Source organism: Schistocerca serialis, chromosome 1 (assembly GCF_023864345.2).
Source record: "Schistocerca serialis cubense isolate TAMUIC-IGC-003099 chromosome 1, iqSchSeri2.2, whole genome shotgun sequence".
NCBI lineage: Eukaryota > Metazoa > Arthropoda > Insecta > Orthoptera > Acrididae > Schistocerca > Schistocerca serialis.
Genome location: NC_064638.1, coordinates 201,293,480 through 201,354,427, shown reverse-complemented (window position 1 = coordinate 201,354,427; position 60,948 = coordinate 201,293,480). Strand labels below are relative to the sequence as shown.

At 40.2% G+C, this 60,948-nt stretch overlaps 1 protein-coding gene across 2 annotated transcripts; it reads left to right on the top strand.

Annotated features, from left to right (window-relative positions):
- Nucleotides 1-355: 355 nt before the first annotated feature.
- LOC126465379 (MORN repeat-containing protein 4 homolog) lies at nt 356-40,834 on the top strand. 2 transcript variants are annotated; one of them, XM_050096302.1, is made up of 4 exons: nt 356-471; nt 11,462-11,654; nt 40,274-40,383; nt 40,463-40,834. In XM_050096302.1, the coding sequence occupies exons 1-4, from the start codon at nt 462-464 to the stop codon at nt 40,615-40,617; spliced, it is 468 nt and encodes a 155-aa protein (XP_049952259.1). In that variant the 5' UTR covers nt 356-461; the 3' UTR covers nt 40,618-40,834. The 2 variants fall into 2 exon arrangements, with proteins under 2 accessions (XP_049952259.1, XP_049952258.1); XM_050096301.1 differs by lacking the exon at nt 356-471 and adding an exon at nt 7,527-7,623.
- The last annotated feature ends 20,114 nt before the right edge of the window (nt 40,835-60,948 follow it).

The window sequence follows — 60,948 nt, the reverse complement described above, 5'->3', positions numbered from 1 at the left end:
TGTGAGAGTTGTTACTTTGAAGCAATATCGATTTTATAGTTTGCATTTATTCCAAAGTAGGAAGCATCTTAGATTAAAGAAAAATGTTTCACACTGAGTGAAACCCTATTCACATTAATTGTTGGATGAAGTGAGTATTTTCATTGAAACCATTGAACATATATGAAATGTTTTCAATACTATGACAAGAAGAAACAAAAATAATTGTTTATTGTACATAGATCAATGATTTCACTCATGCATAATAGATAGAAACTAGTATTTTCTTGTCTCTTGTCTATACATACGTAAATATTTTTTGTATGTAACAGAATAGAAGCTATCATTTAATTCACATATTGAGAAAATATTGATCTATTTCCTGTGCCTGCAGTGGGAAGACTCACAGGTGCAGCCTAATGAGATTCCACTTGAATGGTGTATTGGTTTAAGCTAAGCAGCATTGCCACTGCTTGCTGACAATGGCTGATGGTAAGATGGTTTTGTTAAAATGGTGTTACTTTTAAAATAAACATCTTATAGTCAAGCAGATATTATGCATTTCTCTAAGTTGTATTATTTTTCATTTGAATTACTTCAAAACTGCAAGGACTATATCATTATAGTGCAAGACTTTTATTTTCTTAGAAGCTTATTTCTGTATGAAGTATAATTTTAACTAATAACTTGACTTATAGGTAAGAAGTATAATTTGACTTTCTGTATGAAGTATAATTTGAACAGTATTTTGTTGTGGTTTGTATCCTGTGACTGTGTGTTGCACTGTATTTCCAAGTAATTTTAGTCTAACAGTATTCAGCCTCAGACTCGAGGCTTATCTATGACTTAAAAAGTTACTGGGAAAGAAAAAACACCCAGCACATTAGGAAGTAAGATTTCACATAGTCCTCCTCATGTAAGTTAGGTAATAAATACGTAATTTTCCATTTTAATATTATATCTGCCAACCTGTTTTGGCCCGATTTCGTTTTATTTATTCACCTAGATAAAATGGAATATTGTCAAATAAACACACTGTGTAATACAACAAAGTGTGTGCAATGCAACAAAAAGTTATTCTGACATATTTCAGTATATGCAACGCAAATTAAATATTGTCAGGAACAGTGTAAAAAATGATAAAATTGTATTTAATAACAATAGAATACATAACAGAGAGAATAAAAGAGCAAAAAGATGTATTGCATAATTATATAACATTGTTATATGATTTAAATTATGATAGTATTTTCTTGTGGAGAATGTTAGCTTAGAGAAGCCAGCCCATAATACTGATATTTTCATGGGCAGTTTATTGGTAATTTCGTTTTCTTGCAACACACAACACTAACAGGAAGATATGTTTTCCCTTGAAGTGCTAGTATCTGAAACTTCATAATAACATGAACCTTCCACGAAAGTTGCTGAATGCATTAAACATCAGTATTGGATTTTCACAGTGTCTTGTACCTCACATATGTCAGTGAATGTATGTGTTTTCCCTAATGTAGGCATGAAGGAGAATGCTTAAATATCTCATTTATTCATCTGTCGTATCCTGCTTCTGTATTCTAAAAACAATGGTTCCCTATATTTTCCAGTTATTCTATTACAAACAAATGCTGCTGCAGTTAAAGCCCTATGCAAAAGGAAGTAAATTTGTGTCTTATCTTACACCATCAAATGACATAACTTTAATATTAACACAACCACTTTTCCATTTATACTAGTTTGCTGTTGTTATCTACTAGTCTAAAGTGAACTGCATGTTTTTGTACACTTGAAAATGCTGGGGATAAACAAGGTAAGTAAAAACATATGCAAAAGAGGAGTATTCCATACTGGAGTTATTTTATATACCAGGAAGTATACGCCTTCTTACTCAAAATGCCTACCAACATTAAATACACTTAAGTTAAAGTTGAAACAGTTCTTGCTTGAACACTGCTGCTTCTATTGTGTCTCTGAATTTCTGGAACATCATAATAAGTAAACCTCATTTACTAAATGTTGTTAATTATGTGTTATGTCACTTCACATTATAACTTACTTTGTGTTTCTCATGTAATCTCACTTAATAGGCACTACAATCATATATAGAAGCAATATCAATTTTGTATTATTATGCACTTTGATTGTGTTGACTGTGTAGTCACAATGACTATTTTAATCATAAATTAATTATGTTTCCCTTCTCCTACACTGTGTGTACGAACAATGTACTAAAATGATTCTTGGACGAAATAAGTAACTGGGAAATATATGACAAAATGCAAACTGATATTTATCCTGTAACGAATACTTTTGAACTGAACTGCCTTCATTGGATTACTAAATTTTATCATTTAGCTATTGCTTCCATAGTAGATACTCACATTAACTTTTGTTTCCAGTTTATAGAAAATTAACTAATTTTTAAGCTGAGCATTCTTTGATGCACTCAAGTAGAGTATAGAAATTATATTTGTCATTGATTCTTGGAACTCAATTCAATTTCAGATTTGTGGCTTTTTGAGGCACTTTTTAAATTAAAGTAAATTAATTGTTAGAAGTATGAATATTGACAAATACTGTCTTATAACTTCTTACAATTTGTTGAAGAGCTAAGTGCCTGATGACAGCGCTTATTTTGAGATTTGGGACAGGATACAAAATTTAGATACTACAGATTTTGTTCCTTTTGTAGTGGTTACATGTATTAACATTATTCTAAGATAATATTTTTTATTGCTTGTGAACTTAACTGTTATTGATACATAACTTTTGTAATAACTACATTCTGTGTAGTATTCTACTACCAACTCTGACCACTTATCTCACAATATCCAAGCAAATGCTTTTGAGGAAGATAATTACTCATGTTAATGGAAAACATTATCCACTAGAAAAATTTCATATTAGATGATTGGTTTACATAAATTCATATTTTTTGGAAGTCAGCTTTTGGATCAAAAAGGTAATTACTAGATGAAAACAGCTGTATCCCATTAGTTTCCTTAGAAGACAAATGCCAATTTTCCTCATAAATAGGTGCATGTGTTTTCATACATAACTGTTTTATGTATGTTTATATAAAAGTTCTAAGTGAATGGAAGTGTGTAAAATACATCAACAGTTTTTCATATGTTATGAGATGATGAAAGATTGTCTCAGCAAAGAACAAACATAATGTAAAACTTCCTGGCAGATTAAAACTGTGTGCCAGACCGAGACTCGAACTCGGGACCTTTGCCTTTCGCGGGAAAGTGCTGTACCAACTGAGCTACCCAAGCACGACTCACACCCCGTCCTCACAGCTTTACTTCTGCCAGTACCTCGTCTCCTACCTTCCAAACTTAACAAAAGCTCTCCTGCAAACCTGCGAAGGTTCACAGGAAAGCTTCTGTTAAGTTTGGAAGGTAGGAGACGAGGTACTGGCAGAAGTAAAGCTGTGAGGACGGGGTGTGAGTCGTGCTTGGGTAGCTCAGTTGGTACAGCACTTTCCCGCGAAAGGCAAAGGTCCCGAGTTCGAGTCTCGGTCCATTTTCTGACTGTTAATCTCAAATTCTGGCACTTGGAAATCCACAGAACTATTAATAACTATTAATTGTAATTTAAAATATTCCATATGAGTGAAATTATTTGGTTTTCTGCATTTATTCCTAGATTTGGTCATCATTCCAGTCTTGATTGGAATGGGGAAAGACAACATACTTAGTAAAACTGCTTTTCTAATTAATGCTTTTGTACAGTGCTTCACTTAGTAATCCTTTCTCCAAGTAATCAAATTTCATTTATTTAAATAGCAATAATGCTGGTTTTGTTAGGCACCTAAGTAGAAACAAAGCCCATGATGGAAAGGCATTCCCTCAGACTTATTGAGATACTTTCGAGACTCAGCCATGACAAAACTATGCCACCTGATGAGCAAGATGTATGACGTGAGCAAAAGACCCTCAGACTTCAGGAGGAATGCAATAATTCCAGTTCCAAAAAAGGCAAGTGCTAACAAATGTATTACCGAATTATCCATTTAATAAATCATCCTTGCAGTATAGTGACATGAATTATTTACAGAAGAATGGAAAATCTGGTAGGAGCGGACCATGGAGAAGATCAGTTTGGGTTCTGGAGAAATCTAGGAACACACAAGGCAGTGCTGACCCTATGACTTACCTAAAAAATACTTTAAAAAAGGCAAACCTATGTTTATAGAGTTTGTAGATTCAGAGAAAGCATCTGAAAATTTGACTGAATATACACTCTTTGAAATTCTGAGCGCAGCAGAAATAAAATACAGAGACTGAAAGTTAACATGCAACTTGTACAGAGGCCAGATGACAGCTATACAAGTTGGATGATATGAAAGGGAAGCAGTGTTTGAGAAGGGAGGACACAGGGTTGTAGCCTATCCCTGATGTTACTCAATCTGTACATTGAACAAGTAGTGAAGAAAACCAAGGAGAAATTTGGAGAGTGAATTAAAGTTTGGGGAGAAGAAATTTAAAAAAATTGAGTTTCGCCGATTATATCATAATTGTGTTAGAGGCAGCGAAGTACTCGGAAGAGCAGTTTACTGGAATGGATAGTGTCTTGAAAAGATACTACAAGATGAACATCAATGACAGTAGAACAAAACTAATGGATTTGTGTTGAATTAAATCAAGTGATGCTGAAGGAACTGGATTAGGAAATGAGATACTAAAAGTAGTGAATGAGTTCTACTATTTGGGAAGCAAAATAATTGACGATAGCTAAAATAGAGAGGGCATAAAATCTAGAGTAGCTATAGTAAGAAAAGCATTTCTGAAGAAAGGAATCTGTTAACATCTAATATAAATTTAAATGTTATAAACTCTTTTCTGAAGGTATTTGTTGTAACAGTACCATTTGATCAAAATTTTTTTTGATACCCCATATAATCATGCTTTTGTTGATAATAATGTTGATATCACAATAAGTCGCATGCTTTTTGGAAGTCAAGAGTTACTAAAACCATGTGATTGCCTTGACCTTCAGCTTTCATGATATAATACAAGAAAAGTCCAATTTGCATTCAATATGATTGATGGTTTCAGAATCTTCAAGTGTCTGCCAATTGTTACTATTTGGTGTGGGTCTCACACACCTGAGCACTATCGTAAGACAGGACACACTAGCATTTTGGCATAAAGTTTTTTGTTTATTGAAAGAAAATATTATGGATTGCACACTGTAAAATTTTTTGTTAATTTGCTGCTATTGGCCATTTTTGATGAGCACATACATAGTATCTCTACCATGCCATGCAGTAGAATGTGTAGCATGTAAATTAATCTCTCAGTACACTTCTGGAACCACACATCAAAATTGGCATGATCCATATTGACTACAAACAGAAATATTGTGAAGCATGTCGAAGAAGGTTCATAATGGTAAGACAGAGATTTAGGAACCAGGTTTTAAATTGTAAGACGTTTCCAGGGGCAGTTGTGGACTCTGGCCACAATCTATTGGATATGAACTGTAGATTAAAACTGAAAAAACTGCAAAACAGTGGGAATTTAAAGAGATGGGACCTGAATAAACTGAAAGAACCAGATATTGGATAGAGATACAGAGAAAGCATTAGGAAACAATTGACAAGAGCGAGAGAAAGAAATACAGTAGAAGAAGAATGGGTAGCTTTGAGAGATGAAATAGTGAAGGCAGCAGAGGATCTAGCAGGTAAAAAGATGAGAGCTAATACAAATCCTTGGGTAACAGAAGAGAGATTGCATTTAATTGATGAAAGGAGAAAACATAAAAATGCAGTCAATTGAAGCAGGAAAAAAGGAATACAAATGTCTCAAAAACTAGATCGATCAGAAGTGCAAAATGGTAAGCAGGGAAGGCTAGAGGACCAATGTAAGTATGTAGAGGCATAAATAACTTGGGGTAAGATAGATACTGCCTATGGGAAAATTAAAGAGACCTTTGCAGAAAAGACAACCACTTGCATTAATATCGAGAGCTCAGACAAGAAACCAGTTCTAAGCAAAGAAGGGAAAGCAGAAAGGTGGAAGGAGTATATAGAGGGTCTATAAAAGGGCGATGTACTTGAGGACAATATTATGGAAATGACATAGATGAAAATGAAATGGGAGATCTGACACTGCCTGAAGAATTTGACAGAGCACTGAAAGACCAAAGTTGAAACAAGGCCCCAGGAGTAGACAACATTCCATTAGAACTACTAATAGCCTTGGGAGAGCCAGCCCTGACAAAACTATACCACCTGGTCAGCAAGATGTATGAGACAGGCAATATACTCTCAGATTTCAAGAAGGATATAATAATTGCAATCCCAAAGAAAAGCAATATTGTCAGGTGTGAAAATTACTGAACTATCAGTTTAATAAGTCACGGCTGCAAAATAATAACACATATACTTTACAGACGAATGGAAAACCTGGTAGAAGCTGACCTTGGGGAAGATCAGTTTGTATTCTGTATAAATGTTGTAACACATGAGGCAATACTGGACCCTATGACTTGTCTTAGAAGATAGATTAAGGAAAGGCAAACCAATGTTTCTATCATTTGTAGACTTAAAGAAAGCTTTTGACAGTGTCAAGTTGAATAGTCTCTTTCAAATTATGTTGGTGGCAGGGGTCAAATACAGGGAGCGAAAGGCTTTTTACAATTTTTACGGAAACCAGGTGGCAGTTATAAGAGTTGAGGGGCAGGAAAGGGAAGCAGTGGTTGGGAAGGGAGTGAGACTGGGTTGTAGCCTATCCTGATGTTATTCAGTCTGTATGTTGAGCAAGCAGTAAAGGAAACAAAAGAAAAATTCAGGGTAGGTATTAAAATCCATGGAGTAGAAATAAAAACTTAGAGGTTTGCCGATGACATTGTAATTCTCCCAGAGACAGCAAAGGGCCTGGAAGAGCAGTTGAATGGGATGAACAGTATCTTGAAAGGAGGATATAAGATGAACAAAAGCAAAACAAGGGTAATGCAACGTGGTCAAATTAAATCACGTGATGCTCAGGGAATTAGATCAGGAAAAGAGACACTTAAAGTAGTAGATGAATTTTGCAATTTTGGGAGCAAAATAACTGATGATGGTCAAAGTAGAGAGGATATAAAATGTAGACTGGTGATGGCAATGAAAGCGTTTCTGAAGAAGAGAAATTTGTTGATATCAAGTATAGATTTATGTGTCAGGAAGTCTTTTGTGAAAGTATTTGTGTGTAGTGTAGCCATGTATGGAAGTGAAACATGGATGATAAATAGTTTAGACAAGAAGAGAGTAGAAGCTTTTGAACTGTGGTATTACAGAAGAATGCTGAAGATTAGATGGGTAGATCACGTAACTAATGAGGACGTACTGAATCGAATTGGGGAGAAGAGGAAATTGTGTCACAACTTGACTGGAAGAAGGGATGGTTTGGTAGGACATGTTCTGAGGCATCATGGGATCACCAATTTAGTGTTGGAGTGCAGCATGGGGGTAAAAATTGTAGAGGCAGACCAAGAGGCGAATAGACTAAGCAGATGCAGAAGGATGTAGGTTGCAGTAGCTACTTGGAGATGAAGAAGCTTGCACATGATATTGTAGCATGGAGAGCTGCACCAAACCAGTCTCTGGACTGAAGACTACAACAACAACAACATGGAAGAACCATGTCCGATACAACTCAGGTATGAAGTGTACGTCAGGTCATTGAACATCTTATCATATAGGAACTTCCACTTATACACTTGTTACCTCTATAAACAGCGTCTGCCAGAGTTCATGTATGGTTCTGCAGGTGAACTGATACATTAATTTATGTAAATCTCCTATTGTATGTTCAGTGGAAATACTGTGTGTGTACTTGATAATGACTTAATTGTCCAAATTGGCCAACAACAGCAAGTGAATGAAAAATTTTACATCCTACAACAAATTATGTGTTCCAGAATGAAATTTTTGTCCTGTAGTGGAGTGTGCGCTGATACGAAACTTCCTTGCAGAAGGTGAAGCTGTGGGGATGGGTTGTGAATTGTGCTTGGGTAGCTCAGTAAGTAGACCACATGCCCGCAAAGGCAAAGGTCTCGAGTTTGTGTCTTGGTCCAGCACAGAGTTTTAATCTGCCAGAAAGTTTTGTATCAGTGTACATTCCACTACAGTGTGAAAATTTCATTCTGGAAACATCCTGTGGCTTGTGGCTGAGTCTATCCCCACAATATCTTTTCCTCAAGGAGTGCTAGTATTGAAAGTTTTTGTAGGCTTGCTTCTATGAAGTTTGGTAGGCAGGAGATGAGGTACTGGTGAAGTAAACCTAAACAGTGTGTTCTTTTGTAAAATGTGTCAAGGCTGCAGACCTGCATATGAAGAAGATTGTCCAAATTTTTTGTTGTGACATTCTTTCGTAAAATCTACCCTTAGTTTAGGCCATGTGAAAATGGAGTTAAAACTCGAGCTTTCAGAGATTATCAGCATCTGCTTTGTCAGGAGATGACTGTCTTCCAGGACCTTATCTGCTTCCTTTGTAGTGGCATTCAAGCTCATCATTGGTCAGATAGCATCACTCGGTAGTGTTATGTCGTGTGGAGGGCGGCATTCATATGCAAAAATGTAAGAAACTGGAACTGTGCTGGTATGCCCCCCCAGCAACACCTATCTTTAAGGGTTAAGATTTTTGGTTGCAGTGCCTTGAAGAATCTTAGTCTCAAGTGCTCATCTCTAGGCACCCCTTGGATGACAAGTATAACATCTGCCCCTGTTTAAAATGTTACTTCACATGTAAATTTCTCCTACTCTTATTACAAAATCCCAATAAGACAATGCGTGGGAGCAATATGACATGGTACAGATTTTCTGCATTACATAATTTTCCCCCCTTTCACTTGGCACATGGTAGACAAGTGCAGTGTGGTAACAGAGATGGAGGTTATAATTTGAGTAGTGCCTGGTAACAGGCACTTGAGATGGTGCAGCTTCAAAGAAATACAATCAAAAATTGATATCTTTAATACTATAGGTAATTCTTGGGGGAGGAGGGGGTCTCCATTATCATTTCACCCTCCATTGCAGCCCAGTGGGGGAGGGAGGGTGTACTGCCACACTGCCGATTTCCTCCACCCATGTAAATCCTGACACAGGCAATGGAAGTTACAAACCCAAACATCATCACCTGATCAGTGACATGTTTGAATGCCACTCTACAGGACAGGAAGCAGACTTTGCTCCTCACAGACAGTCATCCCCTAATGAAGAAGATAGTGATAATCTGTGAAAGCTTGTATTTTCCTTTTGAGAACCAAATGCATCTCTTAGCCTATAACCCTATGCTGTGTTTTGTGCCTGTATAGCAGCAGTCAGTGCCTGTTTAGAAGTTTCTATAAGGAGACTGTATACCGTGGAGGTTCTTTCCCATGTTGCACTGTTCTACTAGGCACATATCTAATCAGTGCTTGGTTAAATATCCTTCTAAACTTCTGCCACATTTTCTGTACATGCTCCTGCCCTGAGTTAATGATGTCAAGCACCTCATAGAGAGAATCTAATATAAATCTTAATACTTTTTCCAGTTGCCCTTTGTACTTTGGTAATCATTGTTGCTACAGCTGCCTCATGCTCACTGATACCAGTTTTGATGTGGACATCCTCAAAGATGTCAGGTCTGTTTCTTGCCATTGGATGCAACATATTTCCATCACAAATGAGCTTCCAGACTATCTATACTAGGTAGTTTTCAAAGAAGGCATTTAGTACTGTTTCTGATCATATGTTGCCAAGCCTTTAATTTACAAAACTGCAACTTTCCCAATCAACTGTTGGATGACTGAAGTCTCCTTTAGTGACAGCAGCACACTTGATAACATATGTACTAGTGAGATGATGTTTTCTGTCACATTATAAGTTACATCTTGGGATGAGTTTTGAGTTAAATGGAAAGATCCAGTATCTCCATATTCTACCTGTACGAGGATTACTACAGGCTATTAGCCCTGAGGATGGACTTTGAAACCGAAGTAATTTTCCTCATTTCTGTGTGCCTGTCTGCTACTCTGTGCTTCTTATGTTTGATGAGTAATGATCTATCCTCATCTACACACTGATGCTATTTTGCCATGTTATACAGTCCATATCAATGACCTATTTATTGGCAGAACATGAAATCCAGTTTTTCTTAGTTTTTAGTTGCTCATCTGGGCAACTTTTACATACAGTGTTTCATCTAGTGTATCACCTTTAGTGCCTGTACCTGACATCAGCATATAATTTTAATTTATTTGAAATTGTGGAATATAAGTACAAGGGTCATTCAATAATTAAAGAGACAAATTGGTCTGGGGAAAAAACTGTTAGTAGGGCATGTGTGGTACATTTATAGCTTTAAGTTGGCATCACTGGGTTGGGCCCTGATCAGCTAATGTATCAACATTGTTTTGTTTATTACCTCAAAAATACATTTCAAGATGGCGAGTCTGCATGAAACGTCCACATTAGTTGAACAACATTCTGTTATTCATTCTTTACTTGCTGAAGCTGAGAAACCAGTGTATATATACTCTAGAATGTCTAAAGTTTATGGTGAAAGTTGTATGAATTGTGCAAATTTTTACAAGTGGGTAGAGCAGTTCAAAAATGGTCACGACTCAGTGACTGACGAACATTGCTCTGGCTGACCTGTTGCAGTTTCAACTCCCTGAGTTGAAAGTTGAATTAGTGATATTATTCATGCTGACCACCATGTGACTGTGGAAATTATAGTTGATAAGATTCAAGTTAATACTGGTACAGTTCATAACTTTATCTGTAACAAGCTGAAGTACCGCCAAACATGTGCAAGACGGGTCCCAAAGGAGTTGACGCGACTACACAAGGAAACAAGGCTGAAAGTGTGCACATAGCTAAAGGCACATTATGAAAGTAAAGGTGAGCACTTCCTCAACAAAATTTTAACTAATGATGAAACTTGGGTTCACTACTATGAGCCAGAATCAAAAAGACAAAGCATGGAGTGGAAGCACACCATCTCACCTCTCAAGAAAAAATTCACGACCCAAGCATCAGCAGGAAAAGTCATGTTGACAGTGTTTTGGGATGCTGAAGGTCCAGTATTTTGTGATTATCTCAAAGAGCAGCATACAATGAACAGCCAATACTACTCATATTTGCTTTTAAACAAGGTGAAGCCAGTCATGAGAGAGAGACGTCGTGGATCTCAGAGGAGAGGTGTGATTCTCTAGCAAGACAACACACATCCTTATATTGCTCAACTAACCCTTGAAACTGTGACGCAATTTTATTGTTATGTACCATTGTCTGTTATTAAGATAACTTATAACAAAACAGAAGGGATGCTATTCATATCAAAACATTGTTATTTCCCAAGCAGAATTTTGTGTTCAACACAACGAGGAATCTGACAGAAAATTAAGGTTCAGTTACTCCTTGTTAATTACATGAAACAACTTCAAAGTATGCTATACTCTAAGGTCACAGAATTTGTTATTATTATTAATATATTTTTTTTTTAATTTGTAGTACTGCCAGGAGTTGTAAAAACTGGCGCCTATCGATATGAAGATGGGACACGCTATGTTGGAGACTGGAGTCAACGTGGACAAAAACATGGCATGGGCCATCTTGTGATGCCAGATGGGACTCGATATGATGGTGGATTTCAAAATGGCTTATGCTCAGGCCTTGGTGTTATGACATTTCCAGATGGCGCAAAGTGAGTAGTAAATACTCTTACTTTTACATTAGTATCATGATCAAATTTTGTTCTAGCATATTGTAATTTATTACATGTCTAAAATTCATTCTGTACTTTTACACTGAATTATAATTCTTAACAACAACTAAGTGGGGAAAAAATGTGATTGGTTGATGGTTAATTTAAAATGTTTTTAATTGTACAGTTTTCCATGGCATTATAATGTAAATAACTGAATCCAATTTAATTAGCTCAAATGTAAGGTGTGCTTTACGTGTGTGCCGGCATTCATTTGTCGATTCATTTATTTACTCACAAATCATTTCCTGTAGTTGCTATCATGAAAAAGAGCCTCCAGGAATGTAAAATGAATCAAGTTATACATTAACAGCAGAATCCAACATTGCACTGTAAAATATGTTGTTGCTGTGGTATTCAGTCCAAAGACTGGTATATTGCAGTATACCACACTAGTTTATGCTGTTAAGCCTCTTCATTTTTGCATAAATAGCACAAACGATGCCAATTTTAATCAGTACCAACTTCATTATTTATTCTATCTACCTATCTAATCTTCATCATTCTTGTGTAGCACCACATTTCAGAAGCTTCTATTCTCTTCTTGTCTAAACTGTTTCATTTGTGCACAAGACTATGATCTAGAAAAATGCTTTTAGAAAATGTTTCCTATTAGTTAAATTTATAATAGATGTTAGAATATTTCTATTTGTCAGACTTACTTTTCTTGCTGTTGCCATTAAGCATTTTGTATCCTCTCTATTTTGATCATAATGAGTTGTTTTGCTGTTAAAATAACAAAGGTTGTTTGCTACTTTTAGTGTCTCATTTCCTAGTATGATTCCCTCAGCTGCATTTGATTTAATTAAATTACATTCCGTTAACCTTGTTTCACATTCATTGGTGTTCATCTTATAACTTCTGTAAGTTTGCCAGCAACAAATTACGGTTAGATCCAATCAACTCCACTGACAATTATAAGAATTTCTTCTACAACACTTTGACCAGTATACAGGTATATTAGGAGAAAAACAGTTATTTTGCAGAAAAGCTGTTGTTCCTCTTCAGGTGCTGTTTCTTTATACTATGACATACGCCCTAGTGCCAAAGAAACTGGTACACCTGCCTAATATTATGTAGGGCCCCAATGATCGTGCAGAAGTGCCACAGCATGATGTGTCATGGACTCAGCTAATGTCTGAAGTAGTGCTGGAGGGAAGTGTCACCGTGAATCCTGCAGGGCTCTCCAAAAATCCATAAGGGTACGTGGGGATGGAGATTTCTTCTGAACAGCACGTTGCAATTCATCCCACAAATGCTCAATAATGTTCATGTCTGGGGAGTTTGGTGGCCAGTGAAAGTCTTTAAACTCAGAAGAGTGTTCCTGGAGCCACTTTATAGCAATTCTGGATGTGTGCGGTGTCACATTGTCCTGCTGAAACTGCCCTAGTCCTTTGGAATGCACAGTGGACATGAATGAATGCAGGTGATCAGACAGGATGCTTACATATGTGTCACCCATCAGAGGTGTATATAGACATATCTGGGGTTGCATATCACTCAAACTGCACTCTCCCCACACTATTACAGAGCCTTCGCCAGCTTGAACAGTCCCCTGCTGACATGCAGTGTCCATGAATTCATGAAGTTGTCTCCATACCCGTACACGTCCATCCACTGTATGCAATTTGAAACGAGACTTATCTGACTAGGCAACATGTTTTTAGTCATCAACAGTCCAATGTCAGTGTTGGCAGGCCGAGGCAAGGCATAAAGCTTTGTGTCCTGCAGCCATCAAGGGCCTTCGGCTCCGAAAGCCCATATCGTTAATGTTTCATTGAACGATTCACACACTGACCCAGCATTAAAATCTGCAGCAATTTGTGGAAGGGTTGCACTTCTGTCACATTGAACAATTTTCAGTCTTCATTGGTTGCGTTCTTGCAGGGTCTTTTTATGGCCTCAGTGATGTCAGAGATTTGATGTTTTACTAGATTCTTGGTATTCACGGTACACTCGAGAAATGGTCGCTTCATGGTTACCTCGGAGATGCTGTGTCCCATCACTTGTGTGCCAACTATAACACCACATACAGACTCACTTAAATCTTGATAAGCTGCCATTTTAGCAACAGTGTGCCAGACACTTATTGTCTTGTATAGGCGTCGCTCACTGCAGCACCATTTTCTGTCTGTTTACATATTTTATTTTGAATATGCATGCCTATACCAGTTTCTCTGGGGCTTCAGTGTAGTACACACTAATGTATGTCTGTTGATTTTGTAAACTCTTATTATTTTTCATGTATTGGAAAACTTAAAAACTTATCTAGTATACACGTTAGTGGTAACTGGATTTTACATCCCTGAGTCCAAATATTCTGCTGATAAGTTATACAGTGTGTCCATAATTAAAGTTCCAGTATCAAAACACTGTATAAACCGAACGACTGTTCAGAATGATATCAAATTTTAAAAGTGTGTTATTGGTGCAGTGGGAAATGTTATGGAACAAAAATTAATGAAAATTTTATCAGTAGATGGCTTGGTAAGCATCTTAACATGAATGGGATTGGCCTCAAATAACAGATGAATCACAATACAATGGCCATGACTTTAATTGCACATTGCACCATCTGTACTTTCAATGTGCATAACTGCACAAATTGTGCAGTCAACAGCTGTGGCACTTTTATTTAGGTAAGTCCATCCACCACAGTAAGGTCATACTGCATCATACAGGAGAAATTAGTTTTTAATCGTCCTGAGGCCAAAAACTGCATAAAAAACAAAAGACACTGATTTTTAATTGTCCTGGGACCAAAAACCTCATAAAAAGCAAAACAATGTAAGTTTTTAATTGTCATGGGCCAAAAGCTGCATAAAAAGCAAAATGACATTGGTTTCTAATTGTTGTGAGACTGGCTCAAGAAGGTTTCCACCACAAGTTGAAATTGAGAAACTGCGTGTTCCACAACAGATTAGAGTGTCCTGGGGTCATGTTTAGAATGCATTATGCAATGCAGGCCTTCAATATAGCTATATTCATAATTGGAGCCATTTGTAATTGGAGCACTGAACCCAGCATCTTTCCGGTAGCCGACAGCCAGAAGTCACGCGGATTAAGATCAGGAGGTCTGGATGGCCAGACTGTAGGGATATAATGGCTGATAATTCTAGAATTTCTTAAATGAATGTGCAGCAGCCACTTCACTGGCTGTGCAATGTGCAGAGGAGTGCCATCTTGTGTAAAAATTAGTCTATGCCACGTCCCTGTTACTGAAAGGTTGCAATAACATTGGTGTGCAAATGTCTCTCATAGCATTTATCAGTGACAGTACTCATAACAGGACCTGCAGAACTCATCTCCACAGAGAAATATGGCCCTATGATAAACTCTCAACTTATTCAGAATGAAGATGTATTGGTTGATGTGCATGCAGATTTTCTGTTCCCAATATTATACAGTTCTGCCTATTAACAGGCCGTTGGAGATGGAAATGGGCTCATCTGTCTACAGGATGTTCCATGGCCAGTCATTGTCCACTTCCATGTGAGCAAGAAATATCAAACTGAATGTTTGTCTTGCAGGCAAATCAGTGGGAAGGAACCCCTGAACATGGGTGATTTTGTATGGATAGCAATGCAGGATGTTTTGTAGGATTTTATGCACCAGCCTCACAAGCAGGTCCAACATTCGGGCAATTTGTCATGCACTGTGTGTTTGCACGTGACTGCCTGACTATTCCTGCAATGCTGTGGCCACATCATTGATAGATGTCAGACCAACTGCTTTCCTCCCTCTGCCACAATGCGCTTCAGAAGAACCTGTCTTTTTGAATTTTGTAATTATTTTCTCAACGCCTTAGCAGACACTCAACCAACACCTTTTCCATACCCCTCACTGCCCAGAATGTCTGCAAGGCTAATGGCGCACAGTCGCTGTTCTTGTAAAAGAGCTTTACCAGCAGCATGCGATTCTTCATGGAGACAGTCATGTTTGGGCATATTGGATGTAAACTGGGGAACAGCTGTTTCCCCCTGCATCAATAGTTTGCTGTTCAAATTTAGCAGTGGTTCTCTTTCTGCAGCATTTCGGAAGTGGAACTTTAATTATGGACATACCGTAGGAGGAGTGGCTAATAAGGTATTTTGTTACTTTTTTTTATATCTGGAGATTTAAAATTTCCTGTTGGATGTCTGTAAGTGACCTTGTGTGTACTTTCATACCAGAATAAAGAAAAGGACCATTATGGAGTATACATACTTGCACAGAAGGAAGAAGCTTGTACAGGATGTTCAGTTATCAGCATTGTATTAAATTACACAGCAGCTTTCTGTTGAATAAATACTTCATTGACCTTAGTTTTAAACTTCCGATAAGTTTTCAAACAGCACACATTCTGCTGGAGAGTGAAAGATTCATTTAATAAATAAACTGTACTCGTTTTCATGGAAAAGTGAAGTCGCATTCAGGAGAATGACAGTTCAAATCCATATCTGGCCATCCTTATTTAGGTTTTCCATGATTTCCCTAAATAACTTCAGGCAAAGGCCAGTATGGTTCATTTGAAAGGGCACAGGCAACTTCCTTCCCCATCATTCCCTAAACCAATGGGATCGATGACCTCAGTGTTTGGTACCCTCCCCTAAATCAATCAACCAACCAACCAAGGAAAAGTGAAGTGTTTGGATTTGGTGTAACTCTTTACTTACATAGCTACAAGCAGTAATCCTATTTTTTTTATTGTGGAAATTTTCTGTGAAAGTTTGAAGGAACCAATTGGAGATGGTATACTGACTGTAAGTAGTGTAAATTTTTCAGACTATTGGTTGGACCTTGGAATCCTTAGGTTTTCTGTAAGATTACTAGGGGGCTTAGTTCATTGATGTAGCAATCATGTCTGTTTTATTGCTATCATATGGGTCAATGCAACATAGGTGGTCTTTATAAAGACTGTGTTACCAGCAATTTATTCAGATAACTAATAAATGATCAATGCAGTTTCTGCTATGATGGTTTACAAAGACCAGCATTTTATCCAGGTAATCAATACATATTTTGTTACTTAATCAGTAGTCTAATACATGGCAAAATTTGGCTGATGTCCTTGTCATACACAGAAGCACAGTCAATCATCTTAGGGCATGAGATATGGCACCACTAGTTTAATGCAGAGCAGGTTGAGAAACTGTTTCTGTCAAAATGTAAAGATTGTACATCACATATTAACAGATCCTAAAGATTTGTAACATTAGTGCAAAAGAAACATACAACGTTACAGCATTTTTTGTGCCTTTCCATAAGGCAGTAACAAACATAACACAATATGGTGTACAATATGGTGTTCTAAGAAGACTCGCAGCAAGCTGCCTGATCGGAGCAGCTGAACCAATAGAAGTCAAAATACATTGACTTGAATTGAATGATTATCAACTGCCACCAATTTTAGCTAGCAGATGACACAGTAATTAATGAATCTAAAATGACAATAAAGAAAATAATTCAAGACTCAGTTATATGTAATACTCCAGTTATTGTCAACTCTGCATGTCACTTTGGTTCTAAAGAAGTAGATGTGCTAGATGGTGTTGTTAGCTAACAAACGTTGGTGGTGACCAGTTAGTAATCAATACTGGTAGCGTTGCTCACATCCATAGGTTTAACCTTAAAATACCCTACACGTGCCTCCTGGGTGGTGCTAATTGAGCAACAGTGATTACAGGCAGCCAGAGTATCCATAGGATCTCCTGGCAATGACATATCAACTAAATAGCAGAAACAGTTCTTTTCAGAGCTCATTAACATGAAACATTGGACCAACTATCAGACTTGTTCAACTAAATATCGAAAGCATTAGCAGGGCAAAGTGTGACTACCTGTCAAAATTTTTGCTGGACAACAATATCGATGTCGTTGCCATTGAAACTCGAGTTTCCAGCGAAGAAATATTCCGAAGCCGAGGTTGAATTCCTGGATATTCTCCACTTGGTGTAACTTACCACGAGGTGTATGGAATTGCTACGTACATCCGGAACAACATAAATGAAGCTTCACTGATTTCTGTAAGTGTGGAGGCAGATATACATACAGTTGTCATACAATTGCACGGCATTACTGTTACAAATGTTTACAAACCACCCAAAACAACATGGCCCAATGTTGTCCTACACACAGCAGAATATCCTGCAATTTACATAGGAGACTTAAATAGTCACCACAAACTTTGGAAGTACTCTCTAAATGATGAAAATGGGAGCATGCTTGCAGAATAGGTCGAAGAGAATAATCTTCATCTAGTGTTTGATGCCAAAGATTAAGGCACTTTCAGGTCAGCTGCTTGGGACAAGGATTCAAATCCTGACTTATGCTTTGTTAGCTGCAACAAAACTGGCTTTCACATCAACACCACAAGGAAAGTGATAGATGCCTTTCCTCACAGCCAACACAGACCTGTAATAATACAAATTGGCTGCACAGTTCCTGTCATACGATCAGCTTCGCATGTTCGATGGAATTTCCAGAAAGCTGACTGGATAAAGTTTTCAACGGAACTGGGTAAGACCATTCGATGGATACCTCCATCACATAACAACTATCAATGCTTCATTGGTGCAGTAATAGCAACAGCTAAAAAGTGCATGCCAAGAGGATACTGAAAAGAACATGTTCCAGGATGGAATGATGAAAGTAAAACACTGTACCAACACTTCCAGCAAAGTGATGACCCAGAGATAGCTACAGAACTATTGTCCAGCTTGGACATGTCTCAGAGGCAGAAATGGGCAGAAACAGTCGAAAATATGGACTTTACCCACTCAAGCAGGAAAGCATGGAGTCTTCTGAGAAAACTGGAGGAAGTGCACCAGCATGCAGAAAAAATTCCGAAGTAACACCAGATCAAATTGCTTCCCACATCATTACTACCTCAAGAGTACCTCCTGACAAGAAACATACAAGACATCTCAGACGACAGATTCGTGACCTGAAAAAGAAGACATCTCCCTCATCTAAGTATACCCATCCCTTCACAGTTTCAGACATTGACTCTGGAGTGAAGGACCTCAAACCTCTTAAGGCGCCTGGATTTGATGGCATCCATCCAGAATTCCTGATCCATTTGGGAGGAAAAGCTAAGAAATGGCTGGCAGAATTCTTCACTGACATCCTGCTGACTGGTCATCTTCCATTGGAGTTTAAAAAGGTGAAGATAATATCTGTTCTGAAACCTGGCAAACCCAGCAACAAGATAGAAAACTATCGCCCCATTGCCCTACTTAGCTGCTGCTACAAGCTTTTTGAAAGGCTAATATATAACAGAATAAGTAGCGCTATCCTAGAGAACATTTCAGTTGATCAGGCAGCCTTCAGACCAGGGCGTAGCTGTTGCGACCAAGTACTGTCTCTCACATCCTTCATAGAGTCAGGATACCAAATGAAGCAGAAAACATCTGTGGCTTTTGTTGATCTAACTGTCGCCTTTGACACTGTCTACAGGGAAGGCCTTATCTACAAATTTCTCCGCATCATACCCTGCAGAACAATGGCTCGACTGATTAACAGCATGCTAGGTGATTGGAAGTTCCAGGAAATCACTAGAAGCAACATAAGTAAAGAGAGGAAGTTGAACAACGGATTGCCTCAAGGATCAGTTCTCTCACCCTTACTGTTCAACCTATATCTATCTGATCTACCTGACACTTTGTCCAGAAAATACTGCAATGCCAATGACCTGGCTCTAGCCTTAAAACACCAGGAAATGAAGACAACAGAAGAGATTCTAGACAATGACCTGTCTGCATTAGATAATTACTTCAAAATCTGGAGACTCCAACCCAGTGTGAGTAAAACAGAAGTGTGTTGCTTCCATCTAAATAACCGGTTGGCAAACGTAAAACTGGAAGTAAGTTTCAGAGGCGGAATTCTTCATCATAATTGGAACCCAAAATATCTTGGTGTCATCCTGGATCATACACTATGCTTCAAACAACACCTTCTTAACTTAGCTCAAAAGTTGAGGACTCGAAACAACATCCTCCATAAGCTATGCGGAACTACCTGGGGATCTTCAGCAACCACCCTGCGATCTTCAGCTCTGTGCTTGGTGTACTCAAGTGCTGAGTATTGTGCACCTGTTTGGATGAAGTCGTCATACAAGGCTTGTTGATACCCAGCTGAATACGACAATGCGCAGAATATCTGGCGCAATCAGATCTACTCCAGTTTATTGGCTTTCACTGTTAACTGGTATAATGCCTCCTGACTACGCAAATGTACTGCCCTTATGAGAGAATTCCACAAGATCTCCAGGAATTCTAACCTACCCGTGCATAGCGACCTGCCACTTTTAAATCACAAGAGACTGAAATCACGCCATCCAACTCTGTGCGATGCTGCTGACATGGTTGCTAAGGATTTCAAATGTCTTGAAGAATGGAAAGGTCGGTGGGAAGCAGTGACAGATGTGCACCTGCATAACACCTTCTCAGGTGCTAAACTTTCAAGTGGGTTCGATCTACCATGCAAGACCTGGACTACTCTCAACAGAATCCGTACTGGCCATGGCCGATGCAGGGATGCTCTCTTTAAGTGGAAGAAGCTGCCTGATCCAGCCTGTGACTGCAGGGCTCCATACCAGACTGTTCACCACATTGTCAGTGAATGCAGGAATCGAGCCTATAACGGCGCCAAATAGGTCTTCCTGCTAGCAACTCCAGATGCAGTGCGCTGGATTGAAGGACTGGATATTCAGTTGTAAAGATAAACTTAAGTTTCTTGTGTGTCAATATGTACATATGTATATGTAATTTAATTTTGTGATATGTCTGTATTAGCCATACGCTAAATAAAATAACTGGAAATGAAATTCAGCTGATTCCATCAGCCACCTCATAGAGAGCCTTCTTAGACTGAACATATAGTAAGTCCAACTGCTACCAGTTTCTATTATGGTGGTTTTGAATTGTGAAGTTATAAATTCTAAAACCCGAAAAACAAATATCTTGCACTTGAAGTTTCAGCAAATGGTGTCAACATTGATTGCATGTTTGTCATAGAACATTTAGTAGAATGAATTTGGCATCCATTGTTACCACTATAATTTATATAATTCAACACAGATGTAGGTACTGTCTTGTCTTATTAGTGTGAGCTACAAGTATTTATAAGATAGTGCTACATGGTTAAACCATACTGAAAAGTTATTGTACCCTTTCACTGTCACAGTCTGGTGACATCCAAAGATAAACATACACCATTACAATCACTGGTGCAGGGATTTGGAGTTCAGTAATATTAACACTAATCCCTGTATTCATCTTTTGGATCTGCAGCTCTTGTTTATTCTGTCTGTGTTTGCAGTAAATTATAGGATATGGGTTCCGCCTTTTTGCAAACACACTGTTTCTTTTTGTTTTTACCTAAACGTGTTTCAGCACCTCTGTGCCATCATCAGTGGGTTTTTGTTTATTGAAAACTGTAAAAAGTGAACATATTTTAGGTTGTAACGATCTAACAGAGTGAGGCCTAAGGAAAGTTTATGTTCATTTTGCTTCTTATTGTGATTTTACATTATATGGTTTTGCAGGACCAACTGTATGATTTCAATAAACAAAAACCCACTGATGATGGCACAGAGGTGTTGAAACATGTTTGGGTAGAAAGAAAAAACAATGTATTTGCAAAAAGGTGGAACCCATATCCTATGAACTAATCCATGTAGTATGGCATTCCAGTTTTGTGAAAAGAATGCCAAAGATTTTGGTATACGATTTTTAATGAATCAAGTGTCAAATATACAAATTATGTAAAAATTATGTGCTGAGTATTAAAAACGTTCCAAAGCATGGAAAACAGGGAAAGGTGATAGTTACTGTAATATATCACTTTATAACACACAGATCATAAGATATGATGTCATAAACACTGAGATACATGAAAAACTGCCAAATCATGCATGACTTTTAAATTTATTATTTCTTTGCTACTAACTCTATTTGTAACATATTTTGCTGGCAGTATCCAGATATGTTGCTGAATGTACCTATACAAATACGTCATTTTATGACACATAGTTCAAGAGATATGACATCATAGACACTGAGAAACATGAAAAAGTGCCTCATAGGGGATGAAGGTTTGATACATTTATGTTTTAGTGCTAATACACTCCCACAGTCAAGTCAGCTTAAGGAAATCTCTGACACCTGGCAGCACTATTGACAGCTTGTAACTGTGAAGCACAAACAGCTGTAGGCAGAAATGATAGCCCTCTATAGAGCTATGAAGAGACCTTGTCATAAGGATGTTTACAAAATAGTGTTATAGAAATGCAAAACAGCTGCATTCAGTTTACAGGAACTGTGATACTGTACTTAAACATTTGTACATAACGCATATTTCTTTGTACAGTTGTTTCATGACTTCAAAGGTGTTTTCAAGAATACATGGAACTGAAATTTTTTGGATACTTCATTACAAACACAGTTCATTTTTTGTTTTAGTTTCTAATAAAAAAAATAAAAAAAACTGGCAAAGGGAATACGTAGGCAATGCTATGTTTGTCAGGTAGTTAATAAATAAGTGTTGTTTCACCAGAAAGAGCATACATGTGTCATGTTGTTGTTGCAGTCTTCAGTACAAAGACTTGTTTGATGCAGCTCTCCATGTTCCTGCATTCTTCTCAATCTGCTTACTGTTTTCATCTCTTGGTCACCCTCTATGATTTTTACCTCACACTTCCCTCCAATACTAAATTTGTGATCTCTTGGTATCTCAGAATCCCTTCTTGTGGTCAAGTTGTGCCACAGATTTCTTGTATCCCCAATTCTATTCGGTACCTCCTCATTAGTTATGTGATCAACTCATCTGATCTTCAACGGTGATCTTCAACATTCTTCTATAACACAATATTTTGAAAGGTTCTGTTTTCTTTTTGTCTAAATGGTTTATTGTCTATGTCTTACTTCCATACATGGCTACACTCCAGACAAATGCCTTCAGAGAAGATTTCCTAGCACATAAATCTGTATATGATGTTAACAAATGCTTTTCTTACCATTGCCAGTCTACATTTTATATCCTCTGTACTTCAGCCGTCATCAGTTATTTTGCTGCCCAAATAGCAAAACTCATTTACTACTTTGTGTCTCATTTCCTAATCTAATTCCCTTAACATAACCTGATTTAATGTAACTACATTCCATTATCTTCATTTTGCTTTTGTTGATTTCATCTTATATGGTCGTTTCAAGACAAGGTCCCTTCTGTTCAACTGCTCTTCCAAGTCCTTTGCTGTCGGTGACAGAATTGCAATGTCATTGAAAAACCTGAAGGTTCTTTATTTCTTCTCCCTGTACTTTAATTCCTACTCCAAATTTTTCTTTTGTTTTCGTCACTGCTTGTTCAATATACAGATTAAATAACATCGGGGATAGGCTACAACCCGGTCTCACTCCCTTCTCAACCACCACTTCCCTTTCATGCCCGTTGATTCTTATAACTGCCATCTGGTTTCTGGACAAGTTGTAAATAGCCTTCACTTCCTGTATTTTATCCCTGCTACCTTCAGAATTTCAAAGAGAGTATTCCAATCAACACTGTAAAAAGCTTTCTCTAAGTTGCTGGTTTACAAATCACTTGTCAATGTGGACGGCACTCTTGGTGCTTCGACATCTTCTGCGAAGGGTAAAAAGAACGAAATAAGAGGAGTTGGTAAAACTACTCAATTTGTTCTTATTCATGGACCTACTTTATTTTGTGGTGCGAGGTTAAATTTTTCTTTAATGAAAGTTTCTTCTTCTTCCAGTTTGGGTAACGGATGGCTAACTGCAGCTTTCGTTGCTTGTAACAATGCAGGAAGAGCCGGTTTGGAATCCTTTGAAACTCGGGAAATCTTAGCTTACCGTACTATACCTGTTTCTGAGATTATTATTGCTAGTGAGGGTTCCTACCTTTTTCAAAGAGAGTATTCCAATCAACACTGTAAAAAGCTTTCTCTAAGTTTACAAATGCTATAAACATAAGTTTGTCTTTCATTAACCTGTCTTCTAAGGTAAGTCATAGTGTCAGTATTTCCTTGTGTGTGCGCCTACATTAGGTCAGCTTCTGCCAGTTTTTCCATTCTTTTGTAAAGAATTTGTGTTAGTATTTTGCAATAAAGACTTGGAGTTACTACATTTTTCTTGAAGTCTGAGACCACCTTGCCTGTCTCAAACATCTTGCACATCAGATGGTAGAGCTTTGTTGTGGCTGTCTCTCCCAAGGCTATCAGCAACTCTGCTAGAATATCATCTACCCCTGGGGTCTAGTTTCAACTTAGATTCTTCTCACAGTACCTTATCTCCCATCTCATCTTCATTTATGTCCTCTTCCCTTTCCGTAATATTGCCTTCAAGAACGTCTCCCTTGTTCAGGCCCTATATGTATACATCTTCCACCTTTCAGCTTTCCCTTATTTGCTTAAGACTGGTTTTCCATCTGAGCTCTTGAGTTCATACAGCTGCTTCTCTTTCCCCCAAAGGCCTCTTTAATTTCCCTGTAGGCAGTATCTATCTTTCCCCTAGTGAAAAGTGCTTCTAAATCCTTATTTTTGTCCTCTAACCATTCCTGCTTAGCCATTTTGCATTTCCTATCAATCTTATTTCTTAAACATTTGTATTCTTTTTGAAACAATGGAACATCCAGGATTGATGTAACAATATTATGAAAAGGAAAGTTACTGCTCACCAAATAGTGGAGATGCTGAGTCGCAGATAGACACAACAAAAAGACTGTCACAAATAAAGCTTTCAGCCAGTAAGGCCTTCGTCAAAAATAGACGAGACACACACGCAAACACACACTCACTCTCTCTCTCTCTCTCTCTCTCTCTCTCTCTCTCTCTCACACACACACACACACACACACACACACACACACACACACACACACACACACATGACCACAGTCTCAGACAACTGACACCCTCCACTATTTCATCTCTTAAAGCTACCCATTCAGCTTCTAATGTAATTCTTTCCCATTTTTTAGTCATCTGTTGCCTAATTCTCCCTCTGAAATTCTCAACAACCTCTGGTTCTTATCCAGACCCCATCTCCTTAATGTCCTACCTTTTTCCAGTTTCTTACATTTTAATCTACAGTTCATAACCAATACATTGTGGTCAGAGTGCACATCTTACAATTTAAGATCTGGTTCCTAAATCTCTGCCTAACCAATATACAATCAATCTGAAACCTTTTGGTGTCTCCAGGTCTCTTTCACATGTACAACCGTCTTTTATGATTTTTAAATCAACTGTTAGTGATGATTAAATTATGATCTGTGCAAAATTCTACCATGCAGCTTCATCTTCCATTCCTTTCCTCCAGTCCAAGTTCATCTACTGTTTTTCCATATCTTCCTTTTCCTACTATCAAATTCCAGTCCCCCATCAAAATTAAATTTTTTTGTCTTCTTTAACTATGTGAATAATTATTTCTTTTATCTCCTCATACATTTCTTCAATCTCTTTGCCATTTGCAGAGCTAGTTGGTATATAAACTTTTACTACTGTGGTAAGTGTGGGCTTTGTGTCTATCTTGGCTATGATAATGTGTTCACTATGCTGTCCATAGTAGCTTACCTGCATTCATATTTTCTTATTCCTTATTAAACCCACTCTTGCATTACCCCTATTTGACTTTGCACTTATAACCCTGTATTCACCTGACCAGAAGTTCTGTTCCTCTCGCTATCAAACTTTACTAATTTGCACTCTATCTAACTTCAACCAGTCCATTTCCCTTTTTAAATTTTCTAACCTACTTGCTTGATTAAGGGATCTAATATTCCATGCTCCTGTCTGTAGAAGGCTAGTTTTATTTCTCCTGGTGATGACACCCTCATGAGTAGTCCCTGCCCAGAGACCTGAATCTGGGACAATTTTACCTCTGGAATATTTTACCCAAGAGGACACCATCATCATTTAACTATACAGTAGAGCTGCATTCCCTCGGGAGGAATTATGGCTGTAGTTTCCCTTTGTTTTTAGCTGTTTGCAGTACTAGCACAGCTGTTTTGATTGATGTTACAAGGCCAGATCAGCCAATCATCCAAACTGTTGCCCTTGCATTTACTGAAAAGGCTGCTGCCCCTCGTCAGGTACCACACATTTAACTGATCTCTCAACAGATACCTCTCTGCCATGGTTGCACCTAAGGTACTGTACAGCTACCTGTATCATTGAGGCATGCAAGCTGCCCAACCAACAGCAATATCCATGTTCATGGGGGAGGGGGTTGGGGGGGGGGGGGGGGAGGGGGAGGAGGAGTCATATTTCATATACAACTACAAACTGGTGAATGTGCTGAACAGATAAAAAAAGAAGAGTGGGTGGGGTGGGGGAGGGGAGGGAGAATGGGACGAAGAAGTCTATATGTGGGTGTGGAGCAGTTATAACAAGCATATTAGCAAATGGTGAGAGAAATAAAGAAATAATAACTGGCTGTTGTTACTTTAGAAAGAGTGAGTAATGGAACTGTGCTTGCAAAGTTATAAAATGTCACACATCTTTGTACACCTATGAACTCCTGCTGAAGTTTTGTGGACTATCTGCTTAGTATTAAGTTATCTGACATTAGCCTAGGAAGCCAAAAGCTGGTTCATGATGAACAATTAAATAAATATTGTTGTGGAACATTAATATTGTGTATTCGTATTTTTAATGTAATACCCCTTTTATTTCATAAACAGTTCAAGTTACTGAAAGGGGATTTCCAACAAACGGGAAATATACTTCTTTTAAGATGTACAAAAAGTCAAGTAAAGTGATGTAACACTGCTTGGTAATTTTCTCAAAATCACATGAAAAACGTAGTACATTTGAGAGCAAGGCAGCTAGAATCTGCTGTTGTGGTCTAAATGTCAAGCAGGGTTCTCATGCCAGTCTCCACTGTTATATTAAACTTTTGAGTTGTTTACTTTTCTGCACTGCAGAAATACCAAGTGTTGTGTATATGGTGTATTGGTGTATGTAAAAAAAGCATCAGTGGTTGCTAGTGTCCAACACAGCAGGCACCAGCATGCCTTATCAGGATGCCAGTGCAAATAGGCCGCTAGAGTGTGAGAGACCAAGGAAGAGAACTGCAACTGACAGAGCACATAAAGAAGTATTCTCGCTATGGCATTTAGCAGTCTGGATATCATGCAAAGTGTGTTGTGAAGAAATGTGGGTCAGTTAGATAAGTATCATTCACATTAACATAAATCCCACCCCTTTCTCCTGTGTTTATATCAGACATTCATAGGTCCTTATTTGATACTTCATATACAGTTTTATCAGTTTGCTCTGCAACTTATGAAATAATGTTTCTCAAATGTGTGTTCTTTTCTGGTGAAACAACATTTATTTGTATGTTATGGAAAGATTAATGTCACCAGGTTCTCTATTACATCCAACCAGACATTCTATATATTTTACAGTATGCTGATAATGATGTCCATGTTATATGAAACCTTACATTTGGAATACAACTCTTAGAAATAACTACAATATAAACAATGGAAACCAGTAGTCACTGGCAGGTCGATAGACACACAGACATACACACAAAATTCAAGCTTTCGCAACAAACGGTTGCTTCATCAGGAAAGAGGGAAGCAGAGGGAAAGACGAAAGGATGTGGGTTTTAAGGGAGAGGGTAAGGAGTCATTCCAATCCCGGGAGCAGAAAGACTTACCTTAGGGGGAAAAAAGGACAGGTATACTCTCGCACACACACACATATCCATCCGCACGTACACAGGCACAAGCAGACATTTGTAAGCAACAGTACCTCCATTATGACAGCTGCCACCCATTCCACATCAAACGGTCCCTTCCCTACAGCTTAGGTCTTCGTGCCAAACGAATCTGCTCCAGTCCAGAATCCATGAACCATTACACCAACAACCTGAAAACAGCTTTCACATCCCGCAACTACCCTCCCGACCTGGTACAGGAGCAAATAACCAGAGCCACTTCCTCATCTCCTCAAACCCAGAACCTCCCACAGAAGAACCTCAAAAGTGCCCCACTTGTGACAGGATATTTTCCGGGACTGGATCAGACTCTGAATGTGGCTCTCCAGCAGGGATACGACTTCCTCAAATCCTGCCCTGAAATGAGATCCATCCTTCATGAAATCCTCCCCACTCCACCAAGAGTGTCTTTCCGCCATCCCCCTAACCTTCGTAACCTCTTAGTTCATCCCTATGAAATCCCCAAACCACCTTCCCTACCCTCTGGCTCCTACCCTTGTAACCGCCCCCGATGTAAAACCTGTCCCATGCACCCCCCCACCACCACCTACTCCAGTCCTGTAACCCGGAAGGTGTACACGATCAAAGGCAGAGACACGTGTGAAAGCACCCACGTGATTTACCAACTGACCTGCCTACACTGTGAAGCTTTCTATGTGGGAATGACCAGCAACAAACTGTCCATTTGCATGAATGAACACAGGCAGACAGTGTTTGTTGGTAATGAGGATCACCCTGTGGCTAAACATGCCTTGGTGCACGGCCAGCACATCTTGGCACAGTGTCACACCGTCCGGGTTATCTGGATACTTCCCACTAACACCAACCTGTCAGAACTCCAGAGATGGGAACTTGCCCTTCAGTATATCCTCTCTTCTCGTTACCCGCCAGGCCTCAATCTCTGCTAATTTCAATTTGCCGCTGCTCATACCTCACCTGTCTTTCAACAACATCTTTGCCTCTGTACTTCCACCTCAACTGACATCTCCGCCCGGCCTTTACAAATGTCTGCTTGTGTCTGTTTATGTGCGGATGGATATGTGTGTGTGTGCGAGTGTATACCTGTCCTTTTTTTCCCCCTAAGGTAAGTCTTTCCGCTCCCGGGATTGGAATAACTCCTTACCCTCTCCCTTAAAAACCACATCCTTTCGTCTTTCCCTCTTTTCTGAAGAGGCAACAGTTTGTTCCGAAAGCTTGAATTTCGTGTGTATGTTTGTGTTTGTTTGTGTGTCTATCGACCTGCCAGCACTTTCGTTCGGTAAGTCACATCATCTGTGTTTTTAGATATATTTTTCCCACGTGGAATGTTTCCCTCTATTATATTCATATCATTAATTTGAACCCAACAATTACGTTTGTTATTGTTACTGTTGCATTTCCAAATCTTTCCTGTCATCTTATTTTCTCTTTCTGTTTTTGCTAGTAGTTTCACTTTGTATTCACCTTCTCCTCTTTACCGAATCTACCATACAATTTTATCCCGCCTATATATACTCAATAATACGTAACCCACCTCCAAACCATAACCAAAAAAGTTTTTTTTTTCCGCTTTCAACAATACTGCTGCTACAAAATCCACCGTTTCCAGTTCACAAACAGTTCCTTTCAGCTATTAAACAGCCATTTCGGCCAGTTCCAATAACTTTCGCTTTTTTTCCATTTCCTTTTTTCCCACATCACTGATCTTTTTTAGCCGCTTCCCACAGGTTTTAACGTCATTATTTCTTCGTCAGACAATTGTTAGCCTCATTTTCACAATCTGCCACCACAAAACCACTCCTTTTAATACATTTACACGCAGTTTTTTCGAAATTTTCCTGAATTGCTCCACCCTTTAACGTGTTTTGGCGGCAGCACAGCCACATAACCTTTGTGCACATCGTTGTCTACCAACCCAAGTTCACCACAGGATCAACATAGCCCAGCTATAACCAACATGTTTTCGCCTTTTTTCACACCAGATATCCAGTTGCTTTCTAGTTCACCTTATCTCTCGCCATATATTTTTATTTTCATTTTCATTTCAGCCTCCACCTTCTAATACCATGTCACCCTCACAACATCCCCACAACGACCCCATTAAGTTTTATTTACATTCCTTCAGCAACATGCCCTCTCTCTAGCCAGATTACACTCCCATATTTTATTTTCCCAGGCTTGTCTGACATTTGGCATTACCCCCAAAGGCCTCACACTTAAAAGTTCCCATCTCTGGCTGTAATACTTCTTTCCATCAGTTCCGATACCAGTTCCAAACTGAACAATCCATTGCCCTCACCCACCTAATCCTTCACCTACACATCAACTCAGCCAATGAACACACCCGTCAACTCCTATCCTTAATAAAAGTCCTCAATCTTTCCTCTCCCACATCCACACCGGCTGTTCAGAGCATCCTCCTACAGGCCAATCACAAATTAGAACAGCATGCCACCCTCCACCTCAAAAAACTATCCAATCTCCTGGTTTCCCACCTCCGGAAAGGCAACTCACACACCCTTCACAACCTTTCCAGCAAACCTCAACCTCCTCTCATTGCACACAGACCCAGTCTCTCCCATCTACTCAATCTCCCACTTCCAGCTCCACTCCCCCCAAAACCTCAAAATTCCAATCAACACAATCTGGAACCACAACACCCGAATTCAGTAGTTAACCTTTCCTCCAAACCTCTCTCCCAATCCGAAACCTCTGTCCTATCCAAAGGCCTCACCTTCAGCCCCACTCCCAGATTCAACCAAACAGCCCTTGTCAAAGATTTACTGTCCTACACCCATACCCTCTGCTGGAAATGTCACTTTGCCACGAAGAAAAATGATCCTAATCCTACTCCTAATGGTCCAACTCCCCAAGACACTATCCAAATTGAACCCTGCCTGGAACAGTTCCGTCCTCCGCCACAGCGGGACCCACCTCCTCTTCCTCAAAATCACCCTCTCCAAACTTTCCAGGAATTTCTGACTTCCAGCCTTGCCTCTCAATCCTTCTTAAAAAGCCTTAATCCTACTCCCAACATCACCACTGCTGAAGCCCAGGCTATCCGTGATCTGAAGGCTGACCGATCCATCGTCATTCTTCCGGCGGACAAGGGTTCCACAACCGTGGTACTTGATCGTCGGGAGTATGTGGCTGAGGGACTGCGTCAGCTTTCAGACAACACTACATACAAAGTTTGCCAAGGTAATTCCATTCCTGATGTCCAGGCAAAGCTTCAAGGAATCCTCAGAACCTTAGGCCCCCTACAAAACCTTTCACCTGACTCCATCAGCCTCCTGACCCCACCAACACCCAGCACCCCTACCTTCTACCTTCTTCCTAAAATTCACAAACCCAATCATCCTGGCTGTCCCATTGTAGCTGGCTACCAAGCCCCCACAGAACGTATCTCTGCCTACGTAGATCAACATCTTCAACCCATCACAAGCAGTCTCCCATCCTTCATCAAAGACACCAACCACTTTCTCAAATGCATGGAATCCCTACCCAGTCTGTTACCCCCGGAAACCATCCTTGTAACCATTGATGCCACTTCCTTATACACAAATATTCCGCACATCCAGGGCCTCGCTGCGATGGAGCACTTCCTTTCACGGCGATCACCCGCCACCCTACCAAAAACCTCTTTCCTCATTACCTTAGCCAGCTTCATCCTGACCCACAACTTCTTCACTTTCGAAGGCCAGACATACCAACAATTAAAGGGAACAGCCATGGGTACCAGGATGGCCCCCTCGTACGCCAACCTATTCATGGGTCACTTAGAGGAAGCCTTCTTGGTTACCCAGGCCTGCCAACCCAAAGTTTGGTACAGATTTATTGATGACATCTTCATGACGTGGACTCACAGTGAAGAAGAACTCCAGAATTTCCTCTCCAACCTCAACTCCTTTGGTTCCATCAGATTCACCTGGCCCTACTCCAAATCCCATGCCACTTTCCTTGACGTTGACCTCCACCTGTCCAATGGCCAGCTTCACACGTCCATCCACATCAAACCCACCAACAAGCAACAGTGCCTCCATTATGACAGATGCCACCCATTCCACATCAAACAGTCCCTTCCCTACAGCTTAGGTCTTCGTGGCAAACGAATCTGCTCCAGTCCGGAATCCCTGAACCATTACACCAACAACCTGAAAACAGCTTTCACATCCCGCAACTACCCTCCCGACCTGGTACAGGAGCAAATAACCAGAGCCACTTCCTCATCTCCTCAAACCCAGAACCTCCCACAGAAGAACCTCAAAAGTGCCCCACTTGTGACAGGATATTTTCCGGGACTGGATCAGACTCTGAATGTGGCTCTCCAGCAGGGATACGACTTCCTCAAATCCTGCCCTGAAATGAGATCCATCCTTCATGAAATCCTCCCCACTCCACCAAGAGTGTCTTTCCGCCATCCCCCTAACCTTCGTAACCTCTTAGTTCATCCCTATGAAATCCCCAAACCACCTTCCCTACCCTCTGGCTCCTACCCTTGTAACCGCCCCCGATGTAAAACCTGTCCCATGCACCCCCCCACCACCACCTACTCCAGTCCTGTAACCCGGAAGGTGTACACGATCAAAGGCAGAGACACGTGTGAAAGCACCCACGTGATTTACCAACTGACCTGCCTACACTGTGAAGCTTTCTATGTGGGAATGACCAGCAACAAACTGTCCATTCGCATGAATGGACACAGGCAGACAGTGTTTGTTGGTAATGAGGATCACCCTGTGGCTAAACATGCCTTGGTGCACGGCCAGCACATCTTGGCACAGTGTTACACCGCCGGGTTATCTGAATACTTCCCACTAACACCAACCTGTCAGAACTCCGGAGATGGGAACTTGCCCTTCAGTATATCCTCTCTTCTCGTTATCTGCCAGGCCTCGATCTCCGCTAATTTCAATTTGCTGCCACTCATACCTCACCTGTCTTTCAACAACATCTTTGCCTCTGTACTTCCGCCTTGACTGACATCTCCGCCCGGCCTTTACAAATGTCTGCTTGTGTCTGTGTATGTGCGGATGGATATGTGTGTGTGTGTGTGTGTGTGCGCGAGTGTATACCTGTCCTTTTTTCCCCCTAAGGTAAGTCTTCCCGCTCCTGGGATTGGAATGACTCCTTACCCTCTCCCTTAAAACCCCCATCCTTTCGTCTATCCTTCTCCTTCCCTCTTTCCCGATGAAGTAACCGTTGGTTGCGAAAGCTTGAATTTTGTGTTTGTATTTGTGTTTGTTTGTGTGTCTATCGACATACCAACGCTTTCATTTGGTAAGTTACATAATATAAGATCACGAAAAGTTCAACAACAAAGATTGATAACAGGTACATAGATTTAAACTGAGGGTGCAGGCAGCACTGGATACAAAACAAAGTGGGAGAGGAATAGGATACAACAAAAGACTAATGAGGAGAGAGGAGAAAGAAAATGATGCAGTTGACTGAGAAATGGGCAGAGAGACAAAAACACATCTGGGAAGAGGACTGAACAGTTGCTTCACTGTTTCACAAAAATAAATTGTCTTCTGATCAAAGAAAGTGCTTTAACTTTTTCATAAATGCAGCAGAGCAGAGAATTGAATTGAACACAGGGTACAGGATATCTACATCTACATCTACATGATTACTCTGCAATTCACATTTAAGTGCTTGGCAGAGGGTTCATCGAACCACAATCATACTATCTCTCTACCATTCCACTCCCGAACAGCACGCGGGAAAAACGAGCACCTAAACCTTTCTGTTCGAGCTCTGATTTCTCTTATTTTATTTTGATGATCATTCCTACCTATGTAGGTCGGGCTCAACAAAATATTTTCGCATTCGGAAGAGAAAGTTGGTGACTGAAATTTCGTAAATAGATCTCGCTGCGACGAAAAATGTCTTTGCTTTAATGACTTCCATCCCAACTCGCGTATCATATCTGCCACACTCTCCCCCCTATTACGTGATAATACAAAACGAACTGCCCTTTTTTGCACCCCTTCGATGTCCTCCATCAATCCCACCTGGTAAGGATCCCACACCGCGCAGCAATATTCTAACAGAGGACGAATGAGTGTAGTGTAAGCTGTCTCTTTAGTGGACTTGTTGCATCTTCTAAGTGTCCTGCCAATGAAACGCAACCTTTGGCTCGCCTTCCCCACAATATTATCTATGTGGTCTTTCCAACTGAAGTTGTTCGTAATTTTAACATCCAGGTACTTAGTTGAATTGACAGCCTTGAGAATTGTACTATTTATCAAGTAATCGAATTCCAATGGATTTCTTTTGGAACTCATGTGGATCACCTCACACTTTTCGTTATTTAGCATCCACTGCCACCTGCCACACCATACAGCAATCTTTTCTAAATCGCTTTGCAACTGATACTGGTCTTCGGATAACCTTACTAGACGGTAAATTACAGCATCATCTGTGAACAGCCTAAGAGAACTGCTCAGATTGTCACCCAGGTCATTTATATAGATCAGGAACAGCAGAGGTCCCAGGATGCTTCCCTGGGGAATACCTGATATCACTTCAGTTTTAATCGATGATTTTCCGTCTATTACTACGAACTGCAACCTTCCTGACAGGAAATCACGAATCCAGTCGCACAACTGAGATGATACCCCATAGGCCCGCAGCTTGATTAGAAGTCGCTTGTGAGGAATAGTGTCAAAAGCTTTCCGGAAATCTAGAAATACGGAATCAACTTGAGATCCCCTGTCGATAGTGGCCATTACTTCATGCGAATAAAGAACTAGCTGCGTTGCACAAGAACGATGTTTTCTGAAACCATGCTGATTATGTATCAATAGATTGTTCCCTTCAAGGTGATTCATAATGTTTGAATACAGTATATGCTCCAAAACCCTACTGAAAACCAACGTCAATGATATAGGTCTGTAGTTCGATGGATTACTCCTACTACCTTTCTTAAACACTGGTGCGACCTGTGCAATCTGTAGGTACAGATCTATCGGTGAGCGAACGGTTGTATATGATTGCTAAGCAGGGAGCTATTGTATCAGCATAATCTAAAAGGAACCTAATCGGTATACAATCTGGACCTGAAGACTTGCCCGTATCAAGCGATTTGAGTTGCTTCGCAACCCCTAAGGTATCTACTTCTAAGAAACTCATGCTAGCAGCTGATCGTGTTTCAAATTCTGGAATATTCCATTCATCTTCCCTGGTGAAGGAATTTCAGAAAACTGCATTCAATAACTGCACTTTAGCGGCACAGTCGTCGGTAACAGTACCATCGGCACTGCGCGGCGAAGGTATTGACTGCGTCTTGCCGCTTGTGTACTTTACATACGACCAGAATTTCTTCAGATTTTCTACCAAATTTCGAGACGATGTTTCGTTGTGGAACCTATTAAAGGCATCTCGCATTGAAGTCCATGCCAAATTTCGCGCATCTGTAAATTTTAGCCAATCTTCAGGATTTCGCGTTCTTCTGAACTTCGCATGCTTTTTCCATTGCCTCTGCAACAGCGTTCCGACCTTTTTTGTGTACCATGGGGGATCAGTTCCATCTCTTACCAGTTTATGAGGTATGAATCCCTCAATTGCTGTTGCTACTATATCTTTGAATTTGAGCCACATCTCGTCTACATTTGCATAGTCAGTTCGGAAGGAATGGAGATTGTCTCTTAGGAAGGCTTCTAGTGACACTTTATCCGCTTTTTTAAATAAAATTATTTTGCGTTTGTTTCTGGTGGATTTGGAAGAAATGGTATTGAGCCTAGCTACAACGACCTTGTGATCACTAATCCCTGTATCAGTCATGATGCTCTCTATTAGCCCTGGATTGTTTGTGGCTAAGACGTCAAGTGTGTTTTTGCAACCATTTACAATTCGCGTGGGTTCGTGGACTAACTGCTCAAAATAATTTTCGGAGAATACATTTAGGACAATCTCGGAATATGTTTTCTGCCTACCACCGGTTTTGAACAAGTATTTTTGCCAACATATCGAGGGAAGGTTGAAGTCCCCACCAACTATAACCATATGAGTGGGGTATTTATTTGTTACGAGACTCAAATTTTCTCTGAACTGTTCAGCAACTATATCATCGGAGTCTGGGGGTCGGTAGAAGGAGCCAATTATTAACTTTGTTCGGCTGTTAAGTATAACCTCCACCCATACCAATTCGCACGGAGTATCTACTTCAACTTCACTCAAGATAAACCATTACTGACAGACACATACACTCCACCACCAATTCTGCCTAATCTATCTTTCCTGAACACCGTCTGAGACTTCGTAAAAATTTCTGCAGAACTTATTTCAGGCTTTAGACAGCTTACGATTTCAGCTTCTGTGTTTTCTATTAGCGCTTGCAGCTCAGGGACTTTCCCAGCACAACTACAACAATTTACAACTACAATTCCGACTGTTCCTTGATCCAAGCACGTCCTTTATTTGCCATGCACCCTTTGAGATTGCAGCCCACCCCGTACTTTCCCGAGGCCTTCTAAACTAAAAAACTGCCCAGTCCACGCCACACAGCCTCCACTACCCGTGTAGCCGCCAGCTGAGTGTAGTGAACTCCTGACCTATTCAGTGGAGCTTGTTCGAGTGGTGGACAACATTAATAGAGAAGGCATTTACAAACATTTTTGTTTTATGTGTGGACAGATTGAAGAAATGTATGATGAGATAAAAGAAATTATTCAGATAGTGAAGGGAGATGAAAATTCAATAGTCGTGGGGGACTGGAATTTGATAGAAAGAAAAGGAAGAGAAGGGAAAGTAGTAGGTGAATATGGAATGGGTGTAAGGATGAAAGAGGAAGCCACCTGGTAGAATTTTGCATGAGCATAACTTAATCATAGCTAACCCTTGGTTCAAGAATCATGAAAGAATGTTGTATACATGGAAGAGGCCTAGAGACACTGAAAGATTTCAGATGGATTTTATAATGGTAAGACAGAAATTTAGGAGCCAAGTTTTAAATTGTAAGACATTTCCAGGGGCAGATGTAGACTCTGACCACAATCTATTGGTTATGAACTGTAGATTAAAACTGAAGAAACTGCAAAACAGTGGGAATTTAAGGAGCTGGGACCTGGATAAATTGAAAGAACCAGAGATTGTAGAGAGTTTCAGAGGGAGCATTAGGAATCATTGACAAGAATGGGGAAAGAAATACAATAGAAGAAGAATGGGTAGCTTTGAGAGATGAAATAGTGAAGACAGCAGAGGATCAAGTAGGTCAAAAGATGAGGGCTAGTAGAGTAACAGAAGAGATATTGAATTTAATTGATGAAAGGAGAAAATATAAAAAGGCCGTAAATAAAGTAGGCAAAAAGGAATACAAATGTCTCAAAACTGAGATCGACAGGAAGTGCAAAATGGCTAAGCAGGGAAGGCTAGAGGACAAATGTAAGGATGTAGAGGCATATATCACTAGGGGTAAGATAGATACTGCCTACAGGAAAATTAAAGGGACTTTTGGAGGAAAGAGAACCACTTGTATGAATATCAAGAGCTCAAGTAGAAACCCAGTTCTAAGCAAAGAAGGGAAAGCAGAAAGGTGGAAGGAGTATGTAGAGGGTCTATACAAGGGCGATGTACTTGAGGACAATATTATGTAAATGGAAGAGGACATAAATGAAAATGATATGGGAGATCTGATACTGCATGAAAAATTTGACAGAGCACTGAAAGACCAAAGTTGAACAAGGCCCCAGTAGTAGACAACATTCCATTAGAACTACTGATAGCCTTGGGAGAGCCAGCCCTGACAAAACTCTAGCACCTGGCGAGCAAGATGTATGAGACAGGCAATATACCCTCATACTTCAAGAAGAATATAGTAATTCCTAACCCAAAGAAAAGAAGTGTTGACAGGTGTCTGTCAGTTTAATAAGTCACAGCTGCAAAATACTTACACAAATTCTTTACAGATAAATGGAAAATCTGGTAGAAGCTGCCCTTGGGGAAGATCCGTTTGGATTCTGTGTAAATGTTGGAACATGTGAAGCAATACTGACCCTTTGACTTATCTTAAAAATAGATTAAGGAAAGGCACACCAATGTTTCTAGCATTTGTAGACTTAGACAAAGCTTTTGACAATGTTGACTTGAATAGTCTCTTTCAAATTATGTTGGTGGCAGGGGTGAAATACAGGAAGCTAAGACTATTTACAACTTGTACAGAAACCAGGTGGCAATTATAAGAGTTGAGGGGCATGAAAGGGAAGCAGTGGTTGGAAAGGGAGTGAGACAGGATTGTAGCCTAATCCCAATGTTATTCAATCTGTATACTGAACAAGCAGTACAGGAAACAAAAGAAAAATTCGAAGTAGGAATTAAAATCCATGGAGAAGAAATAAAAACTTTGAGGTTTGCTGATGACATTGTAATTCTCCTAGAGACAGCTAAAGGCCTGGAAGAGCAGTTGAATGGGATGAACAACGTCTTGAAAGGAGGATATAAGATGAACATCAACAAAAGCAAAACAAGGATAATGGAATGTAGTCGAATTAAATCACGTGATGCTCAGAAAATTGATGAACGTCAACAAAAGCAAAACAAGGATAATGGAAGGTAGTTGAATTAAATCACGTGATGCTCAGAAAATTAGATTAGGAAATGAGACACTTAAAGTAGTAGTTGAGTTTTTCTATTTGGGGAATAAAATAACGGATGATGGTCGAAGAATGATATAAAATGTAGACTGGCAATGGCAAGGAAAGCATTTCTGAAGAAGAGATATTTTTAAACATCGAGTATTGATTTAAGTGTCAGGAAGTCTTTTCTGAAAGTTTTTGTATGGAGTGTAGCCATGTATGAAAGTGAAACATGGAGGATAAATAGTTTAGACAAGAAGAAAAAGGAACCTTTCAAAATGTCGTGCTACAGAAGAATGCTGAAGATCAGATAGGTAGATCTTGTACCTATTGAGGAGGTACTGAATAGAATTGGGGAGCAGATGAATTTGGGGTACAATTTGACGAGAAGAAGGGATGGGTTGGTAGGACATGTTTTGAGGCATCTAGGGATCACCAATTTAGTATTGGAGGGGAGCATTAGGGTTAAAAATCATAGACAGAGATGAAGAGATGAATACACTAAGCAGATTCATAAGGATGTAGGTTGCAATAGTTACTTGAAGATGAAGAAGCTTGCACATGATATAGTAGCATGGAGAGCTGCATCAAACCAGTCTCTGGACTGAAGACCACAAAAATGACATGTGTGGACACTCCGGAGACCTTTTGCTGCAATTGTGATGATTATAGAAAATACCTGGTGTCTGATTTGAGGTACAATGGTGCATACACACTGAGGATTCAATGAAGTAAACATAGCCTACACTTCTCATATAACTTGTCTGGTTATGACCATCCTAAATGAGTGTATAAATTAGTGATGCCGTCAAATGCAGATGTTGTAGATGTAATCTGCAAGAGTAGTTTGAACATTTCTTGGAATGGAATAGAAATAATTGACTTACCTTAGTGAAACTTTTTTATACCATCTGATCACTAATTCACTTAGTCCACCAGCGTGCCAGTGCCTTGATCCCATCTTGAAAATTAGATACCTTCCTGGCCTCCAAAATATCTGTCAACTTCAGCTGTCAGTTCTTCATTTGAAGAGTCCATTCATTGAGGAAGCTTCTGAGCATGGGGAAGAGATGGAAGTCTATGGACCCAACTTAGGTGAATAAGGGGGGGGGGGGGGGGGTCAACAATTTGTAGCTTAAGTCATGTATTTTGGCATGGCATTGCCACTTTGTGAGTGGGCATGCATTGTCTTGCATTTCTGATCCTCACCGCATCCATTTAGCAAATAATTTTCTCATATTCAATTCCACTGTTAAAATGTGATATGCCCATCTGGATGACCTCCTGACAACTTCAGCAGTTTCCTATGCTTTTAGTCGGTGATCTTTGACTATTTTATGCACTTTCACAATAATTTTTGGGGTAGTGGCACATCTTAGCCAACCACTACACTAATTATTGAAGCTGCTCTGATTGAACTTAAACTTGTTTGTCCAGTTGAATAGTAATACACAGTAGATAATCAAAACTGTCTTTGTCAGGTACAGCAGCAGTGGCAATGTATTGTAAATGTTTGATGCAGAATCATAGGAACTTTCACAGAGGAATCTTACCTCTGGCATGTTAAATAGAAATATGTGTCCACAATTTCATACAAACATTTTAACCTTTGCTCTAGAAAAGATACCGGAGGGTAAATGAGACCATGTGTGGTTTCAACGTGATCGCTGGGTAGCCCAATCTTGCTGTCATGCAGCACCTTTTTATGCATCAGTAGTCTTATGGCATATTTTGTGGTCTGGCAAGATTTCACAATATCTCAACACACATCCTATGATCCTGCCCTTTCATCCACTCACTGTCAGTATTTCTCACTTATATTTTTCCAGAACAATTCTACAGACAATCTCCTCAGTTCCAATCTTATCAGTCCACTCAGTTTTCAACATCCTCCTCTAACACCATACATCAAATATCTTGATTCTCTTCTTCCCTGATTTTTCTTGCAGTCCATGATTCATTTCCATACCATGGCCTGTTCCAGACATACATTTTCAGAAATTCCTGCCCTATGTTTGTTTTTCAAGACATGCCCTCTTCACTTGTGTTAGTATGCTTCTTATATCATCCTTTCTTCATTTGTCATGTGTTATTTTGCTTCCATAGCAGCAGAAGCAAAATGCTGCAGCAAAATTGTCTGCCAGATCCTCCAATTAACTCCTGTAGATTTGTAAAACAAACGTTTTCACTGTTAAATATGAACAAAAGCATAAATTTGTGGAGGTAGTGTTTTAATTAATGTTTATTATTAATTATTTATTAAATATATCTTTCTGAAATTCAGGTATGAAGGAGAATTCATGCAAGGTTGGTTCCATGGACACGGGGTATTTTGGCGTGCTGATGGCATGAGATACGAAGGGGAGTTCCGAGGAGGACGCATCTGGGGCCTCGGTAAGCCCAAAACGGTTAGTGCTAGTATGTTTTGTTCTGAGCTAACATTTAAATTACTGTGTCTTGTATTCATTTCCAGGACTGGTCACCTATAGTGATGAAAGCCATGGATTCCCCAGAAATGAAGGCTTCTTCCAAGACTGCCGCCTCGTTCGCAAGAAGCGTTGTCCAGAAGTTGTGCAGAGGGCCCAGAGGGTTGCACTCATGGCGCGTGCACAGATAGACAAACACTAGTGCTGCATAAGGCTACAGCTGGAAACCACCTGTCTTGTGTATCCACCTACAAAATGAAGAGCTACATATTTTTAAAATGGAAATACTGGTGCAACAGATTATGTTTCTATTAGACGTGTATTGATAAATAAGTATGAACTCTAAAAGATAAACATAAATATGCATTGCATAATGTAGTATTACTTGGCAGTGTAATAATAAAGTCAATGAAAAGTTATTGTAGATGTAGAAAAACATTCTGAGTGTAAAATGCTATACTATTTGCCTTCCCTTAACAAAAGACAATTTAAACTTTATAATCCATATCCAAATGCTGTACATATTGTTATTGTTGTTATAGGCTACACAAACTAAATCATACACAGTAGTATTAAAATATTCTATAGGAATCGAGAAGATGACTAGACTAATTACAACATACTCATTGCAAACTAAAACGCTATGTACTGCTACACACACACACTTCAATATATTATTCAGTGCCTTGTCAATTGAATGGGTAGGAGAGACTGTCTCTGTGTAAACATACATATATTCTGATAAGTGGAACTGAGGACAAATTGAACACCAATATAGTTTAAAGATTATAATTCTTAAATCATAAATATAAGACTGAAAATATTCACAACATAAAATGGCTTCTCAAAGTAAAAACTAATAAAACTTGCATAACTACTTGTCTAGGGAACCTAGATGTTCACTGAAAGTGGATTAAGAGGTGTCACCTACAGATGTGATTCATGAGGCAGCAGTCACAGATGTGTACCAGAAATTCAATATAAAAAATCTGTTAAGTGAAGCTTCTACTAAACAAGGGCAAAGAAGCAGAAAAAGGAACCCCATGAAAGAAAAAGGCAGAAGTGAAAGAGAGGAGACAGCAGAGCTAATCAGAAAATATTTCAAAAAAGACTTTGTCACAGAAATCATATGTTACAATGTTCTCTTAAGAGGATATCAAAAGAGCTGCTAATTTCCCCTGTGTAAAATTTTGGGCAGACTCCATGTTTTATGATTCATGACATCAGGTACAGAGATAAAGATTCTTGAAGTTGCAGAATTTGTATCAGTCTGTGGTCTTCCAAGGTTTTTTTCTTGTAGTATTTTCTTTGATTATTAGTTTCAGAGAGGAATGATTGTCTTCAAATCAGTCTCTGTTGATAGTATGCCAATATGGGCCCCATTACATGGGTCTTGTATGATTGTTTCTCTTTCAGCTTTATCAAATGTTTTCTGAGACTCTCAGTCTTGGGTCAGCTTTCGCATTTTGTAATCCCGTGCTATTAATAAAGATGGTTCTGAGGATGATTGCTACATTGCATCTTACACACACCTGACTTTGAGTTCATTAATTATTTAATTTGATCATTGTGTTCCATAGGTTGCACCAAGAAGGAGAACCCTCAGCATTATGGACTGAATCAAGATATTCATTAACAAATGACAAACAGATTCTTAAAACCTAATCTGTACCCTGTATTAACAATTAACTCATCACTGTGCTAGACTTATTCACACCAGCTGAATTTAATCAACTAAATTAGAAAGAAAGCTAGTACTCCGAAAAAGTTGCTACTTCCTCAGTTATGTTAAGTAGCTGCTGCTCATTTCCTGTTGGTAGGTTACTGTTTACGTGATTAATTTGGTATTTTTCAAAGAATTAGTAATCTACATTGTAAATACAGAGTTCCGTTTTCAATCCATTGCAGCTTTACAGCAAACACTGCTTCTTGTTTCTATTAATTTATTGAAAGAGTGGTTAATAAAGTATGGTCTTAATTTTCTTGCAAACTGGTTGACATTCCCAATTATTGCTTTATGTTAGATGGTAGCTTTTTGAATACCTTTGCCCAGGAGTACGTAGCTGCCCTTCGAACCCTAGACAAAGAAGCAAAGTCAAATTATTTATCTGTCTCATATTCTGACTGTATAGATCACAATTCAGCTGAAACTGACCTTTTTTTCCAATTGGCCAGCCAGGAGCCATTTGACTATTTAAGTTCCTTCTCACTTGTTCCTTTTCCTCCAAAACTCTTTGATCTTTTCACCACATTGTTTTTTTTTTCTTTCTTCAGACCACTTCTTACATCTTGTCTTATTGCTTCTACCTGGGAATCTTTTTAAACTGGGAACTTCCCTTCTGAAAGTCTCTCTTTTTGTGGCTTCTTCTGCTTTTATGTTTTTCTGTATTCTAATATTTCTAGTCTGTCTAATTTATAATTCAGTGCTAAGCATTCAGTTGTGTAGAGGTATTATGGTTTCACTACAACCTTGTACACAGAGGTGACAAAAGTCATGGATACCTCCTGATATCATGCCAGAACTCCTTTTGCCCAGTGTAGTGCAGAAACTCGACATAGCATGGACTCAAGTTCTGGAAGTCCCCTGCAGAAATATTGAGCCGTGCTGCCTCTATATATATTTGTGAAAGAGTTGCCAGTGAAGGATTTTGTGCTTGAACTGACCTCTCAATTACATCCCATAAATGTTTGATGGGATTCATGTCGGGCAATCTGGGTGATGAGATCTTTCATTTGAATTGTTCAGAATGTTCTTCAAACCGATTGTGGCCCAGTGACATGGCGCACTGTCATCCATAATAATTTCATCATTGTTTGGAAACATGATATCCATGAATGGCTGCAAATGGTCTCCGAGTAGCTGAAAATAACCATTGCTGGTCAACGATCAGTTCAATTTGAGCCGAAGTCCCAGCCCTCTCCATGTAAACAAAGCCCACGCCATTATGGAGTCACCAGCAGCTTGCAAAGTTCCTTATTAACAATGTGGATCCACAGCTTCTTGGAGTCTGTGCCATACTTCAACCCTCTTATCAACTGAAATTGGGACTCATGTGACCAGGACATGGTTTTCCATTCATCTAGGGTCCAAACGATATGGTCACGAACCGAGGAGAGACGCTGCAGGTGATGTGCTGTCAGCAGAGGAACTCACATTGGTTGTCTGCTGCCAAAGCTTATTAATGACAGGTTTCCTCAAACTGCCCTAATGAATACCTTCATTGTATGTCCCAGATTGATTTCTGTGGATGTTTCACTCAGTGTTGCTTGTCTGTTAGCATTGACAACTCTACACAAACAGAAACAGTGCTTATCTTGGTCATTAAGTGAGGACCATCAGCCACTGCATTGCCCATGGTGAGAGGTAATGCCTGACAATTGATATTCTTGGCACACTTTTTACACTGTGGATTTCAGAATATTGAATTCCCTAGTGATTTTCAAAGTAGAATGTCCCATGCGTCCATCTCCAATTACCATTCTGCATTCAAGGCCTGTTACCTCCAGTAGTGTGGCTATAACCAAGTCAGAAACCTTTTCAGTTGAACACCACAGTATAAATGATATAAATGACAGCCCCAGCAATGCATTGCTCTTTTATATCTTATGTTTGTGGTACTACCGCCATCTGTATATTTGCAAATCCCTGTCCCATGAATTTTGCCACCCCAGGGTACTGCATTATTTTTGCATTTCTTGATATATTCTACATTATCTTCCTATTTTCTGAATCCTTTCATTTATAACAGATTTTCCTAACCCATTGCTTGAGTTCACCAAGACACTTGATCTTTCTTGACCCTAACTATTTGAGCAATGTCTGCCTGTAAAAAATTTGATGCATTCTTTATATTAGTGGTGAATCTGGTTTCCTCAGTATAGATCCATTCCATGCCACTGATTTGTATTTCTACTTCTACCAGTTTTTCCGGCAGTGCAGCAACATCATCTGCAACTGTCTTGCAGTTTACTTCAATCCACTGCTTCTTTCTTCCCAGTTTGATTGGTGATACTTGATACTATTTTAATATTTCATTCCAACATATTAATGTGTTTCTAACAAACAATTGAAGAGGACTGGATATAAGTCATAACTTTTTAATGTTAATGGTGGGGGGGAGTAGACAGGACCTGTGGCAGTAGATTCTCAAGGTCAGGATGTGAGTGACAGGGACAAAGTATGTGATGGCCAGCCAGATGCCTGGAGGTGCTTGTGAAACACTATCAACAAAGTAAACCTTTACTTCTGCAAGATATACAGTTGTCTTGTTTCTTTGGTGGGACAGGAGTGGTGCACACTGCTCCAGGAATGTACCAACACATGTAAGTGCATGGCACACAGTCTCAATCCATGGAGGGGCAGTGGGTTTTGCATCCATACTACAAGGGCAATCCCAAGAGTAAGATCTCCTAAATTTTTAAATATACAAACTGTCATTTATTTTTATTATAGTTACATCATTTTAAAGTTTGAATAATACTTTATTTTTCTATTTAATTGCCATTTTGGTTGATGTTTTTTTGTAGATGCTCACTGCCATGTCCCGCAGGAAGTGTTGAACCTCATCATTCACCCCTAGATTGGAGCAGAACATTTGGCCAGACAAATCTTCCTTCAAATTAGGGAACAAGTTGTGGTTTCAGTGCTAGATCTGAACTACGTGGTGGATGGGTGATGATATTCCAACCAAAGGTTTGCTGGAGTTCAGTGGTTTGACGGTTGACATGTGGGGAGGCTGGCAGGTGATGTGTTGGCAGGCATTATCATAGAGAACGTTTACCTCCTTGCTTATCATTCCTCTTCCCTAATTCTGAATTGCCTTTCTGAGTTGTTACAGTGTTTCTCAGCATCTGTCAACACTTATCATTCTTCCAGCTGGCAGAAAGTTGACCAACTGTACCCCTTCTGGTCCCAAAAAACAATTGCCAAAAGTTTATCTGCACGCTGTGTATGTTTGAATTATTGTGGCTTGGGTGAAGAGGGATGCCACTCTTATGTGACTGCCATTTTGTCTCAAGTGTAAAGTGGAATGCCCAGGTTTCATCACCCATGACAATAGAGTCCAAGAGGACATCCTTTTCATCTGCATAGTAATGCAGAAAGTCGTGGGGAGAATGAACTCATTGCTATTTGTGGTCTTCTGTCAGCATATGTGGTACGCATCCTGCAAACATCTTCTGATGTTGCAACTTTCCTGTGGGTGGTGCTTTGGGAAACCTCAAGAATCATTGTGCAGAGAGCATCCATAGCTATTTTCTGATTTTCATGCATGGTTTCCTCAACCTTCACAACTGTCTCATCAGAAATTGATGGCCTGCCACTCCTTTCTGCATCATGAATTTCAGAATGACCCACTATAAACTCTCTACCTCACTTGGGTATGTTTCTGACATCCATGCATGACTGCCCACACATTTCTGTCAATTGGTGACGAGTTTCAACCAGTTAAACACTTTTATGTTCAGAAATCAGATAACTGCATGAACACACATAGTGGTAGCATACAACAGGAGCTCCATTCTCAATGGCTGCCAAGCCAAGACTGAGCATATGAGCAAAGTGTGCATTTGTTTATTTGGAAGCAAAGGCAGTGTCCAACAGTGTGGCCAATGACCATATTAATAGTTTCTCTACATCCTCATGAAATAGAAAATCGTTATTTTTGGGGATTGCCCTTGTACATGCAACGTCAGTGGTCCTTCCTTGGCATTCTGCCCTGCTGTTGTATCCTCATCTGCTCTGCTCGTCTCTTGCACTAACAAGGGAAGCCTCAAAGTTTTACTCAGTTGTGCCAAGCATATTACTCCATGGCACTTCATTTTCCCATCCTTTAACAAACCTGCCTCCAATTTGATGCAAGGTCTCCTTGGAAAAAGTCTTGACAAACACTTACAAATCAAAATTTTACACTGATGTTAATTTTTTTCGAATCAAGCTCAAACCTTGAAGCTCCTTGGCTCATTCCCTATTTCACAACATCATTCCTCAGGTTTTAGTTTTCTGAGCAACATATCTTAATAACTATTTATTACTCACAAACTAGCGTAATCCTTTTCCTATAACATAGCGCACACACAATCAAGTCAGTTTAGTTTATGATCTCACTCTCTTCTCACTCAATTTGTAGTCCATTATTCTCATTCTCACGCAATGACTGCTCATCCTTTACTAGTAATCCAACTAACTTGTATCTGATATATTGGTAATTCAGGGTGATGTACAGGTCTTCGACTAATGTAACAGCAGATTACACAAATTGCTATTGGAACCACTAAAGCACCAGAAACTGTGACACTTATAGTCATAACACTGTGACATTGCTTATTGCATTATCTTGTACATGCTGAAGCATCTGCTTCACTGAGATTCATCTGTTCTGCTATGCTACAAATTAGTCTAATGAATTTAGGAGATACAAGTTCAGGGTGTCATTCAGAAAGCTTAATTCTAGGTAGGCAGTACATCCAATTGCTTCTCTGACCAGTACATCAGATGACTGATGTAATGAAAGTTATACCAGTAGCAGTATCTGGGAGACAGAATGTTGTCCCCGTTATGTCACAGGTCGTACCATTAATTAGCATCCCAGTGCCCTGCAACTCCATGCTTTGTCATACTCTTCAGCTTTCCATGTTCATAACAGTTTACTATCATCACGTCCAGAAAAAAAAAAAATTGAGTAAATCCTGAAAATAAGAGCATGGTGACAAAATTTCCCTCTGACATCTGGCTGAAACTGTTTTTCCCAAGAACAGTTTTGCGTCACATACCTATTTCCCAATCTGAACTGATTCTGGTCAACTGTCTCTCTAGTACTCTCTTTGCAATCCTGTAAATGCTTCTTGTAACTTCCATATCTCATTTTGCACCTCCCATGCAATGTACTTCAATTGTAGCATCCACTAATGACTAGTCATTATGACATCTGATTGCTTGAAAAATAAGTGGTTGGTTCGTCAGTGCATCTGCTACTTTTCCCCCCAAAGAGGTGTGGGATCAACAGCAGTGTCACACACATCCTGGACATTCTTGCTCGTATGCCCCTTGGAGAAAGGAATTCGCATCACTTTCCCTCCCCCTTTCAAAAAGTGCATGTACATGATTCATCACAATTCCCCCTGTCTTATCTACTCACAATTCACAGCATCAAAAACCCTCAAAAATAATCAATGCACAATAACAAAAATAAACCTGTAATATCCCTAAACAACTTTAACAGCCCTATTGCACACATTCCCTTCAAAAAGAATCTATAAAGCAGGTTACCATGCCACTCACTGCCGTGACCCAAGTGGATAAGGCATCTTGTCTCATTCATTCCCTTTTTATTCCTCCATTTTTTAGAATCAGTACCCAGCACTGGTGATGGTACTGGTACTTGCAGCAAAGCATCTATGGCTCTTCTAAAAATCTTTACTTGTTCCACATGAACAATAGAAGTTTTTGTTGGTAGTTGCAATTGTGGGTTGTCTATCTTCACCCTCCTTTGTATATCCACTGGCAATCCTCTTAAAAACATGCCCTGTTCTCAGCATCCTGCAAAACAGTTTTGTATGCATTGGCGGCCGAAGACTTCCGGCATAAGAAGTCAGCCTCATTCTGCCAATGGCCTTGTCAAAGAGGGCGGAGGAGCGGATAGAGGTTCAGGGCACTCTTTTCTCCTAGGGGTGGGAAATTGCCCCTAAAGGCGGAAGAATCAGCAATGATCAATGACATGAGGATGCAGAAGGCAATGGAAACCACTGCATTAAAGACACGTAACGTGTATTCACAGGACATGAAGCCTGTAATTGAAGAAGTGTCATGATGATCTCTCCATTGGCAAAAGATTCCGGAATAGTCCCCCATTCGGATTTCCGGGAGGGGACTGCCAAGGGGGAGGTTACCATGAGAAAAAGATTGAATAATCAATGAAAGGATAACTTTCTACGAGTTGGGGCGTGGAATGTCAGAAGCTTGAACGTGGTAGGGAAACTAGAAAATCTGAAAAGGGAAATGCAAATGCTCAATCTAGATATAGTAGGGGTCAGTGAAGTGAAGTGGAAGGAAGACAAGGATTTCTGGTCAGATGAGTATCGGGTAATATCAACAGCAGCAGAAAATGGTATAACAGGTGTAGGATTCGTTATGAATAGGAAGGTAGGGCAGAGGGTGTGTTACTGTGAACAGTTCAGTGACCGGGTTGTTCTAATCAGAATCGACAGCAGACCAACACCGACAACGATAGTTCAGGTATACATGCCGACGTCGCAAGCTGAAGATGAACAGATATAGAAAGTGTATGAGGATATTGAAAGGGTAATGCAGTACGTAAAGGGGGACGAAAATCTAATAGTCATGGGCGACTGGAATGCAGTTGTAGGGGAAGGAGTAGAAGAAAAGGTTACAGGAGAATATGGGCTTGGGACAAGGAATGAAAGAGGAGAAAGACTAATTGAGTTCTGTAACAAGTTTCAGCTAGTAATAGCGAATACCCTGTTCAAGAATCACAAGAGGAGGAGGTATACTTGGAAAAGGCCAGGAGATACGGGAAGATTTCAATTAGATTACATCATGGTCAGACAGAGATTCCGAAATCAAATACTGGATTGTAAGGTGTACCCAGGAGCAGATATAGACTCAGATCACAATATAGTAGTGATGAAGAGTAGGCTGAAGTTCAAGACATTAGTCAGGAAGAATCAATACGCAAAGAAGTGGGATACGGAAGTACTAAGGAATGACGAGATACGTTTGAAGTTCTCTAACACTATAAATACAGCAATAAGGAATAGCGCAGTAGGCAGTACAGTTGAAGAGGAATGGACATCTCTCAAAAGGGCCATCACAGAAGTTGGGAAGGAAAACATAGGTACAAAGAAGGTAGCTGCGAAGAAACCATGGGTAACAGAAGAAATACTTCAGTTGATTGATGAAAGGAGGAAGTACAAACATGTTCTGGGAAAATCAGGAATACAGAAATACAAGTTGCTGAGGAATGAAATAAATAGGAAGTGCAGGGAAGCTAAGACGAAATGGCTGCAGGAAAAATGTGAAGACATCAAAAAAGATATGATTGTCAGAAGGACAGACTCAGCATACAGGAAAGTCAAAACAACCTTTGGTGACATTAAAAGCAACGGTGGTAACATTAAGAGTGCAACAGGAATTCCACTGTTAAATGCAGAGGAGAGAAAGAATACATTGAAAGCCTCTATGAGGGTGAAGATTTATCTGATGTGATAGAAGAAGAAACAGGAGTCAATTTAGAAGAGATAGGGGATCCAGTATTAGAATAGGAATTTAAAAGAGCTTTGGAGGACTTACGGTCAAATAAGGCAGAAGGGATAGATAACATTCCATCAGAATTTCTAAAATCATTGGGGGAAGTAGCAACAAAACTACTATTCACATTGGTATGTAGAATATATGAGTCTGGCGATATACCATCTGACTTTCGAAAAAGCATCATCCACACAATTCCGAAGACGGCAAGAGCTGACAAGTGCGAGAATTATCGCACAATCAGCTTAACAGCTCATGCATCAAAGCTGCTTACAAGAATAATATACAGAAGAATGGAAAAGAAAATTGAGAATGCGCTAGGTGACGATCAGTTTTGCTTTAGGAAAAGTAAAGGGACGAGAGAGGCAATTCTGACGTTACGGCTAATAATGGAAGCAAAGCTAAAGAAAAATCAAGACACTTTCATAGGATTTGTCGACCTGGAAAAAGCGTTCGACAATATAAAATGGTGCAAGCTGTTCGAGATTCTGAAAAATGTAGGGGTAAGCTATAGGGAGTGACGGGTCATATACAATATGGACAACAACCAAGAGGGAATAATAAGAGTAGATGATCAAGAACGAAGTGCTCGTATTAAGAAGGGTGTAAGACAAGGCTGTAGCCTTTCACCCCTACTCTTCAATCTGTACATCGAGGAAGCAATGATGGAAATAAAAGAAAGGTTCAGGAGTGGAATTAAAATACAAGGTGAAAGGATATCAATGATACGGTTCGCTGATGACATTGCTATCCTGAGTGAAAGTGAAGAAGAATTAAATGATCTGCTGAACGGAATGAACAGTCTAATGAGTACACAGTATGGTTTAAGAGTAAATCGGAGAAAGACGAAGGTAATGAGAAGTAGTAGAAATGAGAACAGCGAGAAACTTAACATCAGGATTGATGGTCACGAAGTCAATGAAGTTAAGGAATTCTGCTACCTAGGCAGTAAAATAACCAATGACGGACGGAGCAAGGAGGACATCAAAAGCAGACTTGCTATGGCCAAAAAGGCATTTCTGGCCAAGAGAAGTCTACTAATATCAAATACCGGCCTTAATTTGAGGAAGAAATTTCTGAGGATGTACGTCTAGAGTACAGCATTGTATGGTAGTGAAACATGGACTGTGGGAAAACCGGAACAGAAGAGAATCAAAGCATTTGAGATGTGGTGCTATAGACGAATGTTGAAAATTAGGTGGACTGATAAGGTAAGGAATGAGGAGGTTCTACGCAGAATCGGAGAGGAAAGGAGTATGTGGAAAACACTGATAAGGAGAAGGGACAGGATGATAGGACATCTGCTAAGACATGAGGGAATGACTTCCATGGTACTAGAGGGAGCTGTAGAGGGCAAAAACTGTAGAGGAAGACAGAGATTGGAATACGTCAAGCAAATAATTGAGGACGTAGGTTGCAAGTGCTACTCTGAGATCAAGAGGTTAGCACAGGAAAGGAATTCATGGCGGGCCGCATCAAACCAGTCAGTAGGCTGATGACAAAAAAAAAAAAAATGCATCCATATTTTGCATTATTTCATAGGTATTTTCATTGACTTTGAAGATGGCTCTGGGTGTGTGTGTGGGGGGGGGGGGGGGGACAAGTGCTGGAGCTTGTCATCTTGGGTGTGTCTTTCAAAACAGTTTGCTAGTAGCAGCAGTGTCAACTCCGTTAGTGCCTACACAACACTTGAAATGTACCTACATCAGCTTGAATAGGGAATAAAGATAAACATCACATGGAATGGCTCTTACACAGCCAGCTTAAACACCTGCATCATTATCATCAAGAAAAACACTTTGTAATACATAAATAAATGAAGAATAAGTAATATATGCTCTGTCCATCACATGTCATAGTCTTTTGAATTGAGACACGTGATAAAGCAGCATTTACAGGTGAAAAGATGCATGGCATCCTTCTCCCACCATTCGCTCTTCTTTGGATCTGTTATTAATATCATTTACATTGCTCTTCTTTTAAGTTATGTCTCATTCCAAGGGTGCTAACACACAGAGGCAAAAGGGTGCTCAGGAAAAGGAAAGAATACAATGTTGTTACATGTTTTTCTTTCACGAAAACAATTTAAAACTTGGTATTACCCAGGTTTTTAACAGGGTTGGAACTGGAACTGTTTTATGGCTACTTACAAGTCGCCATTCATCTTCCAAAATATTAAAAGTACTCATTCCCCCTTGTTTCATTCCCTTTTAATAATATTAAGATCATATGGAAAAGAACTATCAGACGTTCATTCGTAACTGAAGCATCTAAACTGCACTGCATGAACTTTTTATCCAGTTTCATTGTATTTGACACTATTTGCATTCCAACAATTTTATTAAGAGTTAACTGTTACATCTCACTACAATAAATGAAAGTGCTTTCAAAACTGCTTGTTTTGAGCCATAAATAAAGGTGTGACATGTCAGAAAGCACACATTCTAAATATCTGACCACAGCCATTTTTCCTTTATGTACTACAGACACATCAAATAGCCACTGGCAATTTATAGACTTCCTTTCAACAAATAAAGCATTTATAGGCAAATCACTCGCTGTTTTAAGACCTCCCACTTAGTACAGCAGAAGTGCTGATGGTACCACCACCAATGCATTGCACAACTGCACTGGTTACTACAGGTCTCTCACCACATGCTCCCCTCTGCTCAGGCAATGAGAAAAGTGAATGGATTTTAGTTTGTGCAAGTGACATAGCTTAATTTTGGTTGACATAATTATGAGGTACATTCAAGTTATAACACCTCTAACTATTTTCCTCACAAACTAATCACATGAAAACTTTCGTCACTTCTTGATGTAACCTCCCTGCAGCTCTATACATTTTTCACAATGTCGATGCCGTGATCCCATGCCATGATGCCATTTTGGTTGACATAATTATGAGGTACGTTCAAATTATAACACCTCTAACTATTTTTCTCACAAACTAATCACATGAAAACTATGAAACTTTCATCACTTCTTGATGTAACCTCCCTGCAGCTCTATAGATTTTTCACAATGTCGATGTCATGATCCCACGGCCACTGAGAATGCTGCTTTAGGAGTCTGGCTTGACAACTGGAAAATTGCAGCCACATCTCATCCTTTGTTATTACAGTCAATGAAAAAAAAATCCCATTCATGCTGTTATCATGTGTCAGCATTTCCTGGTAATGTGCCGTGTGTGCAGCATTCTTGGCACCCATCTGGACTACATTTTTCACAATTTTTTAAGTAGAACAAACAGTCCTTGCTTTCGCCACTGCTGCTAGAGTTCTGTGTGCCATACAGTGCCACATCCTTCACACATTCACAATGTCTGCAGATGTATTCTAAAACAAACTGCATTTTTTCTTTGTTTCCAGTAGTGACAAATAAAATTTAAGATGGTCATAATTTGAATGTACCTCATAATTTTGGAGTGAACACTGAAAAAGCATTGCACTGAAAATGTTTCATTTCTGTTTCACTTATTGATGCCCCATACCGGCCTCTTGTCTTAAAGACATTCACATAAAAAGGTGTATGGGTCAGAGTGAAATGTGCAAACAAGACGTCACAAATGAAAAGTTTGAATATGTCTGGAAATCAAATGGGGGAAGCGCTTGAAATTTTCCATGGTGTGGCAAAATCTCTGGACCCAGCCCTGATTGACTTTCAAATTTTATCTAAAAATGCTTCCACTGATTGGTTACATTTTTGTGACAGACTATTAGGTTGCTCCCTAAAGACCATCACAGTGTTTTGTTTGCAGTATTTGCTGATAAAGTCTCTTCTCAGACTGCTGAAATGTCTTTGCCTTACTTAATCCTACGATTTGGCCTCACGAGCCAAATACACTCCTGGAAATTGAAATAAGAACACCGTGAATTCATTGTCCCAGGAAAGGGAAACTTTATTGACACATTCCTGGGGTCAGATACATCACATGATCACACTGACAGAACCACAGGCACATAGACACAGGCAACAGAGCATGCACAATGTCGGCACTAGTACAGTGTATATCCACCTTTCGCAGCAATGCAGGCTGCTATTCTCCCATGGAGACGATCGTAGAGATGCTGGATGTAGTCCTGTGGAACGGCTTGCCATGCCATTTCCACCTGGCGCCTCAGTTGGACCAGCGTTCGTGCTGGACGTGCAGACCGCGTGAGACGACGCTTCATCCAGTCCCAAACATGCTCAATGGGGGACAGATCCGGAGATCTTGCTGGCCAGGGTAGTAGACTTACACCTTCTAGAGCACATTGGGTGGCACGGGATACATGCGGACGTGCATTGTCCTGTTGGAACAGCAAGTTCCCTTGCCGGTCTAGGAATGATAGAACGATGGGTTCAATGACGGTTTGGATGTACCGTGCACTATTCAGTGTCCCCTCGACGATCACCAGTGGTGTACGGCCAGTGTAGGAGATCGCTCCCCACACCATGATGCCGGGTGTTGGCCCTGTGTGCCTCGGTCGTATGCAGTCCTGATTGTGGCGCTCACCTGCACGGCGCCAAACACGCATACGACCATCATTGGCACCAAGGCAGAAGCGACTCTCATCGCTGAAGACGACACGTCTCCATTCGTCCCTCCATTCACGCCTGTCGCGACACCACTGGAGGCAGGCTGCACGATGTTGGGGCGTGAGCGGAAGACGGCCTAACGGTGTGCGGGACCGTAGCCCAGCTTCATGGAGACGGTTGCGAATGGTCCTCGCCGATACCCCAGGAGCAACAGTGTCCCTAATTTGCTGGGAAGTGGCGGTGCGGTCCCCTACGGCACTGCGTAGGATCCTACGGTCTTGGCGTGCATCCGTGCGTCGCTGCAGTCCGGTCCCAGGTCGACGGGCACGTGCACCTTCCGCCGACCACTGGCGACAACATCGATGTACTGTGGAGACCTCACGCCCCACGTGTTGAGCAATTCGGCGGTACGTCCACCCGGCCTCCCGCATGCCCACTATACGCCCTCGCTCAAAGTCCGTCAACTGCACATACGGTTCACGTCCACGCTGTCGCGGCATGCTACCAGTGTTAAAGACTGCGATGGAGCTCCGTATGCCACGGCAAACTGGCTGACACTGACGGCGGCGGTGCACAAATGCTGTGCAGCTTGCGCCATTCGACGGCCAACGCCGCGGTTCCTGGTGTGTCCGCTGTGCCGTGCGTGTGATCATTGCTTGTACAGCCCTCACGCAGTGTCCGGAGCAAGTATGGTGGGTCTGACACACCAGTGTCAATGTGTTCTTTTTTCCATTTCCAGGAGTGTATATCTTGACCATATTTAAACGTATTTCATTTGACCAAGTCCCTAATTTTGCTGCAGCCTTTAAATCACTACCAACTACTGCCACATTTTACGTTGAATTACCAACAATAGGAAGTCACCAGGTTAGCCATAACAGAATCTATCTAAGGAATGGGTACAGGAAATAAAATTTTATCGACTACTTTCTCAGCTTACCTGTGCCCATCCACAGTTTGCTGATTGCCTAGTTGCTTCCACAGTGCATCGTTACATTTCTGTAATTCAGTTACTCTGTTCTGCAGGGCATCAGGTACCTCCTGCACAGTCACTACTCATGTTTCCAAAATTTGTGTAACATTCATCCAAGAAGATAATATCAAAAATTACACACTGATGACACCTAACTATGGTACAAAGTACACTAATCCTTGTGCCAAAACGTGGCTTAGTCAGATACAAAGCACTGATGTACTTCAGGGCCCACCCTTCTGCACAGGCAACATATAAATAACAATGCCTGCATATATGGCAACTCATTTCCAGCAAAGTTACTTTACAGGCATCTCACTGGTCACAAGTAAAACTCTTTACTGTTACCTGTAAACTGAGAAAGATCCTCAGGCTCCTTCAGCATAATAAATGATAGTTCCTGTGACATACCAATGCCCTACCATGACCATAAACAGAAGAAATGAAAAAGGTCAAAACAAAAGACAGCCACTTACCACATCATATTACTGACCTGCAAACTATTACTGAAGTAATGCCACTGAGGCAGGCCAAACCCTAGGTACTGGATCGCTTCGAATGCCAGATGACTTCTGACACCACATCTACATCAACATGATTACTCTGCTATTCACAATAAAGTGCCTGGCAGAGGGTTCAATGAACCACCTTCAAGCTGTCTCTCTACCGTTCCACTCTCGAATGGCGCGCAGGAAAAACGAGCACTTAAATTTTTCTGTGTGAGCCCTGATTTCTCTTATTTTATCGTAATAATCATTTCTCCCTATGTAGGTGGGTGCCAACAGAATGTCTTCGCAATCGGAGGAGAAAACTGATGATTGAAATTTCATGAGAAGATCCCATCGCAACGAAAAATGCCTTTGTTTTAATGATTGCCACTCCAATTCACGTATCATGTCTGTGACACTATCTCCCCTATTTCATGATAATACAAAACAAGCTGCCCTTCTTTGTACTTTTTCGATGTCATCTGTCAGTCCCACCTGATGCGGAACCCACATCGCACAGCATGACTCCAGAATAGGGCGGACAAGCGTGGTGTAACAGTCTTTTTAGTAGACCTGTTGCACCTTCTAAGTGTTCTGCCAATGAATTGCAGTCTTTGGTTTGCTATACCCACAATATTATCTATGTGATCGTTCCAATTTAGGTTATTTGTATCTGTAATCCCTAAGTATTTAGTTGAATTTACAGCCTTAAAATTTGTGTGACTTATCGCGTAATCGAAATTTAGCTGATTTCTTTTAGTACTCATGTGAATAACTTACACTTTTCCTTATTCAGGGTCAATTGCCACTTTTTGCGCCATACAGATATCTTATCTAAATCATTTTGCAAGTCGTTTTGATCATCAGATGACTTTACAAGATGGTAAATGACAGCATCATCTGCAAATAATCTAAGATGGCTACTCAGATTGTCTCCTATGTCATTAATATAGACTAGGAACAATAGAGGGCCTATAACACTTCCTTGGGGAATGCCGGATATTACATCTGTTTTACTCGATGACTTTCCATCTGTTACTATGATCTGTGACCTTTCTGTCAGGAAATCATGAATCCAGTCACACAACTGAGGCGATACTCCGTAGGCATGCTGTTTGGTGAGAAGACACTTGTGAGAAACGCTGTCGAAAGCCTTCTGGAAATCTAAAAATATGGAATCAATTTGACATCCCCTGTCGATAGCACATATTACTTCATGAGTATAAAGAGCTAGTTGTGTTTCACAAGAATGATATTTTCTGAAACTGTGCTGACTACGTGTCAATAAATTGTTTTCTTTGAGGTACTTCATAATGTTCGAATACAGTATGTGTTCCAAAACCCTACTTCAAATTGACATTAGTGATATAGGCCTGTAATTCAGCGGATTACTCTTACTTCCCTTTTTGGGTATTGGTGTGACTTGAGCAATTTTCCAGTCTTTACGTACGGATCTTTCTGTGAGCGCGTGGTTGTATATAATTGCTAAATATTAAGTGATTTAAGCTGCTTCGTCACTCCAAGGATATCTGCTTCTATGTTTCTCACCTTGGCAGTAATTTTTGATTGGAATTCAGGAATATTTACTTTGTCTTCTTTGGTGAAGGAGTTTCGGAAAACCGTGTTTAATAACTCTGCTTGAGTGGCACCGTCATCAGTGACTTCACCATTGTTATTGCGCAGTGAAGGTATTGATTGTGTCTTGCCACTGGTGTGCTTTATGTATGACCAGAATTTCTTTGGGTTTTCTACCAGATTTCCAGACAGAATTTTGTTGTGGAAATTATTAAAAGCATCTCGCATTGAACTACGCACCATATTTCGGACTTCTGTAAAACTTTGCCAATCTTGGGGATTTTGTGTTCTTTTAAATTTGGCGTGCTTTTTTTTGCTGCTTTTGCAACAGCGATCTGACCTGTTTTGTGTACTATGGCGGATCAGTACCATCACTTATTAATTTATGTGGTTTATATATCTCTCAATTGCTGTTGATACTGTCTCTCTGAAAACATTCCACAACTTCTCTACACTTACATGATCAGATCGGAAGGAGTGAAGAGTGTCTCTTAAAAAGGCGTTAAGGGCATTTTTATCAGCTTTTTTAAATAGATATACTTTGCGTTTCTTTTTGATGGTTGCAGCTGTTACGGTGTTCAGCCTAGCAGCAACTGCCTTGTGGTCACTAATCCCTGTATTTGTCACTATACTCACTATTTGTCCAGGATTATTTGTTGCTAAAAGGTCAAGTATGCTTTTGCAACCATTTACGCTTTGAATCGGCTCATGAACTAATTTTTCAAAATAATTTTATGAGAAAGCATTCAGTACAATTTCCGATGACGTTTTATGCCTGCCGCCGGCTTTAAACGTATAATTTTTCCAACATATCGAGGGTAGTATAAGGTCTCCACCGACTATAGTTGTATGAGTGGGGTACTTATTTGAACTGTTCAGCAACTACATCTTCTGAGTCGGGGAGTCGGTAAAATGATCCAATTCATAGTTTAGTCCGATTGTCAGGTATAACCTCTACCCATACTATTTCACATGAACTATCTATTTCAATTTCGCTACAAGGCAAACTACTTCTGACAGCAATAAATACTCCACCACCAACTGTATTTATCCTATCCTTTCTGAACACTGTTAGATGATTTGAAAAAATTTCGGCTGAACTTATTTCTGGCTTTAGCCAGCTCTCTGTACCTACAACTATTTGAGCTTCAGTGCTTTCTATTAGCGCTTGGAGCTCTGGTTCTTTCCCAACACAGCTACGACAATTTACAACTACAATACCAATCGTTTCTACAACTACCTTTCTGTGTTTTACCTTCCCACTTTTAGACGGACGTCCCTTCTGTGGTTCCCTGAGATCCTCTAACCTAAAAAACCGCCCAGTCCCTTCCACACAGCCCTCGCTACCCATGTAGCCGCCTCCTGTGTGTAGTGGACTCCTGACCTATTAAGCAGAACCCGGAAACCTACCACCCGATGGCGCAAGTCAAGGAATCTGCAGCCTACATGCTTACGGAACTGCCTGAGCCTCTGATTCAGTCCCTCTACTCGGCTCTGCACCAAAGAACCACAGTTGGTTCTATCGACAAAGCTGCAGATGGTGAGCTCCGCCTTAATCTCAGAAGCAAGACTGGCAGTCTTTACCATTTCTGCTAGCTGCTCAGAACCAGACAGAATCTGCTCTAATCAAAAGCAATACACATCATTGGTACCAACATGAGCCACCACTTGCAGTTGGCTGCACCCTGTACTCTTCATGGCATCCGGAAGCACCCTTTCCATATCCGGAATGACTCCCCCCAGAATGCACACGGAGTGCACACTGGCTTCCTTCCCCTCCTTGGTGGCAGCCATGTTACTAAGGGGCCCCATTATGAGCCTAATGTTGGAGCTCCCAACTACCAGCAAACCCACCTTTTGTGAATGCCCAGACCCTGTGGGCCGAGTAGCTGGAACAGGTTGGGCAACTGCATCCAGCTCAGGGACATCGTCAGCCACAGATAACACCCAAAACCCATTCGTCAAATTAACTGGGGAGGCCCTATGATCGGCCACTCAGAAAGTTTTTTGCTGCCTGCCATACTTTGGAATGATCTCCCACTCGATCATGGGTGAGGGGTTAATCTCAGTGCAGGCAGTACCCGGGGTGGTCACACCAGTTGACCAATCAGAGGACACATGGGACGTGCTCGACGTCCTTCGCATCCCCTGCGTCCGATCCAACACAGTGACACCCCTTGGCAGCAGCCTCAAGCTGTGTGACGGAAGCCAAAGCAGCCTGGAGCTGTGACCGAAGGGTCACCATCTCAGCTCACATCTGTACACAACAATCACAGATGTAATGCCTGGGTGGTGGACCCTATACTGGGTGGTGGTGGTGGCAAGTCATTTAGATCTGGATCACCACCCCTGGGTGTGGGGTAGCACTGAATCAGATTAACAAAGCAAACCTTAACTGCTGACAGATTCACAGTTGCCTTGATTCTGAGGCAACCTGTGTTGGTGGGACAGAAGTGGTATGCACCATGCCAGGAATGCGAAAACTCTAGTGCACAGTATGCAACCTTGAGCCAGTGTTGTGGCAAAGCAGCTGTGTCAATGTCTAGTGACATCAGGGGGACATTGGCCGCACTGTGCAGAGATCGCATCTGCTTCAGCCATAGCTGCAAGCAATTCTGGAAAGTTGTTGACCGGGGCATGCCTGATTATACCATACAATGTATACAGAAGAGGCACCATTGCCTCTGAATAAGGCACACAAAGTTATGCGAATCACACTATGACAAACCAACTGAAGAATGGTTGTTACTATTAAAGTCTGCCCACAGAAACAGAAGGCCAGCTGTGGCGGCTGCATGCCCCCAAAATGATGGATGATGGTCTGCTCTCTGGACCAAATGGTCAAGCCACCAAAAACCTACTGGATCATGGCATCCATGGCTCCTCATTAACACAGGTGCTGTGACTCACAGTGTCTATGTCTCCCCAGATGGTAGCTGCTGTTTCATCAAAGATTGTAGATTGCCAGACAAACAGGGAATATACTAGCATAGGTCCAAGCTCCAGAGTGGATGGCTGAAAACTGAGTAGTGACCAACACTGGAACAGTAGTAGTATTACACAAGACTGACCCACGTACTGTGCTACTGAGGGGTGGGAAGGACGTGACATGGCCTGCTTTTCTTGTCCAGTCAGCGTTGCTGGTCATCCTGGTTGCAACTGAAAGGTCTCTCAAATCCACCTTTCAGGAATAGTCATGGGCTTATTTTGCAGAGTCAGGGTACTGAATAGTTATTGTTGCATCCGACTTAAGCTTTGCAGTGGTATGACCATCTCAATGAGCAAGAACCATGCAAGCCAGCCAGTAATACACATCTCAAGTGACATATCAACTTTTCATCAGCTTAAATTTATACCCCCAAAGTTCACCTATGTACAAAGATTATTTACTTTTGTTAGGCTCTTGTATGCTTTAGCGTACTTAATGTGGGTATAAATCTGTAAGGTACCAGTTAAATTTGGTTCTTCCTCCAAACTAATACAGAAATCAGTTGTTGATTTCTCACATTGGTATACCGACCCAGTCACATCATTTTACAGCAGTGTTCTGTATTATTCGTCAGTTCCGATGATCACAATACCTGTGTTTTCTGCTGACACCAAATTAGTGTATCAATTAATTCTTATTGGACATTGTCTCTTCAAAGTTAACTATTCTTCAGAGATATGAGAGATAATGGGCCTATAACATCTACATCTACACTCTGCAAA

Bases quoted from the DNA above. Each gene is read 5' to 3' on its own strand.
- LOC126465379 (XM_050096301.1), top strand. From the start codon at position 7,542: ATGGAGAGCTGCACCAAACCAGTCTCTGGACTGAAGACTACAACAACA. The intron at 7,624-11,461 runs GTATGAAGTGTA...TTTAATTTGTAG, and splicing joins CCATGTCCGATACAACTCAG to TACTGCCAGGAGTTGTAAAA. The intron at 40,384-40,462 runs GTAAGCCCAAAA...ATTCATTTCCAG, and splicing joins AGGACGCATCTGGGGCCTCG to GACTGGTCACCTATAGTGAT.